General features: G+C 36.1%; 1 protein-coding gene across 4 annotated transcripts; it reads right to left on the reverse strand.

Moving 5' to 3' along the window:
• Positions 1-24,220: 24,220 nt before the first annotated feature.
• Positions 24,221-49,461, reverse strand: VSTM2A (V-set and transmembrane domain containing 2A). Of its 4 annotated transcripts, XM_040081381.2 has the most exons (6): positions 49,340-49,426; positions 48,925-48,957; positions 46,486-46,652; positions 45,325-45,375; positions 41,644-41,980; positions 24,221-25,732 (listed from the first exon to the last, which is right to left on the reverse strand). In XM_040081381.2, the coding sequence occupies exons 2-6, from the start codon at positions 48,953-48,955 to the stop codon at positions 25,644-25,646; spliced, it is 675 nt and encodes a 224-aa protein (XP_039937315.1). In that variant the 5' UTR covers positions 48,956-48,957; positions 49,340-49,426; the 3' UTR covers positions 24,221-25,643. The 4 variants fall into 4 exon arrangements, with proteins under 4 accessions (XP_039937315.1, XP_039937291.1, XP_039937298.1 ...); XM_040081357.2 differs by having other exon boundaries at positions 48,925-49,461; XM_040081364.2 differs by having other exon boundaries at positions 25,573-25,854; positions 48,925-49,455.
• Between the last annotated feature and the right edge of the window lie 22,628 nt (positions 49,462-72,089).

The raw sequence follows: 72,089 nt of genomic DNA on the forward strand, positions 1-72,089 counted from the left end.
GAATCAGGGTTTTTTACTGAAAGAAACTTTCAGATGAAAATGGCATTTATGCCTTTGGGTGCTTCATATGAGATTGATTCTGTCTGTCCACTTAACTTTTCTAAGAGCTTTCTGTCCTTCTAAAACTGTGATGCAGAGCAGCATATCCTGAAACACTGTGCCAAAGTGGCTCACAGCCAAATTTGCTGTTGTTCCTTTTTGCCCTGTCACAGTACTGAAACAGTCTCTCTTGGACGAATGAAACCATCTATCAGCATGATTGATTGTGAAGTTCCCCAAATAATAATTCTTTTGAAATGTTTTTCTGCTAACCAAGGAACCCTCTTAACGGAGTTTTAGGTTAATCTGAAGGAGCCTGCTGATAGATTTTGCTTAGCAGTCTTCATTTTCCAGCCTTCCTGAACTTTGTCAGCTGTGCAATTTGCAATGGTATTTCAGAAGATGAACACTTAAGCTATCTTCCCTCTGCTCAAAGTGAGCTTTTCAGGAAGAACACAACCAGTTAATTGTTTTGAAAGCTGAATTCCATAATTCTGCCTGATCTTTTTGTCATCTGACCATTGACTATCAAAAGTGTTACCTTCTAGGCTGTTAAGACTTTCTCTAGTCAACTGAGTATTTTCTCAACTAGGTTGTCTTTGAAGATTCTCAGTGAATCAGGTTAGGTTAGAATATGTAATTTGTATTCCCTAGAAAAGTAGCTCCTCAGCAATAGTGTAGTAATAAACCTTATTTTCACCAAAAGTTAAAAGAGCCTTCAAACTGTTGTCCCTGAGAGTAAATTACCTCAGAACTAAAGCTCTGCATCTATAGCAATTTTGGCTGTTTTCTTGGGGGACAAGGTTAATTAGCCTTATAGCATTATGCAAATCCCTTTTTGTTTGAAGAACAGAAAAATATAAAAGTGAGATGAGACAAGAGCAGCACTGAAAAATAGCTTTGTACCAAGGCAAAGGGTGTGAAAGAGGGAGATGGTTCAGGGTTCTTTCTGGATCTTGGTAAGAAAGATCTGACAACAAATGGCTCAATAAAATAGCTGTTTTAATAAAATAGAGTAAAAAGAGGAATGCAGATAACAAGTAAATCTTGTATCCCTCCAGAAGCTGGGACCCCTGCTTTCATGCAGCATTGGATTGACCCCAAATGTGTTTTTGCATCACTTGCCGTGCAGATCTTTTCTGTTGTTTCAAATCCAATTTTTGGTCATTCAAACAACTACATAAATCACTAACTATTTGAAATACAATGGTTTTCCAGTCAGAATCACTAGAGATGTACTTTGTTACAATCTAGTACTGTCAGAAACAAACTAGAAGCACCAGAAGGAAGCATATAGCTTAATACAAACTGGTAGAATTAGTTTTTCTGAAGCACAGGTGTTCACATCAGAAAGCTACAGTACACAGAAATTTTTTTTTTATAGATTATTGAATATTTTATGCATGAGAAGAAAAGCAGTTTTGAATTCCCTATGGTCTAATAACTAAGACGTTGTGAAAGTAGACTATGATTTTACTTCTTTTAGAGATATTGACAAAACTCCCATGATTTATATGTGAAGTAAAATTTTTATAGAAAAGGCTGACTAGTACTTCCAAACCCCCATATTTCTTAAGCTTTAAGTTCTAATTTAATTATTAAGCTTAAATGCTTCTAGAATTTCTCAATAAAAATTGTTACAGAGAGATTCTTTGCTAATGCCTATTCTATTAGCAAATATGTAAATATGTCCTAGAAAGCAGGTGGACACAATTTCATACTGTGTTTGTGGTTTTTAATATTTATTGATACAGAAAATTATTGACCGCTAGTTGGGAACAGCTTGTGTTCGTAGCAGGTCATGAGGCTTAGGCTTTCATGACCACAGCATATGCTGCGCATTGGGGAACTTGCCCAATAACCTTCCATTCCTTGGCACTCTAGTAGTTGCAAATGCTGATCTAGACAGTATCCTACTTATCTTCTGATTTATATTAAATGAAGATTGCTTTGAATGATGACACTGAAAACACATGGGAGACTTTTAAAATTTTTTTTCAGGATATTTTCTTGAATGTGATAGCATATTTCAATTCAAATTACATAATACTCTAAAATCTTCATTTCTGAGCAAAAATCTTCAATTTTTTTTTCCTGTTACTTATTAGCTCCTCACAATTGCATTTTACTCTGTTTTGATCTATAACTTGTTCTGTTGACTTTGAAGAGACCATTGTGAGAGTTGTGCTCTTTCTCAGTATCACTAGGGGTATACTGGCACTACAGGCTATACTTGCTTGTTGACTGACGGCTTGAGCACACTTTCATAATTTACATGCGGTTTCCTTCCTATACATTCAGACATACGTACTGTCATCTGCACACAAGACCACCTCTGCTAACTGACATAATGAGCATCTGCTACAGCTACAGAGGAATTACAGGCTTTTTCTGTGCTGTGCAGTATACAAAGCTGATTTGTTGCTGTTGGTTTTTGTGGGTTTTTTTGGTTGGTTGGTTGGTTTTTTGGTGGGTGAAATGCACATCACACCTTCCCTTCACAACCGTTAAAGCTGAAATGATTTTGCCATATATATGAAATATATAATGTATACCTTATATACACAATCATCTTGGAAACCTAAAAACTAGTTTTTACTGGCAGATCATATATGTTAATTAAACCATAGAACAATAGACAGCTGTTAGACAATAATTAGACAGTCAAAGAAGCTTTAGAGAACATTTTATATCTTTCTACCCTGTGTGTGTTGAACTCTCAAGGTAAATGCTAAAATTTGGTTTGACATAATACATAAAACAGTTATTACTTTTACCAGTTTGAACATCAGCTTCTGGAATTGTACAACTATTATAAATTTGTGGGCTCTTTCCACCTTACATAGATGTAATAACTGTTGTTTTTTGCAGAATTTTTGAATGGGAAAATACACCATCATGAGGGCTCCTGAGACATTGCAGTTGCTTGGTGATTTATCTCACATCTGTCCAGAAACAATTCACTAACCATCATGTTACCTGGTTCTGCTAAACATTACACAGCCTTTTTCATTTGGTTAGTGTTTGTGGTTCATATTTAGGCAACTTTTACCAGCAAATCGTATTCGTATTCTAAAAGCAAATTCTGCAAGAGCAGTAATGAAAACCTGAAAAATTAATGTGTTTTAATAAAAATTTCCATCTCATACCACAGATGTTAATGGAACATAGACGTGGAGGTTTTTTCTCTAGACAAACAGGCCAAAATATCAACCATAAAAGATTTTTTTTCCTTCTGTTCTACAGAATTAAGTGGATCAGTTGAATATATATATGTTAACAAGGGAAGTACAGAGCCTAAGAAGTAGACATTAATTTAGCTGCTTACCTATAAGAGAATGCTGACAATGACCATGAATGCATTTAGTGGACTCTGGGTCTGATGATGCTTCCTGCACACCAGTATATCCATTCAAACTGGGGGTGTCTTCCATAAAAGAGTAGAAATTCTTCCAAAAGAAGAAAATTACCAGAATAAGAATCTGAGTTTGGGGAACCTAACTCTTGAGAGGGAGATTCTTTGTGGGTTCATACTCCAATTCAAAGAGTTAATTTTTCTTCACAGTAAAAATGTAAAAGTATGTAAAAGAACCTCATATGAATAGATCATCAGAAAACTGCCAGAGCTGCTTGTTTCTAGAATTAAGAATGTTGTCACATTGAATAGAATGTGTCAGAGCTGTAATTCATAGTCAAATCATTTACAACAAAGAAAGAGGAAATGTTGTCTATGGATGCAACTGATTAGCAGAAGAGCAGTTTTATAGCAAATACATAAATTACATGCAAAGCTTTTTGAAAAAAAGTTATGAAAACACTTTGTGCTTCTGTGTCTAAACTTTTTCTTTGTCTGAAGTGTTTAAATGTCTTTAAATGCTTGAGATCATAAAGAACTTGAGGAAGGGAAAAAGTAATCTAGTGAATTGTTCAATAGCCTATATTTTGCATAAAGCTGGTTATACATTTGATATTCACTGGGATTGTACTGGACATAACTACTCCTGAATGATACTGGTGTGACGTACTGGTTACTGGCCTGCTGCTCTAATAGTGGGATAAAATATTTTATATCCACTTGTGCATTCTTTTTATTTTTTTTAAAGACTATCTGCTCAGCCTTGGGCTGCTTATAACCACTATTCAAGAGTGACTGCTATGGATTTGCATGTGATGTCAACAGAAAATTCACCATACATCAGTCGATCAAGAAAAAATCAATTTAATTTTCTGTTTTTCATATTTTTAATTTTTCTGCTAGAATTAGTAGAATAGATATATTAAAATTATAAAATAGTTCTGAATTTTTACAGATTGGGTGCAAACTGATGTCCATTTGCAAATTTGGATAATGCAATTTCCATGCCAAAATCAAATATCCAAATTATGGCTTTCAAGAAGTTAATCTTTTTTCACCATCCGCTATCCTTAAGTGAAAACCTTTCACACAGACTCGTGATATAGTCAATAATTGCCACTAGATTGAATTTCTTTAGCTAAGTTTACTTCCCCGTTTCTGTGGTTGTAGATCCAATGGACTGGTTTTCTCTCCCAAGCCCTCCTCAAAAATTACACTGGCAGGTACTGTAGCTCATGGAAAATGCCTTTTTTTGACATTTGATCTGGTCAAGCATTTCTGTAGAGGGTCATTGCCATATCAAATCATAGAAAACAATTGAATATTTTGCTTCCTGTATTGCAATAGAACACAAAATCTTTTAAGCTAATCTATAGATCCCCAAATCTTTATTGTTAGTTAAAATAATAAAGTTAGAGTTCAGCTTTGCTTTTTCCATTTATGCTTCAGATCAGGAAATATCACACTCACTTTTATAACCCACTTGCATTCAGTTTCTGTAGAAATTATAAGGCAGTAAAAGGAGAAGAAGTGGTGATATCCTTCTACTATAGCATCTGTAGGCAGTTGACTAAAATAAATAATTATTCTATTTTACCTGTGGTTCCTGGTGCTTCCTTTTTTCATAAAGCAGCACAGAAGAGGTCTTCAGAGTTTCAGAAGGAAGGCAGAAAGCTTTTGTGAAAATGCAGTGGACTTTTTTCCTAAGAGTCTGTTTGTTGAATAAAACTCCTGGAATGCTAGCACATTATTAAAAGGCAATCAGAGAAGCATATCAGCTAATTGTTGCAGTAGGACTTGTTGGAGTTCAAGAACACCAGGGAAAAAATGAATATTGTTCCTAATGTACTTGATTGTAATTACTCAGATTTAGCAGCAATATACTAGTTCAATTAATCAAGATAAAATACCAAGGGAGTAAAAAGCCACTAAACTTTGAGCACTATGTAAATGAGAGATAAAAATAAAAAGTAGAAAGGAACAATTAGAGAAGATATGTTATAGATCTGGTGGTAGTATATGCAAGATACAGACTTTTCTAAGATTTGGGATGTGTAGCCTAAGATGAATAATATAACTTCAGTAACATAAAAAAGTCAAATAGCTGTATTCATACTGTGACAGAAGAGACACATTTAATTGATAAAAAAACCTATATGGTAGCTTATGTGGAAGGTTGTAAATGCCTGCTGTTTAGCAGACCTTGCCCATGGAAGCTGCTTCAAAATGTACAATCATAGGCAAGCTCACAAACTGGCTCAGCTAATGCCAGTGTATGCAGTCAGTGTTATCAAAATCTTGAGCATCTGCAAAATCCAAACTATAGAATGAAATTAGAAGAGGCTTTGCTTACAGTGATGTCAGCTGAGCATCTAGGTGTTATAATCTTGCAAACCCACAGAAAGACAGAGATGATAGAAGCAAATCAGAGGTTGAAATCAACCTGGGCCTTTCAGGAGGCAGTCTCACTCTAAACTCGAAATGATTAAGAAAGAATGAGACCCTAAGGTTGTAATTTTATATTTTTCAAATGGATTCAGAGTTGCTCCTGCTTCTAGCTGAGAACTAGGCTTGGGACTCACAGACATATCAATTTAACAACATGCTTTTGTGTAAACCACAGGAAAAAAATAACACAGAGTAGTGCAAACATATAGAATAGGATGTAGGATATTTTTTCAGATAAAAATAATTCCACCCCCTGCTGTCACATATAGAAGCTACAAATCAGTTATAAGAAAATCTCAATTCTTTGAATAAGCCCTATTTAAGTCCCTTTAATTACAAATAGAGACTTGGTAGAGCAGACTTTGCATATTGGTGGAAGTTTGAGTTCATTAAATGGAATTATATTTTTAATACAAAACTTCCTTAAATATCAGAAGAACCATACTGGTCTATGAATGTTAGCCAAGGTGAAACAGACTGGTCTTCTCATTAATTAGTCATGTTATCTAATGAATAGCACTGGTGGTGGAGTTCGAATGTTCATCCCAAAGAAATCATAACATGGAAACAGCAAGTGAATCATGATCCTTCTATCCTTCTCCCTTTCTCATCAGTATACTGCCTATGAAAGGCAGTAATATAATTTCAGTACAGAATTTATCAGTATTATTCAGTGCAGAATCACAAGAGTGTTGGGAGTATACATAAGACGGAAAAGAAAGATTTGAAGAGAACTGTGATTTTCCCCTTAATTCAAACCTATTTCTCCTGAGTACAGCCATCTGAATATGAAATGACTTCTCAAAAAAGTATTCTCTGCACATTGTTTTTACCTATTTCATTTCCTGTAAGATAATATACAGTAGAAAAATGGAAAAGGTAGTGCTGGCTAATAAAAGAAATATTCTACTAGCATTTGAAACGTTACTAGGATATCTTATAGTCAGTAAAAGTCAGTAAATAACTCATTTAGAAGATAGGAAATAATGACATGCCTCTAAGAAACGTATTTTTTATTAAAGAGAATGTAAAAGCCCTGGAAAATTTTGCTGACATATGTTTTCAGGAATTAACTTTATTTTATTTAACTGCTGTCTTGGCAGATGGAAGAATTTTTTTAAGTCTGTCGAGCCAAATGACCTATGTGCCTACTTGATGCTCCTCTCTTACCAAGCTCTCTGAAGCTGCTCCACTTTTCTCTGAAAGCATGCCCTAATTATTATAAATTTTTCTATTAAGTGTTGGAATTTATGGCCAACAGTATTCAAAGATGAGATACAGCACACAGACACACTATGTGGACAGACATGTTTTTCTGGGACTCCTTGCCAGGATGTTACCAACGGTAAGAAGCAAGGGGTACCAGTCACACACAGAGAAATGTTCCTCGGCAAATAATGTAAGTTCATTTTGCCTGGGAAAGGAGGAGGGGAAAACCACACCTTTACTACATGAGGTTGTGTGGAGCAGACATCTGCAGAAGCTCTCCTCATTTGTGTGTCAAGTAGCAGAGCTCACACAGACTTTAAGAGTTCAGTTGTTGGATTTGGATGGAATTCCCAAATTTGGCCTTGCTACTTTACTTTCAGATCTTAAAGTGAATGATATAGCACTTCAGATGTCATCAAGCTTTTAAAATAATGAAGATCAAAAATTTTAAACTTGAGAAAAAAACTCTACAAAATTAGAAAGAATGAAAAAAAAATCCCTTTATTTGCACATGGAAAACTAGTGGTATTTAATTGAGCAGTCTGGTAGAAGAAATTACAGTTGGCTCAACAGGCCTTTGTATTTCAGCATTCAATAAAACACAATAAATTGGAAGGGATTTTGAAAGTAATTAAAGGGTGACTAATTAGGTGGGGCTTTATCAATACTACAAGGAAGATAAGAAAATATACTCTGTATACCTCTGGTGATTATGAGTTTGTTGTTGGTTTTTTTGTTGTTGTTTTGTTTTGGTTTTGGTTTTTTTAAGTCCTGTAGGCAAGCTGAAATGATGAGGTAATTTTCTGAAGTCTCTGTAAGAATCAGAAAGGTCATGGTTTTCTTTATTGAAAGGTTCACAGAAATTTTAGCATATTTTCAAGGGCTCTGTGACCTTTCTTGAAACAATGCCAAATAAGTAGTGATAAAATATTTCTGCAGAACGACCTCTCTTACTATTTTAAGATTCTATTTTTCTCCAAGTGCTTTTTTGTTGCCACTGGTGGTGACAGAAAGAGATCCATAGCATTGGAATAAATATTACATAAGATCCTTGCAAAACAGATGCCTCTAGAAATTCTTTTCCATCCTCTTATTATCATGGAAAGCAGTCTTTCAACCATCTTCAAAACCCCTCCCAAAAACATGCTCTGATCTCATCTACTCGTGTCTGTGAGCCACCTGCATGTATATCTTCACAGGAAATGCTGGTCATTTTGGCCATCATTACCAATTGTTCCTCGGTTTTCCATTTCCAAGGAATTAATATTGCACTATCTTCTCTTTCTGTTTACATTGCATGCAAATATTTTTCTTGGTAATGCTAAAGTGAACAGTGAATACAGTTCCATATGATTACTGTTGTTCCACATGGTAGCTGGAATCTATTCAATTTAATGACCTTAACTGTTTTTTCAAGTGGGATTTTTTTTTTTTTTTCCTTTTAGTTAAGCTGCCTAATTAGATTTCTGGATTAACATTAGAAATGCCCTTCAGGGTGATAACTGAGGGATTTTTAGTACTGCATTTTGTCTCTGACCTTGGCCACTCTCAATGTGTTTGCATTTTAAACTACTGTGCCTAAATATGAGTGGGTTAACAGAGGATCCTGTGCAGTTTTAAGCTGTACTGAACTATATTGAGCTACCCTATATAATATGTACACTATGTAATATAGTATTACACTATATTACACTATACACTGTTTTGCCTCATATTATTCTGTACCATGTCTAGATTTGACACTGCCTGTAGATGCTTAGGCAGCTGGTGGGTTTAAGTTTGATAGCTGTTAAGGTTCTCAGGATACACAGAGATGAAAAGGCCTTTACTGCCTCTAAATTAAAGAGAAGGAAGTGATGACATGGGTGTGAAAACCCTGTTAGAAATCTGTTATCAGCAGGACTTGATTCCTCTGCAGCCTTTCTGGTTTTGAAACTTCAGGTTTTGAATGTCTTTTATGGTGTCCTAGGACGTTTTTCTGTTATGTTTAAGGGATACATACTTATGAGGAAAAATTCCTATTGTTACTTCAAGTGTCCTACCTTTTATGGTGGATTCAGATCTTCATTTTGTCTCACAGTCCTTTGTGTATGGAGCAATGGAGAGGGGAATCAAAATCAAACAATATGCTAAAGGTTGAAATATCCCTGACAGGATTACAGAATATGTTGCACACTGTGTCTGAACAAAACAGGACCACAGAAATAAGACCAGTCAACTTGTTGCTTGCTGCAGAAAATTTAGAAGCAATGGGAAAATGTCTATGCATGTAAGAGAAAGCGAGGGACTCAGATTAAGAAGCTGGCAGAATCAGCAGTGAAAGAAGCCAAGAAAAACAGATGCCAGATCTAAATACAAATTCTGTAAGGACTGAATCATTTATTCAGCAGCCATACATTGACTGCCTACAATAATTGACATGGGTACAATGCTGTTGTCTGCTTGGGGAAGAGTTTTTGCATAGTCAGATTCAAATTATTCAGAGGTCAAAAATGGCTGTGAAATCATCTCTCTATTTTTCGTTCATACAGATACTATAATGATCCAGATGTCTGCCCTTCTACAAATCATTGAGCAGCTCTCTCAGCTATAAACAGGGTTGAAAACATATTTCACAACTTAGATTACACACTGCTCTCTGATAATTTTAATGTATGTGTGTCCAAATACACTTTGAAATGTATTTGCAATATCTATTAAAATAATATTTTTGTCAATTTACACTCTAATAATAAAAGATATATTACAGACTTTAAAAACATGGGTTAGAATGATCAATGTTGTGTCGCTTAATCCTATACAGTTTAGAACTTATTGAAAAAGCTCTTGTTGATATGACAAGGCATTTGTTCATGCTTAAAAGTATCAAAGTCTTCTCTCACTTTTGATTTTGCTGCTAAACTTTGTAAAAGCCTGGCACATAGGAAGTAGGGACCTTCAGAGCCACCAAGTTAATTTTGCTGCTCCCATGCAGGATGAATTGTGTAACAAAATTTCTGATAACTGTTTGTCTAATCTGTTTCTTAAAGCCTCTAATGAAAGAGACTCTCTGATCACATTCAGTAAATCAGTGATAAACAAAATGACACTGTGGAAAATAGGCTTTGAACTATCCAAGTTCTGCAGGTAAATAATTTCTTAGAGAAGCTTTCTCTGTATAGTGCATACTCTTTTCATTGAACCATTTCTAGTCTTGCTATATATGTACATAGATACAGTAAGGAAAAAAACACATTTAGAGCTGTCAATGGATACATGCTATTAAGCCATAGTATTGCACAAATTAGGAAGTAGAAATAAATTGTGCTGATTATAATATTTCTGGATGATGGGTTTTTAAGTAAGTTTTGGAGGTTTTTTTCTTAGAGTTTGACATACTGAATGAGTTTTTAAAATAAGGTTTAGGTTCATTTTATGCAAAAGCTTGTCTGTTTTTTAAGATGGGAGAGAAAATCGTTATAGCTGGTTATGTGGTGAATTTAATTGATTTTGATTAATGGTATGCTGGTATAATAACCTAATGTGGATCCTTCAGCATTTAGAAGTAAGCAAGGAAGTAGGCAGTTCTGGGCTTCCATAATATATGTGATTGGTTGCTGTCGGTGAAGAGGATGTTGTTTGATACTGTGTAAAGCAAGGCTATAGGTTATTTACTAATCTAATGTGAAAGAAATATCTTCTCATTTTGATCTTAGAATTCTGGAGACACTGATGGAAACAAGTCTTGCCTGCCACTCCAATGCTTAATGTTGAAAGCTGGGTTTGTTTTGGAACTGGTGCAGTACTACTGTTACCAGGAGGAGTAAGAATTTTCAGAGTTACCATAAGGCAGTGTCTTAATAATAATGGAAGAATGGAAATAAGTATAATATCTTATAAATGAGTGGTAAATGTTTGCTCTTAAAAATTACTTGTTTACTGAATGTTAAGTGATAAAAGTAAAATGTCAAATAATATCAAGACCTCTGCCTGTTATAGATTAATAACTTTTTCTTGGTGCTCTCCTTAAGTGTAAAGATAGTGTACTGATCATTACACTAATTGATCTCCTTACTTAGTGTATATTTGAAAACTTATCCTTGCATTTTCAGCTTAATGTGCTGAACTATTCTACTGTGAAGGTGTTGCTGAATGTTTCTAGACAGTTATGTTTCAGCTGAGACATGAATAAAAGTCAGTGTAGGATAAAGTGATTCTGATGTAGAGTTTATAAAGTACATTAGGAAAGAATAAGAAGAAGAATTGGCAAGACAGATAGCTTGATGTGTATGCTCAGCAAGAGATAAATTCTTGACCAAGGATATGTTATCTAAACAAGCCAGGTACAGCTGACTGCTTCCTGTCAGGAGATAAAACTATGGAAGTAAAACTTTTGTTTTAAAATTGAGATAAAAAATTATTTTAAAAATTTTACTGGCAGAATTTTTCAGGGACCATCAAATCTTTAAAATATTTCTCTACTTTGTCCTTTGTAGAGACTGACAAGATTTTCCTCTTAGTTGCCTATCTAAAATTTATTCTACATAATGCAGGGAACAGGATTAAAAAGAGAATTTGAATCCAAGAAAAACTGTTCACAAATTAAAGCTGATACCTGATGGAAAAAGTGCTGACAATTCTCAGCTTACAAGTAGAAGAGAAAAAAAAAACAGAACAGAGTGTTATTTCAGCTCAGCTGTAAAACCCAATGCATATAGATCAGGTACTCTTAGAAATGGGGTGGTAGGAATAGTAGAAGGGGAAAACTTTGTCAGAAGAAACAAGGTGAGGAAATAGGGTCACAATAGAGGTTGTGGATAATACACACAAAATGTGATAAATAAATAAATTAGTATCCCTTAAGAAATCAGTAGGGACATAAGTAAAGTTTACAGATTATTAAAAAGTTTTAAGAATCCATAGATTAGTTATTCAGACTATATTACGTTCATAGAGTTAAATAAATTTGAAGACACATTTACAGTTTCACTTGGAGGCATCAGTGAGTGACAGCATCATAGAATCCAATACACTTTTAACAGCCGTAGTGGCTCAAGCCAAAGGCCAAGTCATGTTCTGTATCCCTCAACACCCACAAGTGAATGAATTGAAAAAGGAAGAGCAGGACAAGGTTATAAAATGACACTTATGTGTAATGCTAATTTCATGCTCCAGCTATTTTCACATTGAAAATCTCCTGAGTCTATGTGGTCCTAATTATTTGCAACCCAACATGAATTTCTCTTCCATAAACCTTTTAAGTCTCCCAATCAACTAACCTGCATAAACTTCTTGAATCCATATTAGCTTTTACAAGGTCTTTTGTACTTATTTTTTTTCTGTCTTGAAATGTATTCCTACTGGCTCGATTTGACACCTTTTCTTTCCTGCACTGGAAAAGAAAATGAACAATTTCTGTCCTTCTTACTTTATGCCACTTATAGTTTTATTATCCTCATCATTTCTCCTTTCATGTTTTTCTTTTCCACAAGGAAAAGTGAAAATTCACTTCCTAGGTCAATCTACAGAAATCACTGAGACATTTTCTAATGAAATAAAAAACATAAAGTGCTAAAATTTTCTAATGTGTGGGAAAACTTAAAATATAATTAATTGTATGGTGTGATTACCAATTTAGCACTCACCAAATGGAATAACTGGAGAGAGACATGACATATTCATAGAGATTTAGCTGGATCAGTAAACTTCTGATGATTTTATTGGTTGTATGTAGAGGTTTTTTTGTGATAATTTCTATTCCTTTACCATGGAGAACTGAGCAAGTGATGAAGAGTGCTTTCTCTCTGTCTCTCTTTTCCTTTGGTGTTACACAGTTTAACCAGTACCACAGAACAGGGTTAAGTACAGAGGCAGTTGATTGTTGAGCTGATCAAATTTCTCATTAGATAAACTGGAATATTTTGTGTTTAATGTTACTGCTCTTCTAAACCATTTATAATAAGTTTGCTGTTATCAGAACTTTCCCTATTTTCTGCTTTTTGTCTCTTCACAGCAGACCAGTTTTGTTTTGTTTTGTTTTGTTTTGTTTTTTCCTGTTTTCCACAGTCTCATTTTCATATATTTTCGCCCTCCTTGGTTTGAGACTGTTTTAGTTATGTTCTTCTATGCTATTTAAGACCACCATTATCACTGCTCAGAATGACTCTGAAGAAAAGTTGAACCTCCTGTTATAGCAATATGGGAAGCAATTTACAATACCTGTCATTTGTCACTAAAAAATCAGCTTTAGAACAAGTTTTAAGAGAAGAATTTGACACTGAAAAACCTCCTACCAGCTGAAAACTTTTTTCACTACTGAAGTCTCTCAGCTAGCTCACTACTGAACTCTCTCAGCTAGAGGGGAAACTGTACCACAAGTAGTCACTCAAAGACATGAGATCTTGTGTTTCAAGGCCAAATTCTAAATATATTCAGTTTCCTATTTCTTCTGAATTCCCTTTCTCAACTAGTGATATTCTGGGGATTAGTAACTATTATTTTAAAGACTAGAAAAATAATTCTTCTTTCTTGTAACTTTCTTGTAACTTTCCTCTTTTCATAAATTCTAATTAACATGTTGTTTTGTATTGACAAGGTGCCCTCATTGATAAAACCTCCAGCCTCTGTCTGGCTCCCTGCTCACCAAGTCAGCCCTTGAAAGGTTTCTTTGATATTGCTACTCTCTCATGTTTAAAAGACATTGTTCTAAAGAAAAATAGTCCTAATTTGTCTCTCTGGCCAGGCACTGACTGCCATCTAACCCCAGCTACCCATGAAAAAACTCATTTCCTTACTCATTTCCATCTGAGGACAAAAATTTCTAATCAAGAGACACATGGAATCTTCTTCTTCTCTTTTCCTTGTCTTCCTTCCTATAAGAGACATGAATAACTGCAATGAAAAATAAATGCATCAATAAATAAGTATTTAGAGGATCCAGCAAGAAATCACCCAGAAGAAAAGCAGTGCAGAGAAGGAACCTGAAAAGAACCATCATGTTTTTCAGCAGGTTGTGGTCAGGGAAAAAAACAAACAAACAAACAAACAACAACAAACCAACCAAACAAAACAACTTGTTTGAAGTAGTCACCCATGGCAAGTACATGGCAAGGACATCTGGATAGACATTGTTTGCTTCTGTGATGATTCCTTATGAAGGCTGAGTTTCACATATGACCAGTTTGTTAACTAACCTCCATTCGACACCTGATACTTAATCTTGAATATTTTAACACCAGCAACTCTTGAGAAATTATAGAGATGTTGTAGCTGGGTGGAAAGAACAATCTTTCCCTGCCACAAGCTGTTGTAACTGAATGCAAGGAAACAAGAACCCAGAACCTGAGACATCTGTCTCTTTGTGTGGTGTAGAGCTGAGTGCTCGAAACCTCTGACATGGACCAAGGAGAAGGTTGTCTGTTTAATTGCTGACAGAATGGGAATTATCTCAATCTGACACTGCATTTGAATACAAATTCCAGAACTGTTTAAACAATTCCTACATCTTCCTGGAATGAACCACACAGGAAGACATAGCCTATGAAGTGTCTTCTACATACCTTTGAGTCACTTGCCTCTGAGGTCCGGCAATCCATTCCAGAATATTAGAAACAACCAGAAAGGATTTGTTGAAATTAGAGAAAAGTCTGACAAATCACCCCATGCATTCTGCAACTAAGAATATGTGAGAAGACTTTAATTTTTTTCTTTTCTTTTTTCACTCTTCTTTTCCAGAAAAAGGAAAGGTATGACATGTTGGTCCCAGCCAGTAGGCAGTCTCCCTCTCAGCTATTCTCTTAGTCCCCCTACTCAGTAGGACAGGGGAAGGAAAAAAAAAAAAAAAAAAAAAAAAAAAAGAAACCAGGAATGAGAAGAATTTCGGATTAATATGGAGTCAGGAAGATCACTTACTAATTATCATTGTCAGCAAAACAGACTTTATTTGAGGTGAATAATTTTTTTGTCAATGAAAATAATTATGGAATTACGTATTTGGGTATTGGAACTAAAAGGACAATAAACCAAACATTTACACACTTAGAGAAGACACCTTTCCTCCCCTTTTTTTTCCACACTCAACTTCACTCTAAATTCCTGTTTCCTCCTTGTTATTGCCATAAGTTACACCCAGTCCCTACAACGAGGCAATGCATCATGCAAGTTTGGGGTAGTGTGTGTGTCTGCGTGTGTGAGAGAGTTCTGGTCAGTAAATAGTGGTTTCCTCTGGTCACTCCTTACTTCCTTACTTTTCATTTTCTCTGCTCCTGTGTGAGTTCTTTGTACCACTGCAGCAGAGAAAAGTACCTGAGTTTGGATTGAGTTAGCTTGACTTATTCTTTTTTTTTTTTTTTTTTTTTTTTTTTTTTAAAGTGACTGTGTCTTACAGTGTTTGACTACTTAGAATTCTAGCCTGGTACTTCTGTGATAAAAATCAACAGGATGTGGCTCATATAAGAGTCGGCTATTTTTAGGTAAAACTCCTGAAGTGGGATATAATTTTAAGTCTTCTCTGCATTTTTATTTCTGAAGCTGCTTGCCAGGCTTGAATGATACATGATTAATAATTGAGCACATCATATTTATACATTCCTTTACAATAGATGCATGAGAAGAAACCAGAAACTTAAGGGGGCAGATGAGAAAAAGGGAAAAATATGCTTCCATGGTAGATCCTGCCAGAAAGACATGAGCCAGTAGTGACGGTAAATTTTATGCCAATCTACATGTGTTTAACTTTTATGTATTGCTTTCTACACTCCTTCATTTTCATACATGTCCATTCACTCCTGCTCAAATGAATCAGTAGATAGATTGTTGTAACTGCATTAGGATTAAGGATAGACTCTCCCAAAATACATGGACTTTAATGGGGGTAGAAGTTGGTTTAAAAATGAATACAAGGTATGTTTCTCCTAGATAGGATTCTATGTAGTCAGCAGAATAGCCCAATATCTTAGACTAAGTTGATACTTTTTCTTGGCATGTGACATTTATCTGCTTGCACTTCCAACCAGAGCAAAATAATGCTGTCAATCAAATTCATTACAACATCTTATGAATTTTGAAATGTCTCAGTCGCTCTGCCTTAAAGAGATAGTACTAATGCTCTACTCGTGATATACTGAAGTAGCTACCACATCTACTTTTCTTCCCACTAAGAATTGCTGTCAGTAAATGGATCACAAACCAACAGTGTATTTCTTTTGAAGCTTAAAAACTCCTACAGAGATGGCTTTTAAAAAGACTATTGTTTTTCAGAGTTCTATTCAAAAGGAAATAGGAACTATAGTGAAAAAAATTTGAAAATCTTGAAAAAACTTCATCGGAAGAGTAGTTTAAAAAGGCATAGTACAACATTACAGTCTTAGCAATCACCATGGTCTTTCCTGTGTTCCCAGTCGGAAAAATCTCTGAAATCTCTGCACTGTCCCTTTTTGCAGAATGTAATGTGGTCCACCTTATTCAGTATCTAGTGTTCAGTGGTAGCCATATCTATATGCTTCTCAGAGATAAGCAGAACTACTTTCCTGGAATAATTTGTACATGGAATCATGTGTCTAAGGGTTTTTTCATTCCTCACCAGCAGTAGGTGTTTGTTATCTTTAGTTTTTAAACATGGAGATAGATTCACAGTCATAAAATAATTTAGTTTGGAAAGGATTTGTAAGACCATTGAGTTCAACCATTAACCTACACAAGTAAAATCCCCTATTAAATCATATCCGTAAAAGATAAATCTAAATGTCTTTTAAATACCTCTAGAGATGGCGACCCAGCAACTTCTCTGTGCAGCTTGGTGTTTGACAACCCTTTTGGTGAGATTTTTCTCCTAACAAAACCTCCTCTGGCACAAATTGAGGTAATTTCCTCTCATCTTCTTGCCTAGTAGAAGAGACTGACCCCCACCACACTGCAGCCTCCTATCAGGTACCTGTAGAGAGCAATCAGGTCCTTCCTAAGCCTCCTTTACTCCAGTCTAAACAACCCCAACTCCTTCAGCTGCTCCTCATGAGACTTGTGCTCCAGACCTTTCACCAGCTCTGTTGCCCTTCCCTGGACAGGTTCCAGCACCTCAATGTCTTTCTTGTAGTGGGGGGCCCAAAACTGAACACCGAGATTTGAGGTGCAGCCCCACCAGTGCCAAGTACAGGCAGATGAACTGTTCCTCAGTCCTGCTTGCTACACAACAACATGAGTCTTTTAAGAAACTCTTCTACTGGATCAGAAGGTTTTATTATTATCTTAAATGTTCAATTTCACTTAGAACTTTACTATTTATCTTTATTCCTCATATAGTTACTTCTTGGGATACAGTGGTTTCAGCCATCACAGCTTCATTTTGAGTTAGATCTTTATCTCACTGCCACATTCTGGTATCAGTGCTGTCAGGAATAATGAGTTTAAACCTGCAGGTAGTTTTCTTCAGCAGCATACAACAAAAACATATGTCATGTCATTTTATTACTTTCAGAGTTTATTATGTAGCTTGTTTCATATATGTCACAATATATTTTCTGCTTGTTTTCCCATTAACCACTGCAATGGGGTTTTCATTGATTCTGACACATTGAGCACATTCGTCTTTCTCTGGAATATCTACAATTAGTACAGACACAGTGTTAGGAACTTTGTATGCTGGCTCATTAGCAGATCTTGTGTCACCTTCCTGAATAGTGTTCTTTGAAATCTCCCCCTGACAGTTATGATTGTTTTAAAACATTTCTGCCGCTCCACATGTTTGTTGCCATTTTACAGCTGGGAAGTCAGAGCCTTCATACGTGACCTGGTGAAACAGATTGTACAAGTGTTTCTCATCCACTTCAGCAAGTTTGTACAGCTTAATATCCTAAATTGTTGAAATAGAATACAGACTAAAATAGAGCTATGCACAAAATGAGGACAAATAGAATATTTTAGAATTTTGCAACAGGGGTGTTTCAAGTAGATCCTCTTTTTTCTGGCATATGTAAGGGCAAATCTTAATGAACAGTGTCTCAAATATGACTTGTATATAAAAAATTCATCTTACAGTACAATATTATGTCTTTCTTTTCCTAAGGAAAACCTGATTGTATTTGTCGGTGAATATACTTGACGGCCCACCTGCTTCTATACAACTGCCGTGGTTTTTTATTTGTTACATATTTCCAAGGACTAAGAAAAAGCCTAGTCTGATGAAAAAAAAAACAAAGCTAATGAGAAAAAAAATCACTGCATGCATATTTCCAGAATAGAATTGACATTATTGCTGACAACTACTGATCAGTAGGGAAAGTGTGAAGAAAACACCATTCCTCCATCTGCTTCATCCATCTGCTGAGAAGAGGAACTGTGTTACCATTAGCAGGTCTGTATAATTCTGTGTGTTCTATGTACATTTTCATGACAAATGTCTTAAACATCTATATCGTTTACCTATATAGATAAGCATACTAAATAGCATTTATTTTTGCAAACAGCAAGGTTTGCTATTTTTTTGAAATAAAATGTATAACACAGCATAATTCCTAGATTTCTCCTTAAATTTCCTGAGTATAAATCAGTGATTCTTTAAAGTGTCTAATAAAAGTTTTGTTTAATATTAGATATACTTGATAATTAATATTTTTGACTGAGGATTTTGGCACAATGTGTCATTTGGGTTCTTTCTATTTGCCTATATTCGATTTCAATGTTGACATACCTTTCAAAATTGAAAGAAATAAAGTTGGGATGTAAACTTCAGGTCAAACAGTATTCTCCAAGTCCATCTGTGGAAGTTATTGTTGAGATCAGTTTTGGTGGACTTACATATTAGAAGCATCAATCACAAACACAGAGAGTCAGGGAGACTCCTGAGAATATTTTACAATATTCATTTTTTTCCAATATTCTATAATTTATTTGTCCTATGGGTTGGGAGCTTTAGAATGGAAACAGATTTTCCAGTTACACAAATCCTGTCCAGAGGTGGGAATAGCCTACATCTAGCAGGTCCTGGCATTAAGATTTCTAGAATCCAGACAATGCCAGATATTCTGCCCTTGTGCCCAGTGCTCGTGTAAGCTCAGTAGGTCGCACAAGACTGACAGCAGTATTGCATTCATTATTTCTGCTGCTGCACATGGATGCTAAGTTCTTTCAAAATTTACTCCCTTGCTAAATCCAGGAAGTATACTGGAAAGCTTAAAGATCACTATCGCCAGAATCACTCCAAAAGCTTTCTTCTTGTCATCTCCTTTTGTCAGGATTTTCATTCCTGATTACAAGGAACTCCAGATGAGGAGGGGTTTTGTGGGTTTGTTTTGTTTTGTTTTGGTTTGTTTCTTTGTGTGTTTGTTTGTTTGATTTTCCATAATGCAAGTTGTTCTGACATATAAACAGTTTTAGAATACTACTGGGAGAATTTTTAAGCCTCTTCAGTTATCTTGAATGCTGAGAACTATTTAGAAATAAAGTCCAATAAACTATCTACAATGCTTATGAATTATGTAAACATTGCCTTACTCTTTAAAATAAAGTTAACTGAGAATTTTTTTTCTGTTAAAAATAGTAAAAATAAAAAAGGTCTAAGTATAGAAAACTATTATTCTGTAAGGTATTTTCATCTTCTGAGTGCCCTCATGATTAATAAACAGATGCAGGACAGAGATGGTGAAAGGGAGGCAACTGAGTCTCTTTGTGGGTAGCCATTGTGAAGTTGCAAGTGGTGGACAAACACTTTCCCTGTTCAAAGCCCTAATTGCAATACCTTCTTTCATATCTGTGGGGACAGTAATAGTTTTGGAAGAAAAAGCTCTGCATTTTGCTAAAGAAATTACATTCAATTTCATTGTTTGTCACCTTATTGCAAAGTTAAACTACCACTGTCATGTTTTATAGCAGTGATTTCTTTTGTTAGACCCTGTGAAGGTTCTTTTTGGCCGTTGTAGGTGAACAGAAAGAGTCACACCTGTGTTTTCTCTCTTACACAGGATTTCAATTAGTAGGTGGAACAGCTAGGAACCACTTTCTTCAGTGCCTAGCCCCCTCACTGAGTAGATTAATATAAGAACAAAAATAATATATCTTGTGCCCAAATAACCAAAGAAAAAGACATTATGGAGGTTTAGTAAACATGTTGACATTTATTTTTAATAAAGTATGGATTGCTCCTTTTGTATTATGATGAAAAAACATTTTTAAAACCTGAACCAGTGCTGGTTAATATCTAGAAACTAAATGTATTGTCGATGATCAGAAAAATTGGATTTTTTTTTTTTTTTTAAGTATGGTTTCCAGGGATTTAAAGTCTTTTAAATAATTTGGTATCAAAGACAAGCAGCAGCAATGAACATAATCTTCTTTCAGAAGTAGCAAAAGAAGTTATCACCTTCCTTCCCGACTTTATATACATGTATATTATATAATATATATATATAACTTTTCTTAAAAATCTAAACCCCATATAGTTTAAAATGTTATAGCTATACAAGTCATTTTATTAAGGAAGTTGCTTCTTCAAATATTTGAATGAAATGGTTTATTTTAAGCAGAGAGTTTTCAGATGCAATCTTCTCTCTTGTTTTTCAAATTCATGGCATATAAAAACAAGAAAGGAATTAATAGTCTATTATGTATATTTTGGCTTTTTTATGAGCTGTCACTCAGTAAATAGTCTCATATACACATAAGACTTCTTTCTGTGCTGTAATATCAATGTAAAGGAGCATTTAAATAATTGAACTATTCATTTGCTCCCATCTGAATGCCATGTCTATTATCAGAATGATACAGTTGGAAATCAAATTTTTATATATATATATATATATCTCAAGATATTTTGAGGTGACAGAGCACTGTAAACAGTAAGAGTTTAGATTGTTGTTAAATGAAAAGATTGGGTTTTTCCCCACTAGATTTTTCATAACAAAGGTGACATTATTTTGTCCTGTCACCTTGTAAGGAGTAATAAGATATATAGTATGGTTTTAGAAGTTGATTGAAATTTTGGCAAAAAAAGAATAGCAAAAAAATGGAGAATTTAAATAATGAATTGCAATTAAACTTGACTCTCAGGAAAGCACACTTTTGTTTCTTTGCAAGTATCTTCACCAGTTGATTATAATTCATTGTTACAGACAAACTTTCTTCTTACATTTTTTGGATCAATAGCACTAGAAAAAACTATGTATAATCTTTCCACTATGTTAGTGTATGTGCAAACTTTATGACTGTGAAATCAAATAAATCAATATTTAGGAATCTCAGAACAAAAGACTGAAGGCATTTATAGTGAGTTGCATTAATCAATTTACTGTGTGCTTTGCATTGTTTAGCTGAGCTAATCATGGAAGATTAACCTTTAAAAATTTATATTACAAAGTATGATGATCCCATTCTTGGTTCCTAATGCTTTTAGTTCCATAAACAACATTTGACATTTACCAATAGTAATGTCAAATGTTCCCATACCCTGCAAATGACAAAGGTTTGAATTATTTTTGAATTATTTTCTTTCTTCCTTCCTTTTTTTTTTTAAAGAAGGAGTTTAAGATTGACAGCAGTGCTGGTTTTGTTTTTTTGGGGAGAGCAGGAAAGGTTGTTTTTTTTTTTTTTTTTAATGATGACTTAAATGATGACATCACTATAGGTCATTAGAAGTTAAAGATCATTAGAAATTAGAGATCATTAGAAGTGTTTAACAGTGAAAAATATTGGGCAAGCATTCAGATTTTGCACTGGTCACTGCTTCCTAATTTTATTTGAACAAAGCAAAATTACTTTAAAGATTGAATGTGAAAAAAAAAAAAATAAAATTTGAGGGTATGTTCTGGTTTGAATCACAGTAGCACTGAATTAGATGAAAAAATATGAACTTCCAAACAGTCCTATTATTTTTGCCATGATGTCTTATGTTTATACCTACTTCTGATCTTTGCCTTCAGGTAGTGCTGTAGTATAAATATTTAATATTGAGAATGAAAAAGAAATAACAATTCCTTCTGATAGATTCAGTGTTTACCATTCAAATTTTCTAGAACCTTTCATAAAAGGAGCTCTGAGGAACTGTCAATCTTAAATTAGTCTGCCAAGCTTTGGTCTGAGTGCTCCTCATGCTCCACAAATTTCTTTGCAAAGTCTACCAAATACAATTAAGAAAGAGATGTTCAAACATGTTAAGCAGCAACTTCTATGCACAAGGTTCCAGAGCTTAAAAGAATATTGGTAACCCATTGAAAAGGAAAATTTTTGAGACAGGCTCTGTTGCAGTAGTAATCCCTGGCAGCAGTACCAAAATGCCACGGATCTTTTTTTTATGTAATACAAAGGGTCTCAGTGACAGCTCATGTAGCTGGAACGTGTTCCTTTTAGCCTGATGATACATCTGATATCAAAGTGTGGGAGTGTAGATGGCATATACCTTGAAATACAGAAGTGTTTCATACTCACCCATGCTTAATCTTCTATTAAAAACAAAACCTGTTGAAACGACCTGAAGAAAGTCACCGTATGCAATGAGGCTTTGGGCACACAAATTGAGAATCATGAGTCATGTAAAACACCATCTCAAAACTGGACTCTTTTTTGTAAAAAGTTGAAGGACATTAAGTTGAGAGATGTTACGACTGCTAGATGCAAATTGCCTTTCTAGATACCCTACTAACAGGGAGCTTTTCAGGATTTAATTAAGCCACTTTTTAAAAATCTATTTTGGTTAAATCCAAGCTAGAGCTACAACTGGAAGAAAATGGTAGTAGTTTCATTTCCATGCCAAATATTATTCTATTGTTTTTCTGTTAATAGAATACTTAAAAACAAGGGTGTCTACTGTTTTAACTCCCATTTTGAGAAATTCTAGGAGCTCCAGGCGGATTCTCAATTTGAAGAATAGATGCTAAGACACAGTTTAAAATTTAGAAATGTACCTGCTCCTGTAAGGAGATGTTGCTGCTGCATCCACATAGATTTGCAGAAGCTAAAGCTGTGCTCTAGAACTGCAACCAGAAGGTTTGCATCACACTAATCCAAGTGGTCTAGAATTCTGCTTTTAATATCAGCTCATTCTTTAATCTGAATTCCTAGTACATGGTGATTTATATTCAAGCAGCGAACAGCATAAAGCAAAACACAGTATCAGTTTAACATAGTAACAACTTCAGCAATGTGAGGCTAAACTGTGCTGTCAAATGCCATATGTCATGATGGATAGTTTCTATGTGCATACATGGAATATTCATACAAGATATATGGATACAGTAAACAAATGAAACATGCGACATTAAGCATTTGGTTCCAGTTAAGACCAATGGAAACTGAAGTTTCCAAGCTCTGAGCAGGAGATTCTCACATCATCAAGTCACAGATATCCGTTTCAAAGGGAAAATGGAGATTTTTCTCCAGAACTCTCAAAGTTTGGTTCCACAGATGTGTTCAGAAAACGAGACTTCAAAAAAAGCTTTGACCCTTTACTTTTTTTATCCTCTTTGTGTCCTTTCTGATCCACAATATTGGCTTTGATTCAGAATATTTTAATGGGAACAGTTTTTAATTTCTTGGTCAGTAGACTGATAAACTGTTATAACTATGGAGAAAAACTTTCTCAACATACAACATTCCAAGTGGGTCATAAATTTTATGTTGAAATAAAAGAAATTTTGACCTTTTTCTCCTGATGGTTACTCCTGATTTCTTTGTATTATGGTGAACTTCTGTGCTCTTTATTACTGCTAAGAATTGTCTAAAGAAAGACTGACTATTCCCGGTCAAGCCTATACTACAGAATTTATGGGAAATTAGATCTGCATAAATATGTTATCCTCTTTCAAAGCATTAGGTTAACAAAATGTTGATTCTATGCCTTTATTTGTTCTTTATCCTATGAAAGTAATGGGAAAAAACCATCATACTTATGAGCATTTTGAAATAAAACGTTAGGCCTGTAGACCACAGACTCTTCTGCAGTACTTACAAAGTGAGGAGAAATCACACAGCTGACCACACTGCAGCTACTTAATGCTGCTATAAATAGATTATAATAAGCATGTGGTGTATGTGATTGTCTGTGCTGATAAATGAAAGGGTGTGAATTTTTCAGCATCAGTGGAAAGACGGGAAAAAGAAAAAAACCTTCCTGATTGCAGCTGCAAGTGGTAGCAATTTTTGCTTCCTGCATTAATGAATGTAATTCATGTAACACATATTACATCATTCAACAGCAAAATTCTCACATTCAATTCACAGACAAAAAAGTATTTTAATTAAGAATATCAATGAGTAATGACAATCCACTTTCAGAAAAAGCAAAGAAAGACACTTCTTTGGCCATGTAGAAGGAGCTGTGATGCAAATATATTTTATCAGTGTAATAAATTCACTTTTCTAAAACTCTTTACCAAAAGAACATTCTTAAAGACATGTTCTGGTTTATTTGTCTATTTTCTATTTCTTACCTTTCTTTATGTGCAGTATTTGACTGCAATCCTGCATTTTACAGTCTCTAGTGATTGAATTGCTTCATCTTCTATAAACATCACAAGTTCAAAGAGCTTTTAGTATCTGAACTCCAACACAACATACAAACTAAAATAATTCATTGTCTAGAGACCATAACAAATTTTAATGTGCATTTACAGAGTAAACAGAGGGCTGAAGGGAGTCAAACCAGTCAAAGTGAAGATATGCATTACAAAATCCACACATTACTGAATTATAAACTAAAAAGTGGTGTTTTGTAAAAAAATAAAATAAAGATGTTTCTTGGTGGCACGACATAGATAATATTAAAAACTGGCTTGCAGGAGGACCAAAGTATGTCTACTCTGAAGTTATATCACACAGACTGTAAGCAATTTACAGAATTTAAGTTAGTTTTGCATATACAGGAGTTGCAAAATTAGAGAAAACACACTGAAATATAGAACGCACACGCACAAAAAAAAGGATGTATATATATAAACCTCCACATAGTCATCAGGGGTTGGCCTAAGCTGGTACTTGCCACCATTGAACAAGAAACAATCAGAAAGACAGGAAAAAAAAACCTAAAAGGGGGAAAAGAATAATATATTGAAAAGTAAAAAGAAAAAAAAATCTCAAAACAAAAATATCCTCATATGTCTTTCAGAAACAACATCCCCTAGGCTGCTGAGCTGCTTTGTAGAATATATTTTCTCCTCCCTATTCCTCATGGGAAAAAAAAAAAAAAAAAAAAAAAAAAAAAAAAAAAAAAAAAAAAAAAGTTTGACTGTATCCTATTTATGCTAAATCACTATGGTTTGTTTCATTGTTTGGCCTCTTTTTGCTTCCAGGCTGGAATGGTTCTTTCAGTGTAGGAAATCAAATGTCATCCATGGTTAATTCTGTCATACTGAGGACTCGCAGGCCAACCCCTGAGAAGTCAAGGATGAGGCTTCTCCTTGCCGAAAGAAAAGAAAACTAGGTCTTGCTGTTACAAAATATTTGATTACATCACACCAGTTCTCTTCAAATAAAATATCAGTGATACGCCAAAGAAAATAAGATATATCAAGAAAACATGTGGTATCCTCTTCTTTTTCATAATATTTATTTTATTTTATTTCATTTTATTTTATTTTATTTATTTAGTAATTTTGTTTGTACTTCCTGAAGAAGGTGCTCCTTGTGTAGAGATTTAGAGTACATTGGGTGCAGAGTGGTGGTTGGAGGTTAGGGTCAACTTTGCTGTCCGCTCCGTGGATTTTACAGGCGATTTGCTCTTTGCTTTAAGAAGAGAAAGTGATATTGGAAAAAGTCAGCACTTTTAGATTAAAGCAAAGCACCCTTCACAAAGCCACAAACAAGAAGCAGGACAGAAAGTCCATGGCTTGTAGCTATCCTCGCACCTGCGGAAGAAGTTATAAGATATTCGCTCATCTTGCAGATTTCCAATGCTCCTTATAAGGCTGTTTTAAACATATACATTTATTTATTTAATTAGCTCGCCAGGTTGGCTCTGGTGCCCATGAATGTCTTGGCATGCACTGCAAATAACAACACATACAAAGTATTTCAGTCCCAGGGAGGGGTTTTTTGTTGTTTTGATTTGCCTTTTCTTTTTTTTTTTTTTTTTTTTTCCCTTGTCTGTCTTTTTATATAATATTATCTATGAAACCATAAACCAAGAGGAACAAAGCCAAACACCTTCCACTTCAGGGTGTTCTTTACAAAACCATTTCCAGCATCACATCATTGACTGCTAACAAAAAAAGTCATCTAGTGGCTAAAGAGTGTTTTCTTTTAAACCAGAGGAGATACAGGCAAATGGCTGTGCTATTGACAAGGGGGAAACAGACTGCCAAAAGGTTTGGACTATTTATTTTTGAGAAATTATATAATCCCAGATTTTGTTTGCTTTTTAAAAAGCTATGAAAACAATGGTCCATATAATTATTTCTAAACCCAAATATAAATATATATATATATTTATATATAAATATATAAAATACTTTATATTTAGTATGCTAGTGTAATAAAACCATTTGGCGTTAGACTGATTAAACTGAAATGTTCATACACCACAGACATGATTATTTAGTTGTCTTACATGCCAAGTCTCAGTGCTTGATAACTCCCCGTTATCATCTAGAATTACATTCAGAATTTGAAACTAATTACTTGAGGTCAAATCTATAAATGTAACTTGATAACATTGTAAGCAGAAGTTCAGATTATAACAAGTTGATCCATGATTAATAGATTTGATATCTGTGCCGTATATTTGAAAATTATAAATATTATTGATGGTTAGAGGCATCTGTCCTATAACAATGTAACAATGGTGTTATAAGCAATCCAAAATAATGATGGACTTGTAATAAACTATTGTTTTTGTTTTGTTTTGTTTTATCTATTAATCATGTATAAGACATTTTTGTAAAGAACTTAATATGAAACTAAATTATGGATTTCACTGGAGTCCCCAAAAGCACATTTATCTTATCATAAGGAATATACACAATGAGAGCAAAAGAAATACATGCAAGTGCTCATTTTTAAAAATTTTTCTGATGTAACACCATCCTCTGTATCTGCTAACTATAAGTGAAGCAAGAAGTATTTCTGTTTCTGTCTTTAATTTTTTCCTTCTTGAAATGGGGATTAAACTAAATCACAGATTTTAGATAAACACTGCTTGCTTTGATAAATACATGGTGTGAGATGCTACACATATAGTGGTTGCCATAGAACACTCCTAGTCCTCTGTCACATACACAAGACCTTCTAAGCAATAGTGATATTTCAATTATATGTTTGAACTTAATTGCTAAATAAATACTACCTTTTAAATGAAAACTTGTCTTAAAGATATTACTAAAATTTTTCCAAGAGAAATCCAAGGGAACTTTGAGCTCAGTTTCTACTGAAAGAAGGCATGAGTGGGAAGCTTACTGCTCCCTCGCCCATCTGGTAACATTACTTGTATGACACTGCCGTAGTTTACTGTGCTTCTCAGGACACTTGTTCTGTATTACAAACAAGCAAATGCACAAGCAAATTTGCTGCAGCTTTTTCCTGTGTGTTGTTCTCACACAGATGGTATTTATGATCTTGAACTCAAGACTTCAATTTCTGGTTTTGGTTTTACTGCAGCATGACTTTGTTCTCTCTCTCTCTGCAAAAGCTATCATTTGACAGATTTGTATGAAGGCTTGTCTTTCCCTTATGAGGTTAGCAAAACTTAGAATCTTTGTTAGTGTTAGATAATTTCCTGATGTATTAATATTTTTTTTATATATTTTCTATTGTTGAACCAATGAAATATTTCTCAATACAACTCTAAAGAATCCTTTGGAGATACATTTCGTCAGAATAAAATATATATAATGGAACTTGGAAGAACCTCATTAATGTATTTTAAAAGAGTTTTTATAACAAGTAATGATGTTAAAATATGAGAATTTTAAAGCTGTAATGTGCAGAAGAGAAAAAGTATGATATGAAATAAGTTTAACTTAAAATATGTTACAGTGGGAAAAGCAGCACCATACTTGCAGACCAAATATCCTCTGATTTTTGTTTTCATTTTGCTTTTTTCAGTAATTCAATCTGTAGATCCCCAAATTAGGGGGTAATACAACATGCATACATATGATCTTTTTATTTATAATGTTCAGTTTCTGCATGTCATGACTTCCCTCCAATTCATTTCACTTCACATGTTCAAGATCCATGTTCTTCTCTAAATAGCAAGTTTGTTTAGCTTCCAGGGGATTTAGATTAAAAAACATACAGTAAGTGTAAGCTACACAATTCTGAACATATTGGAAAAAAATAGGGGAAATAACAACTAAAACAATTTCAGTTTCTGTGTGAAGAAAGGGGCTATCAGGATTTTTGGAAGAAACCTGTAATAGATTGTGTCCTTTGAAAGGTTTGGGGAACTGGTTATTAGATCTTAATCTGATTTAATAGTTTCCAAAATGCTGTTTAATCCAAACAGAGAAATTTTTTACTATATATCAGCCCACATAAAATTGATTTCCAATAGACAGTGACATATATGGCTATTAAGTGTGTTCTCAACTTTTCTGTGATGCTTTATGAAATAGAATTGAAGTTTAAGTATACTAAAGCTTCATTTTTCTTTTCCAGAACAAAAGAATTGTATTTTTTCTGAACCTAAGTATTTGTTTAGATTTCACAAGAGTGAAAGCTGCAAGGGTAGAACAAGAACATAGCAAAACTGAAAGCAGCTTTTTCATATTTTTTTTTCCTTTCCCTGTTCTGTCATTTTTGCTCATATTTTGTTATTTTGTTTTTCATTTTGAAAAAAAAAAGACAAAAAGTATTCATAAATTTCCATTTTGATTTAGAATCTGGAAGACATAGGGCACTTAAATCAGAGACTCGATTCCACAGTATCCACTTCCATGCAGGTCTGGTTTTAGTCTACCATTCTGACTAGGACTTGAGCAGTGTCACCCGAACTGTGAGAATGTTAATGTAAGTTAAAGGATGTCTATCTGGCTGTGGACTTGCTAAACAGATTACTCATTATCCCACCATTTCAAGCATTATTTTCCAATTAACATAATGAAACCTAAAAGAAATTTTATTGCAAGTCAACAACACTGGGTAAAGCTGGACTGGAATTATGTAATCCTCAAAGACAGTCACTCAGAAGAATTCATCTAATGTATGTGTGTATTATTTCTACATTATTAGTTAAATTCCACTTGATGTGTGGGTCAGACATTGTCACTACTCTCACAGTTTCACCTGTCAGCCACGGGGATCCAGTTAAATTCTTCTTGTGATATGTAAATCCCCATTAGTGGTCTTTTATTTCCTGCTCCTAACATATATCCAAAAGGGCAAATGTCCCTGAAATACTTCTCTTTCTCCTGTAAACAAATGCTATATTGCCAAAGGCATGTGATGACAAGTTTTTGTGCAACAGCATGAAAGATTAGTTCATGCCATTAAAGTGTTTGAAACTCTGTTTTATTTGAATTTATTATTTACTTAAATGTTAGGAACACACACACACACACACACGCACGCACACACACACACACACAAAAAAAAAAAAAAAAAAAAGTGATAAATAATTGTAACCCTAATGTTTAAGAAAGTCTCTGTCACAAATGCTTGTATTTCGAGGCTCATAGTATATGAATCCCATAGCTAAACATCAATCTTTCCCTACTAAGGAAATTAATTTTAGAGCATCTAAATATAAAATAAAGCCATGAGATGTTATAAATTCTTAGTAAAATGCAACTGGTCAAAAATGTAGTAAATCTTTCCGTGCCTGAATACAATCAAGCATGATCCCTTGCCTTCACTAAGTTTTGTGTCTGATACATGGGATTTGGGAATGCAAGCAAGGATGGTTGGATAATTTTGCCCATTTATTTTTCACAACTGGATGAAACATTGAATTGTGAATAAAGCAACTGCCTCAGGAACTAAAATTTTAGCATCTTCTATTTGCAAGAGTGTCTTACATGGTAAATCACCCTGGGTCTCAAACAGTTTGCATCTACCAGAATTGAAGTTTAGCTCATTTGGCATTCCTTGTGCTTACTAAGGTTTAAGATTTCTCTGGGATGTAATAGCATCCAGAATTCTGAGTCTCAATACCTCTCAGAGCCTCTGAAAATTGTCTCCTTACAGTTATGTGTACAATGCACAGTGTATTCTCATACGAAAACCAGAAGGAAATAGAAAATTCAACAGCATTTCTTTACTTTACTAAACATACACGTTTACTTAGGGTATCCTTGAGTTTCCTTTGAGTAGTAACCCACTGATCACAGGAAAGAGTAATGCACTAGTAGAATCCTGGTTTTCTGCTGACCAGTAGAGGAGAAATACAGCCAGTCACACAAAAGTCCATCCCAAATTCTCTGTACATATTACATTAGACCAAAATATAAATACATATATTTCAGAGACATATATTTGGGCAGTGCTGGGTATGAGTTAATTTTGTTGTTCTACTGATTTCTGAAATCACAGAGGTGTTGAAACATTAGAAGTTTCATTTTTCAGGATTTTGTGCTAAGATTTTCCATCTTTAATGCTTGGTTTTGCAACATTTAGCTTTGCTATATACTTTGTTTTATCTGTATTTAGATTTGAAATACTCTTCTTGTCAGCCCCAGCTGAAACCACATAAAACCATAATTTTGCCTTATTTCCATGTAAAGTAAGTAAAAGTTGCCTTAATTTTACTGGGGACATATATGAACCATAAGATTACTTGGAGGATATTTGCAGTTTTATTTCCATAAAGATAGGTAAAACCAAGTATGGCTGTTTTTATTTGAAATTTTATTTGAATATGTCTCACACAGGTTTTCAATAAATAGATTCTTTCCCTCTGGCCTACCGATTGCTATCGTTCTTATTCCTCTGAATTGCATAAATCACAATTGTGTATATCTCTTCTATAGTGATGGGATAAATATACCCACACTCGGGAAGAAATTTTCTTATCCACAAGTGTAAAGTCCCCCTTTCCCTCTTCAAGGGAATGACTTCCTGTGTTTTAGGGCTCAGCCATCTGTGTTTGATTTTGGGGAACCGAATGACTAAATGAAGATGAGCAGTAATTATCATTCATATTCAATGAAGACCCTTTTGCTTAGGCTTTTACTCCATCCTTCTCCATTGGCTGTACAGTAATCAGCTTAAAATAGTGTGATTTGTTCATCACCTACTGCAGAGGGCAGATGAATTTGTCTCACACAGCAGAAGAAATTTAGAACAGGTTATGTATTGAATTTCCCTGAAGTCTACTTGGACTTTGCATTCAGCATGTAGCTCTGTCATCTGATGACATTCCTTTTCTGTTAGGGATGCCCAGAAGTGGAGATGAGAAAGAGAGATGGGATTCTAGATGAATGCTTAATCCTTAGCTTTTACTAGATAAGGGACCCAGAGGTGTTCAGTCTTGTAATGAGGCAAAAAATGTTACAACTTTCCAGCCCTAAAGAGAGGAGAGAGTTCTCCCAGAAATCTGAGCCACAGTAACTTCTGGAGCCCAGTGTGGGCTAAGGCAGGTCACAGCCTTTACCTTGCTGCCAGCTACACTTCAGATCATGTTCTAATGCAAACTAGAGATGGAAATACTTGGAAGAGGAAAACCTGGAGGAAACTTCAAATATTGGTAGCTTGTAGGAATAATGATACCTAGCTTCAGGCAGTAATCCAGAGCAAGCCATAGTAAAACTATAAAAGGACAACAGATAGCAGTATGAAAGGAGAAAGAAAAGGAGGAAGAAAGAAGAGTAGGACTTTGAATGACTTCTGCATTTTCACAATTGCAAGATGAACAGGTGTGAAATAACCTGGAATTTTACATTCAGATCACTTTCTACATAATTCCTGACATTAACTCCTACCTAGAGAAACATTTAATTCTTGTCATTTTTGTCTTTCTACTAGAACATATCTGAGAGTCATCATTCCCTGTTTAATTCTTTAAAAAGTGCTCTTGTTCATATTTCATTTAATCTCACGAGCAGAACAAGGCTTCCTAATTGGGCCATCATGCACTATGAAGAAGCTAAGAGAATCTCTAATGTCTTTCTCAAAGATAAAAACAAGATTGCCAAAATGATTCAACCCTGTCATCCTTTTGCCTTGAAAAGACAGGAGGGAGGTGTGTGATCATTAGACATATAAATAAAATGGGCAGTTCATCAACATTTATAGATGTTGGTACTTTTCTGATGAAAGCAGCCAGAAGTGACTATTGAGTTTGAACACAGTATTTCAGAAAGATTACCTGAGTAGTGTACTTGACTTAGTCAATTTCTTCACCTTCCCTCACATTCTCAGGAGAATGACATTCTGCCTACAGTCACAAATGTCCAAACATCAGCCATTTGTAGCAGACATCCTATTTCTCTTCCTTCCTTTAGCTGGTGTTTGGACTTGCAAAGTTTTAAAATCTTTTCACATGTATAAGTAATGCATTGACTTCAGCTGTTTCTATTTCAGTCAGAGAGTACTTTTAAGGAAAATGGTTGCTAAAAGAGATGTTTGCATATAGTCTGTGAAATATCAGTGTTAGCTATCTAAATAAAACTTGTGCAAGAAGCAGACCAGGAAACAATGCCTATTGCAGTAGTTCAAAGCGGAGGGGGAGGAGGGCAAGCTTAACCAAATGGTAATTGATAGTTTTTAGTGATTCAGAAGAACTGGCAGTGGGGTTTTTGACTGCTCTGATCAGCACTGGGCAGTTTTCCTTCCCATTCTTCTCTTTCATCCTGTCTCTTATAAACATGGATAAAAAATATCTTGGAGCTTTTTTTAAGTGTGACAGAAAAAAAAAAAAAAAATAAACTGGTGCATTTGTATTTAGCTATATGAAATGGCTGATTCTAAAGCAAATGCATTTTTTTCTGACTGTTCTGTGGTAGCTCATCTTCATCCTGTACTTTCATATCGTTATGCCCTATACTGAATGAAGGTGGAATTTAGGCTGTTAACAAAAATGCTTGAATTGACTCTTTTTATAGCAGCTAGCTTGCGTTGCTGTAACTAAACATGACTCCAACACAAACTGTTCAGCATTTTTGTAATGTGTACATAAATGTGTGTATACTTGACACACACCACATTTAATTAAACAGTAAATGGAGCTATTTTTGAAAGATGCCAAAAAGTTACAGCAGGACTCTTATTGAAGTAAAAGATAATTGCACTTGTCTTTTTGCCCCTTTGTTTTTTGTACCTTGTAAATCTTTTAATCTATTGAAAAGAAAATTTAAGTAGGTGATACTTAATATTACATTATCATCTTCAACAGCACTGTCATGAAAAAACATATACAAAGAGGGTATTATAAAACAGAATTAAAAATATTAATTTTTCTAACTATTTCAATATGTTACATGCAGTCCTCTTTTTCTCATTTTTCACACCTGACACTTAGGCTTGTGTTTGGCATAGAGTCAACCTGGTCTCCCTTCATTTATATCATTTATATGAGCAATTTTCATGGAATTTAGCTAAGTTCCCCCTGGATGAGTGTGTTTTCTTCTGTCTGATTCCCAGCTGGTAAGTGTTTTGAGGCAGGGACCATTCCTCTGATCCTTTGTCTGCCTGGTGAAAAATGCAGTTGTTATAGAGATTAGAACAATGTCTCTGACTAACAGAAGCCTCTGTCTAAGAGCCATGACTCACAATTTTTTAATGGGTTTAGCTGGAGCAGTTTAAGATGATAGTGTCTCCACCTCTCTGCCTCCCCCTCTTATGGAAATTAAATCCCCAATAGAAGAAATGATACAAGCAAACCCCATGTAATCTCTTCACCTATCTCAATTTAAGAGGCCTGCTTTAGCTTATCAGCTGTCAAAGATGCCATTATGACAATATAGAGGCCTGACACTGTGAACTAGGAAAGCTGAGCAGTGGACACCTATTTCCTCCTGCCATCCAGATTTTGGGCAATAACTTCTGGTTGGAGCAAGACAAATACTTTGTGTGGCAACATTTTTAACTGCTAGAGCTAAATAGCGTTCACAAGACAAAGCCTTTACCCTTATTCTGTTATTTCTGTTTTGCAATTTTTTTTTTTTTTTTTTAAGGATGAAAATAAAAATTAAAAAAAAAAAAAAAAAAAAAAAAAATCACCCCTACAACCACAGTACACTAGTTTGAAAATGGTGGATTGTGAGAATGAAGCTCAAAGTATTTGTGCCAAATACATCTGAGATGTGGGATCAGTCATAACCATGAAATATCATTAATTAATATTCAAAGACTCTTCAGGTCATCTTTTGATGGTCACTGAATAATAGATATTGAATGTGTGGTAATGATTCAGAAAAGTACAAAACAGATAAATGACCTGTTGTTTTCTCAGTGTTTCAGACAGGCACAAACCTATGCAGTCATATTATCTAACAATTCTACTAAAGGGCCCTGCATCCTCTGAACATATAGCTCCTGTGAGATCTACTGCTAGTTCTTGGCTTCATGATTGATTTATGGTTGTTCTTTGACAAAATACCTTGTCTTTTGAACTCTTTCCTTCAGTAGCACAGAATGAACTGGAGATGGATACACCATCTTCTATAGTCTTGCTGAAGGCATTTTTATAATCCTTATAGCTCTGTGGCTGTGATTTGGTGGCCAAAATCCTCAGTCAGTGTCACAGGAACCAACAGCAGCTGAAGTAATAACAGCAGCAGAAATAGAAATGGCAGCAGAAGTAGCATCCAGATTTTTGCTTTGTATTTTTGTTGGTTGATGAACACAAAAGATAAATGTTTGAAGCACTGTAAATGGGGCTCTGCAACTAACTTTCACATTTTTATTCACAGAAAATTAGGCAGCTTTTTTTCCAAGATAGTAGCATTTGTGAGTAGGTGGGGGAACAAACTTCAGTGAGATGGATCTGACTAGAACACCCACACACAGACAGGATAACAATTTGCACTGCCAAAAAGTACAGTGGAAACTTCCTTATGATAGGGTAAAATGGAGTTTGGAGTAGAGTCTTCTTTTCTCAAGGTAGGCAGCAAGATCATTAGTTACTCTTCAAATACCACCCAGCTTTATCATCAACAAAAATTAATTGATTATTACTGTAGTGCAAATATAATAACAGTCTCTGGAATATCTTTGAAACTTTTAAATTAATTATTCAAATATAAAATCCCACTCTAGGGAATAAGAAGGCAATGAAATTGCTGAGCTTTCTAGCTAGTCTAGGCTAAGGTTTCAAAGGGAAACAGCAGGAAAAAAGTTGATCAAAGGTGAAGAAAAAGCACACAGAAAAAAATGAAGCGACAAAACCCACCATCAAGAATGCCCTCTCCCCCTGAATCTGTGAGCTGAAAAGAGCAGTTTTCAGGTGTTTTCCTTCCCTCCAGTCAGTTCCCAGAAATCTTCACCGTCCTAAACTTTTTCTGGTGGTACAAGCAGGGCAAAGCTTCAATTCTTCTTATAATTCACTCTCACATTATGAGTAGAAGAGAATTCATCTTTATCCTCATCCTTCAGACAATTTTTTTTGCTATTTTAGATGAATGACATCCTTTAGACTTCAGCAGAATAGCATCCGTTCCAGCCAGCAGATAATTGCACCCATTCTTTTTCATTTTATATGATTATGCAAAGGATTTTCATAATGAAGTAGGGCACCATAGATGGGAAACTTCCTGCTTCTCAACTGAAAAAAGCGAAAATATCCTCTGCTTTGCTGTATATCTGTCAAGTAACAAATGGGTTGTGTTCTGAAGCAAGGAAATCCCATCAGTTATTTCAAGAGCAGACCCTGTCACATATGCTGCAATCTCTGATGACCCAGTGCAATCTGTCTGATTGTGAAGCAATGAAAAGCAATTTGAGCGAGCTGACAAACAAATCATATACAACTTCCCCCCACCCTGGGTTGTTTTGGTTTTTTTTCCGCTTCTTCCTTTATTTTCTTCTCTTTGTTTACTGAATGGGTGCCCACCTGCAATCTTTCCATTGGTATTTACCAAAGAAAGTTGTACTAGGCATGTAGAACATAACTACTGTGATTCTGCTACTCTGGGAGCTCTTGAGTGGTCTCCTACCAGACTTTTGTAAGTGAATTTTGTTCTAAATGTGAGGTTAGTCTGAAAGGTTTATTTTTAAGTAGCTAAAAGAAAGGAAGACATATGATTTATACAGGAATGACAGAAAGTGAAACACACTGGTAATGTTACTAAAAGAATAGGAAAGATCTCAATACATATGCATTACATAGACTACAAAGTAGATGGGTAAAGGGCAAAATTATTTTCTTAGACTCTGTACATTTAGTTTCAACTGTGTATATTCTCACTGTTTCATGACTGGCTTCATAAGAGAAAAATAACTAATGCAGCATCCAAATAACATCATTTTGCACAAATTTGAGTTACAGTGATGCTGTCATATATTTAACCACAAATCTCATTATTGTCTCAAGAAATTTCTGACGACCATTATTTCTTCTTGTGATTTATTATTAGTGTTTAACCATGGGCATAAATAAGGTTGAAAATAATATCTCTGATTTCAGTGAGAATATGTTATCCGGTACTCAGTCTGGTATGGGCATGTGGGATTGCACATCTGCTCAGACTTATAGAACAAGAAAAAAAAACAAGTAGTGGTTGGTGATTGCTTTCTCCTCTTAATTCTCTAACCTGTGTTTTTAAAAGAGGGATAGAAATGAATAGAAATTAACAGTGGTATAATATCAGTGACTAGCAATGGCAATGAGGGATGGTCACGAAAGGGAGATAACGTGCTTGTGACAGGTGTTAGAACTGCAGATACACCAAGAAGAGTTTGTTTCTGGGTCTAGATGAATTAAGCACTAGGAACAGGATTTTTAAGTACTTGTATGCACTTTGTTCTATCAGTATGAGCACACAGATAAGAAATTAAGATGTGGGGTTTTTAAAAGAAGCATAAGGCATTATTGAGTTGATTTTGCCTTGGAAATCCTGGCCTTAAAAAAATAAAGAGTGGAGGGTTAGCTACTGTAAAGATGTTGCTTTATCAATGAATTTATTCAGAGTATATTAGCACTTCTCAGAAGATGTTTACAGTTTCAAGGTCAAGAGCTAACTAGCTATTAGGGCTACATCAACTAACATGGTTTGAATTGATTATTTTGAGATGCTAAAAGAAGTCAAGCAGCATCTTATCATGAAGAGGGAATCAAAGTGTATATTTCAAGTAAAAACAGGGCTTGCAGTGTATACAAGTGTAAAATGCAATAGTGTTTTTGCAAGTATTTCTGAGAACAGCTAAATAAGGTTCAAAACAAGAACAAAACTGTCATTGGGCTTTTGCTTTCATGAAGTCCAACGGAAACAGAGACTTGACTTTTTGCTATCCCGCAATCACAGTAATGGTTGGTGCCTCCCAACCTTATGGATAATCAGTTCCTAAAATAGTAACTATGCAAGCCAAAGATTATTTTAGGGAAGAAAGCAGTAATGGTGGCTGACACCTTGATGGAGGCTAGAGCAGACATTTTGTTCCTTTGCTTTGAAAGGAGATGGAACATAAATTTAAAAAAATAAAATAACCAACATGTATCCTGAAAGGTTTGTATCCTGAAAGATTCAAAAATGGACATAAGATTTGTGCTTAAAATAGGCTTATGATAAAAATTTTCTAGATTCTCTAGATAAAAATGGAGACAGGATGTCTCAGTTTATCAATATGAATGGACTGAAGAAAAAAAATATACTTTTTTTTTGCATTTCTGCCTGATGATAAGCTTCTCAGTGGGATTTATGATGCCAAGAATCCAGGTCATTATGCCTGGTAAGTACCACCTTCTCTTTTGAGTTCCTTTTCAAGTCACTTGTTGGAACTATGCCATCATCACAGGAAGTTTTGGCATGTAGATACCTTAATGGATGAATTTTTTACTTCATGAAAGAACAAAAAGTTGCTAGAAATGTGCAGAGTCTGTACATAAGCAGGCAGAAAATTGACCTAATTGTCACTTCTTCATTTGTAATTCTCTGAGACTGATCTTCTTGAGTCTGAAAAGCAACTAATGGCTTTGAGTGCTTTAACAGAGCATTGGCAGAAAAGGAAGAGCTTGGGGGATATACTCATTCTCAGCACAACAAATTCTTCAGCTGGTTTTGTTGCTATAAATGTTGAGTGATTTGAATGCAGGCAGCGGAGTTAGTTTAGATTTATAGCCATTAAACAATGACATTTGCTGTAGCTGGGAGGTTATTTAGCATCCTTTAACATGATTTCATTTTAGCTCTCGGACCCCATTTAATTCCTTAGAATTGCAAAGCTTTGTCAAAACAATGTACTTTTACCTTTGGACTAAGATAGGTTGTTCTGAATTATTCAGAAAAAAAAGAAAAAAAGTCTGTCACTCCACCTGCATAGGACATTTTTTGGATGTATGCAGATTACTCTGTCAAATTACTCAGATTCCTATTAAGCTGTGATGGGTTACTTCATTTGCTGCAGCCCATAATTACAAAATGAAAGGGTCAAGATGTGTTGGCTTTAACTTCTGCTTTCCTGACTTTTTTGACTTTGAGATAGTAATTTATCTTGCTTCTTAGTATATTATATGAAGACTCTCTGTGGGAGATGTTCTCACTAGCTATTTCTTCCTGTACTGAATCTCCATTATGCTTACAGTAATAAATATCCTTTTTTTTTTTTTTTTTTTTTTTTTTTTTTACACTCACATAATATTTTTCAGAGCAGTGCAAAACACTGAATGGGCCTCATAGCACTTTAATTCATCAGCTGTGGCTTTATAGCTCCTTGACAGTTATCACAGATATTCTTACTTCTGAGCAAAGTAAGAGAATAGAAGAATATCTGTTCTGCTGGGAAGTGTTGATGTTTTAAAATGGCAGTGACTGTAAAATGCTTTTATAGAGCTACATAGTAAATATTTATTGTTAAGAAAGAAACAAAATTCGGCACTGTGCTTCAGGGTAGAAGGAGTCAAGTAGAGTGTTATCTACCTTTAAAAAATAAAATATTCATATAATCAGAGTACATTTTTCATATATTAGTAGCTGAGTTCTTCAGCAGTAGCTGAATACAGAATTCCCAATAATTCCACAGTGTCATGTTTCCCATTGTTGTAAATGTATTTCACAATAATCTGTGAGCAGTAAAATTTATTGTTTGCCAATAACTACATACCAGCTCTCTATACTGAAGAATATTTGATACCATTACCTATGGTTAATAATACTTTTCTCTTCAAGCAGTAGTGCTGAAGTCAATGTTTTACTCAACATGAACAAACATCACAACCTGTACATCTTTCAATCACAAATATGTACTTAATTATGATACATTTGTATTCAAATGTGGTTCTAAGTTCTAGGCTGGATGGATACATTGCTTACATATAATGTACATTACACAGCAGTCTTGTGCATGTATAAATATAGTTAGCATGATGTTAAAGAGGGGAAGACTTTCTCATTTGATAAAGTAAGGAGGTTGTGTTGATTCTGTATCATAAAAAGATAGACTTTTAACATCTATAATGCCTCATTTCTGCTTTCTTTGAGGTCTCACAATTGGCATATCCTCTCTTCAGCTTACGTTGCTTCTCTAAGTTAGATAAAGCTAAAACTCCCCACTTCCTTGTGCTCCTGTGGGTATTTCTATTACTGTAGAACAACCGTAAAATGGAATAAAAAATCCAAATCTCACCACAGCTGGAAGAGCCAGCCCAAGATATTCTCAAGTAAAGGAAAGCAATGCTTGGCTCTCAACAAGAGAACTGATGTTTAAAATCTGATGTCAAAAATATCACTAATCATTTGTGTAGCAAGTGACCATTAAATTGAAATTAAGCATATGAGTGACTCCTGGTACACTTTTATTTCTTCATTACATAAGCTACACCTCTGATGAATGCAGAATTTGTCTGTGCTTTGTCATAAAAAAATTAACTAATAAACTAAATTATATTTTATCGGTTTAATTTTTAGATTATTTTTGAGAAGAATTGTCTGTACTTGATCCACATTAATCTTTGCTCAAGTAAAAAATTAAGGATTTTTTTTTTTCTTTTTTTTAAACAGGGATTGCTTGGACTAAGAACATAAACAGTACTATAGAATAAATTATATATCCAAAATGATTTAGTGGATTAGCTGTTTAGCACTCTTTGGCTGCAATGCAGTATAGTCTGTTGCTACATATTTCATAAACCTCTGACTATTTAAATTAATTTCACATAGGATGGAATAGAAAACAGGGTTTTGCCTTTATGGAAATGTCTGCTGCTTTGAAGTGTATGAGTCCAATGGAAAAAAAGAAGTATATACGTTTATCTGAAAGGAAAGCCATGGTAGAATTGTGGTTTTAAATCAAGTGAAATATATATTTTCTTCTAACCCCTTAGATATTTTTGGAAGAGTCTAAAAATGAAAGTGGCTCCATTTCAGGGAAAGAAAACTGAAAGTTACTTACATAAATTTTAAAAAGTGTATACAGAGGTGATATAGTGATAGTATATGCATCACCTTTTTTAACAGCAATAAGAATTTTTATACGAATAATCATATTGTTCCAATCTGTAAGGAAATGCGTTTTCCTTATGAGGAAGTCTTTCTAACTTATCTTGCCTGTAACTTTGAAGTGATTTTACAAGAGGTATGCTATGAAATTTGTTGTATTCAGTTTTTAATTTAACAACACAGTAGCAGAAAAAAAATGATGCATCAGTTAATTAGCTTCCATTACATATTTTAAGGTAGGTTGTGATTTTGTGTCTTACATTGGCCACAGTGTAAATAGAAGTAATTCAGAAACCATTAAACTTGCAGTTTGTTTTCCAGAGGATATTTAAGCATTTATATCGTCTCAGTTTTTTGTCTTGTCCATTTCTCTATTGCCATCATAAAGAACTGAACTGTACCTTTGCATAACTGTGAATTTTACAGTATCAATATAGAAAATGAAAACTGATATTGATTATAAGTTATATATGCAGTGTTGAGCAAAATCCCCCCAACAAAATGTATAGAATGTTAATTTCTACATGACATACGATGGAGGCACTGTCATTTTAACCCTTGATTCAATGGCAATGATCAAGCACCTGAAGATGACAAACACATATTCTCTGACACACCTGTGCCCTTTCTAAAGCCTGCACAACAGAGAAACTATCTGGTCTATCTAAGGTCTGCTTAGATTTAGAAGTCAAGTTCCTTATGAACATAGGATTGACAGTGAAAGTAAATTAATTTTAACAAATGTTGAAGATGTGTAAGGTGACTGGTGTAAAATAACTTAGGAAGAAACACATCTGGATGAGTGTTTTGTTTAATTTATCATGCACAGACATCTTAAAATGAGATGAGTCATTTGCTTACATGCCCCTGTCTCTCTACAAACACTACAGGGAAAACTAAGTTTTGATTTGAGAGCTAGCCTTAGGTGGGTAAAACTGGTAGAGATAAAATCCACATATAGAAGTTTAAAGTTTTTTGCTTCTTCTGCTCAGAAATTTATTCTTCAGATTTTAGGAAGTGAAAAGATCACAGGAAGAATAGAGCCAGAGAGAAGGAGGAACAAACAAGCACCACAATCTTCCTAGTCACAATTCCTGGTTACCTTATGGTTTAGCCTCCTTTTACATGCTGGTAAGCAATCAAATGAAAGCTCAAAATGCTTTACCATACCTGATTGTGGACTTTGTTTGGGGATTTTGGCTGCTGCTTCGGGGCTGGAGGTGGCACGTACACGCTGATTGGCAGAATTGTGGATGCTACTTGGGACAGCTGCTGAGATGTTTTTACGAGGTTTCATGTCTTGCAACCACATTGGAGATGCCTCAAAGGCTTGCATCCGCCGAGAGTGGCTGTTAGCATTGACTTTGAGAAATGCCTGCGCCTTGTATTCCTGAAGGTCTCCATAGTTGGCATCGGTCACCCTGCACTCATATAAGCCTTCATCCTTTTTCCTCACTTTTGAAATCTGCAGCTTGTGGGAGATGTCATTCCCTTGTACTTTTACTGTCTGCAAATTATCCAGGGGAAAAAAAAAGAACAGAGAAAAAACCATTGTCATGAATTCCTCTTTCTTAGGAAAAACTCCATGGGCATAGCACCAATTTACTCAATGGTGTGAATGTGCTTACTGCAGGAAAGTTACATCAAGGGTAAGTATGGCTAATTGTATCTAGGAGGATACCTGACATCTTCTTTCCAAATCTGCTTAGATGGTTTGCTCTGAAATCTAATTAGCCTCAGAAAAAAATCCCAAACTACCATGTTCACTCCAATTAATTGCTTAAGATCATGAACATTCTTAATGAGCTTTCTTACATAAACCTAGTATGCGTGCACTTTACTGGTTAAATCTTTCCAGTTAGTTGGCTTTATTGAATAATTCAGTTTCTGAACTAGTGCACTAACAATTTTGTTGGAGATGTTTGCCAAGACTTAAAATGTGTTAGTAACTATTTTTTTATTAGCTTGTATTCATCACTACATTGAAACTATTTTTACATTCAGTTTGTCTCCTTCAAGTGTGTCTAAACTTTTGGTATTTTTTTCTGTTAATGATATATAGTCATATTGTGTCAGGTTTTCTTTTATCTTGTTTATCTGTGTACTTATTAGAAGCACACATTCAGAATTGTTTTAAGAGTTGTCAGCTAAAATAAGACTCATTATTTATTTTTAATTATATCTAATATCTGAGTCCAACATAACTTATTTTTATTTCAGATAATTAAAACACACATGAGTAAATTATACATCCAGAAATGCGTGATAGGTATTAAGATGCATTGGGAAAAGTTAACACAGATTCCTTTCTGTACGTTCATCACTTTAGAGCATTTATATTTAATTAATTTTCTATTACTCTCTATCTGAATTAATATCTGTTGCCCCACAAGAACCCAGTTAAAAGGTGTGCAGTGGGATATAAATCTTCAGCTTTGAAGAACTTCTGAACCTGTTTTACTTCCACCATTACATAAACATGGATGCAAAGGTTGCTTTGTGTCACATCAATGACAGCCAACAAGGAGACATCAAGATGATGAGTGCATGGAAGATCAGAAAAATAGAGAACTGTTAGATTGAAGCTAGACACGTGTTATTGGGGATTGTACAATATATTGCCTCTGACAGCTTGGGCTACTGTAGTAACCAGTGTTGGCAAGGCACCTATTCTGCCTTCTTGATAAATTGAAGAGCAATAGTCGTGAATATGTCATCGCTTTAAGGTACTGGATGGTCTTAATAGCCTGTTGTGTTGTACCCAGCTCTGAATTTATACTTGGCAAACTGAGTGGAAAGTATGGATTACATACTTACAGGCATAATGTATGCAATATTAATTGCACAGAAAGTGCTGGATAGTTATTTAAATAATATTCAATAATAATATATCTCTACTGAACAATTCATTTTCAGCAAAAGGATTAAAGAAGATTCATATGAATGGAAAGAGGATTGGTAGCTTATATTGTGCCTTCATTTGTTCCTATGCAAGAGCCACGAAGTTAACAGTGCTGCATAGCCCTGGTGAGAAACAGAATTGTTTTTGACTTTTGCATTTCAAATTTAGAAATTGTTGCAGGCAATACATATGCATGTTTTCAGTTTGTGCTGCTTTATCATTTAGAACAGATAGAAATGGTGTATTTCAGCAAATATCCAGCATTTTTAAAAATATTTATTAAATGTACTTTAGTTTTCTCTTTCATGATGATAATTTACATTAGTACTAATGGAGCTGTGTATGCTATTAAAAAAAAGGCTACATTTGTAAAAAGTAGATAAAAAGTAGATTTAGACATCTACATAATGTTGAGTATTTTTATTACAAACATAAAATAAATGTTACATGCAATCTTATAGGATCACAGTGAATACTTTCTAGTGATACATAATGAAAGAGATTTGTAACTTCAAAGATGAGACATGCTTTACAGTCTATATTGTGTCTCAGTTCTTATGGATTACTTCAGGGATTTCAAATGAGTTAGTATTGATAAGGAATGAATTACCTGCTAGCCCTATGTCTAGTGGAATACTATCCAAGGACCACATGGGAGACTCACTTGTAAGACAGTCTACAAATGAAACTGAAAAAATGGTCCGTGACAGAAATCATTTCTAGTTGATGGTGGAAAGTATCACAGAAAACCTAAGTATGGCTAGAATATGAATTATATTGAACACAGCATACCTGAGTTCTCATTTATAAATGCCCTTCAGCTATACTTAGGTGCACTTTGACCAGATGCAATTGTTTGGTTTATTATTTGTAGGCATCAAAAACCAGCAGAGTAAAGAATTTGTCAGAAATTATTCCCCATTATTTGTTGCTCTCTTAAGCTCTGCTTCTACTTGAAGCCTTGTCTGTAGCAAAAAAAGCACTTCCAAAACGATTGTGCCACAGAAAGGGAAAACCCCTCTGGACTCAAATATTCCTGCTGCAGTATCTGCTAAGTATCTGTGTCTTTCCACTGCAGTGAACACCACACCATCATCCCACTACCATACATTTCTTGGGATGCTGAGGGAGGAGGATCTGACCTATTCTGAGGTCAGAAGCAGACTTCTGGCTGTGCCTGACTCAGGGCATGAGTCGGCTGTGGAAGGCATCCTCTCCCTGCAGGGAACCACTGGAGGGGGAATGGTGCAACGCTGCTTTATAATTCTGTTGAGATAAGATTCTGGTTTAATCTTCAAGCAGCAGATTGGTTACTCCAGTGTCAGAATCTCACTTTCCTAAGACAGTCTCTGTGGCGAAGAGTTGAGATTGCTCCCAATGGGGAGGTTTTGTCCAAAGCCTTTCTGAGCTTTTTTTCTGCCGGCGGATATGGACCTGAGAAAACACCCACTTAAGCAGTTGCACACTCCGCTAAAGGAAAGTGCAGCTTCATGGACAAATTTCAGCCTTAAAACCAACTTCTGCTAAGGCAGACTCAGCAGTTGCCCAGGGTAAATGAAAAGAAGACATGCAAGCATGGGTGCAGGCTGGATTCTTCATAGGGTAGAAACAGGGTCTGCCAATGGACTTTGCCTTGGCCGGGCTGGTCGATGCCTCCATGTCCAAGGGTTAGGGGGCTGCATGGGGAAAGGCCGTCCGGACACCTTCTGCCAGGGCCGTCAAGGAAGTAGTCACAGAATTACAGAACCAACTATACAGGTTGGAAAAGACCTCTAAGATCATCGAGTCCAACCGGTGAGCTGCGAGCTGCGGGCTGCCCCCAGTCTGCGGTGCGGATGGGGAGGAGACGCGGGGCAGGAACAGACTCGGCGCTGGGAGACGGGACGGGCCCTGACTGGGGAAGGGACCCCCGGCCGGCGGGGACTGCCCGCGCCCTCGTCGACACTTACACTGATCTTCGTGCCGTCGCTGTCCAGGTCCCGCTCGGGCAGGAGCTCCACCTGCAGGGAAAGGAGCGCCGCCGTGGGTCTCCGGCCCCCGCCCCGCTGCGCGCCCCACTCCGCGCCGCTCCCGCCCCGCCGCGCCGCCCGTGGAGCGGCGCAACGCGCCTGCCACCTGCGGGCCGTGCCGGGGACAGCCGGGGAACACCGGGGACAGCCGCCGACAGCCGGGAACAACGGGGACAGCCGCGGACGGCCGAGGGGCGCCGACCCCGGACCCTCCGCCCTCCCTCCTCGCTGGGGCGTCTTTTGCCGAGCCCGGTGAGGAGATAGCAGCGGCCATAGGGAGGAGCACTGCTATCCCGGATGGCAGTGTGATTGGACGTGGGGCTTGCTGTCCCGCTCAGAAGGATGAAGTTTGGCGTTTGGGGTTTTTACTTCTTTAGGGGCATTGGTTCCCCCCTGCCTCCCCGCCCCCTCCTGCGTGTGCCCTCCTGTGGCAGCTGCATCCGGAGTTAGGGCTGCCAACTCGACTGAGCTAGCTGGAAATTAAAAGGCACGTGTAGGATCTTGCCACACGGGAAATATAAAATTCCCACAAGGAGCAGTCTTGGGACAGCTGCTTTCCAAGGGAGAATGGAATAGAGAACAGGAACTATATATGTATGTATGTATGTATGTATGTATGTATGTATGTATGTATATGTGTATATGTATCTATGTGTATGTATGTATGTGTGTATGTGTATGTGTATGTGTATGTGTATGTATATGTATATGTATATGTATATGTATATGTATATGTATATGTATATATAAATACATACAGACATACATACATACTTACATACATACATACAAGCAAGCACCCAAATAAATAAATAAATAAATAAATAGATAAATAAGGGGGACTTTGGAAAAAACCCGTGTGGTTTTGTGAAGAGCCCTAGCTGCATCGTGGAAGTGAAAGGCACCAAAGCCACCAGCCTCTGAGGTGGGCATTTTTTCTCTGCAAGTTTCTGCTCTGTTACTTCACAGCCAAAATGAAGTCCCTAGGGAGATACAGAACCTCTGCTTCTTCCCTCTGCTCTTCCCTTCTTTCTTTCTCTCCTTTCCCCTCATTCTTTCTGTAGCATTCTCCAGAATGCCCCCATGGCAGAGGATCAGTACCTGAGTGCCTGTCACCTCTGCTCCAGCCTCTTGGTCCTCAGCTGCCCGCAGAAACCACCACTGGATTTCAAGGTACACCGAAGTAGAGCCACTTTGGAAAGCACAAGACATCTCCACGTTCTGCCCTTCAGTGGCTGTGACATTTCGGGGAAACTCTGTGAATTTTGCTGTGAAACAAATGCATAACATGTTACTACTTACTAATCATTTATGCTCTGCTTCTTGTGTTGTCTTTTTTATTGTTCTGTCCCCCCCCCCCCCTTTTTTAAATTCTCTGTTTTCTTTTCTTATTCCCACTCTTTTCATTTTTTTCCCCCAAGTTTCCCACAGATTATCTCCCCTGATTTTTCTCACACCCAGTTATGTTTTTCCTCCCTTATGCACAAATCCTCCCTCTTTACACTCTCAATTCTGCTCATGGGAAATGCTATAGATCCCCCTGCTTGCTCCCATGAGCTGGTGAAGTTTCACATAATTAGGTCCAAATACCCTTGGGCGGAATGCAGTATTTCACCAGACTCACGGAGGGATTTTGTACAAGACCACTTTAGGAGAGGGAAAAAAATCAGACTGATTTATTGTATTTTGTAGGGCTGAGCTGTAGAACTGTAAATTGTTAAACGTTCCACAGCCAGCTGAAGCGGCTGTTGGCACAGGCACCTCTGGGTACTCTTCTGAGTGAGTGTTACAATCAGTCATCAAATGTCCTTTTCAAAGGCTTCACCTGACTTGGTCAGATTCTGAGAACCTCTGCTTGCATAATCAGACCAAAAATCAATTCACCTTCTGTTTCTCAGTCCCAGCAGACACTTTGTGGAACTAACCTTCATATTTGTATCTCAGTCCTTCAGCTAACAGGATCTGCCCATTTCAGTTTACCACTGCTATATATAAAAGCTAACGTGAATAGACATTGTCCAAGACATCAATAATTCTTTAAGTCTTAGTCTTTACTTCCTTCTTATCCTTCCTACCACTCACTTTAAAATTGTGCAACATAATGAATCATGATAGTCAAGTGAGGGGGACTGCAGACAAACAGTCTAATAAATACCTGCTGTGGTTCAAGAAGAAGAATATTTGGAAAGACTCTGCAGTGTCTCTGTCTGTTATGGATTGCTACAGATTGACTAGAGCATATTATGATCTGAAGGAAATGTGATGCGAAAGAAATATTGCTCATTGTCCCCTCCCCTCTCCCCCTCTCTTTATACAGTCTTCCTAGCCAACATGGAATTGGTGGGATAATTTGGTAACCAGCGTTACTTCTCTTTCCCCTCACATTTGAGCTTGGCAACAAATACTTTCAAAGCAGCTAGTTTTATATTCCACGGTGCCCCTTTTTCTGACCCCCACCCCCACCAGCCAGCCACTGCTAGTCACCGAGTTAAACTGCCAAAAGGACAGTGCATTTTGTGTGTTCGGGGCTAGTAAGTTTGTTTGGGTTGGTTTGTTTGGGTTTTTTTTCTGTTTGCTCCTTCTCTCCCCTTCTGGTCAGTATGTGCGAGCGGCGTGGGGACACGGAGGGGATAGTGCCGGCATCCCCCCGGTGGCACCGCCAAGCGCGGGGAGCTGCGGGCAGGGGAGGGCGAGCAGGGGGGGCCGGGCAGGGGCGGTGGGAGGGGGCAGCGGGCGCAGGACCGGGCGGGAGGAGCGGGATCTGTCCATGGTGCTGACGGAGGCGCCGCAGCCTCGGGGTCCCGAACGACGGGCTTCTGCAGCGCTGGGGCTGCTTGAAATGCAAGGCGCGCCTTTCGGCGGAGAGGGAGGGAGGGAGGGAGGCGACGGGGGTGGGAGAGGTATTCAAAGAAGTCGATTTTGTCTTTTTTTTTTTTTTTTTTTTTTTTTTTTTTTTTTTTTTTTTGTGTGTGTGTGTGTGTGTGTGTGTGTGTGTGTGGAGAGTGGTAGAAATGCACATACTCAAGAAATAGGAATGAAGGTCTGCCTGGGGACTGCAGGATAATAAGATAGGAAAGGGGACGCAGCATGGAAGGAGACAGCAATATTTTAAGAGAAGAAGTAGGCTTAGCCAGCCAGTACTTGGTCTGAATGTAATAATTATGCATGCACGGGTAGGTGTTTATTGTATGCAAACATGCCTGTATAACAACATGCACAACCCAAACACATGCATATGTCCATTCCCCAGCACCCCTTCACTCTTCTGCAAGGTGCCTGTTATTTCCCTGTAAAGGAAACCTTTTATATCTCTGCTTTGGGAAAACTTCTCACTTCTTTTCCTATTTACAGGCAATTTTGTCTGTACAAACCAAATGTAAACCTGATGCTGGATGTCCTCATCTCTTGCATATTTTTGATGTTTTCATTCTTTTCCCATTTCTTCTTTTCCTCACTCCCTCTCCCCACCCCATTCCTGTTCTCAGTCTGTTTTAGCATAGTAAACCAGACACACACATATTTGACAATAAGTGATCTTACCTTGGGTAGAAAGTCCTTGTTGAATATACATAACTGAAAAGAAAATGAATCCAATATAAGCTAGAAAGATCCCCATCATCCCAAGATGAAGAAGTCACATCAGGATTAAAAAAAATAAAAAATAAAAAAATAAAAAAAAATTAAAAAAAAGCCAAAGGTCTCCTCAAAAAAGAAAGAACAGATATACGAGTGTGTGTATGTATTTCAAATATCTGAACAGAAAGAAATTTGCAATGTTACAAAAAGGCTCTGTATTGTAGCCCTAGCTGCGACACTGGCAGCATTCTGCTGCTCAGTGGAGCCTTTTTCTTTGAGAAGAGCGAGTATTGCAATACTGTGTGGTTCAGATGAGCTGTCTCAGGCGCTGTGTTGCTTGAAGTCCAGATACAGAGTAAAAAAAAAAAAAAACACAAACCGTTGAAAAGTGGGTATCAGCTGCCTTCTGTGCCTTTTTTCAGCTACCTGGCAGCTTCGTCCAACGTCAGCTCTTGCTGCTCAGGATGGCGTGATGACTGCCCTCCCTACACACTGATCCAGCTTGGGAAGAGAGTAGGGGAAAGAAAAGGAGGAGGGGGCGGGGGGAGGGGGGAAGAGAAGTCTACAGTGCTTGTATTGCTACAACTTTTCTTTCTAATGGCTTCGATAATGCATTTAACCCTTCCCTCTCCCTCCCCATACTCTACACCTCTACCTGTTCTAACTTCTACTGCCTCTGATGCTGGGGTAAATCTGCGTGGTGTTGTTGTTGTTTTGTTGGTTGGGTGTTGTTGTTTTTTGGGTTTTTTGGGTTTTTTTTTTGTTTGTTTGTTTGTTTCTTCGGGGGGTTTTTTGGTGTTGTGTTTTTTTTTTTTTTTTTTTTTTTTTTTAATAGTGTACATCTTATGACAGGGGGAGCATCTTTCTTTTTTGATGTAATCTTCATCACAAAACACTCAGTGGCTAAGAGGGCAATGCAGTGGTTTGATTTTTGGTGAGTTAAGCTGTTTCTGTTTTCTCCTTTTTCTTTCCCTCTTACAGGATGTGTCTGAGGGGAAAATAGTTACTCAGTAATCCTGCTGTATTTGCTATTGCCTGCTCCAAATAACTATGCTTCTAGCATCTTACATTAAAATTGCTTCATTTTGTCTTCAAAGCAGATAAAGAGGATAATACTTAGAGTGTGCTTAGGTTGCATTATACATATTTCCACAGAAAAATATTTAGCTAGATAAAAATGGATTTTCATATCTTACAGGTTACTCACATTAATAGATATATTTATGTACACCAGAGAAGGTGTTTACAGTATATTGAAGAATTCTTTCTCCTGCAGTGAATATTTTCTTCCTTGTTCCCTGTTTTCTGCCTATGTATATTAATAATGTTCAGATTCGAGACTAACCTTGACTGTGTTAGGTATTCAAAACACCCTGAAACACATCTGCACTGAGAGAAGTTCTCTGGCTTTAATCGCCCTGCTGCTTGCAGTAAGAAGCCATCTAGAAAGTGCTTGTTGCACTAAGCAATCACCAAATACCTTCTGAAGGCTGAGACAAAGATTAAATAGAAACTGAAAAGAGGACCTGATAATCACCCAGACAGCCAAACAGCTGAACTTAACTGCTAATCACAAACTAAAAAAAGATGGTACCAAATTAGGAGAATTTTATCTGCACAGGCAGTATGTTTTTCTGGAACAGGACAGGTTCTGTCATTCCTGGCAATGGGAGTGCAGCAGTTGCACAATGGCACAAAATGCAACTTTCTCTTTACTCACTGCACTAGCCAAATTATTGCACCCATACAAGACCTCTGACACAACTGCAGAGATCTCTTTCACAGAACTAATGATATGTGACTGGAGAACAATCTTTTTTACTAAATTTTATAATTTTTTTAAAAATTGTGTGAGTTCCCATTTTCATTTATGAAAATAAGGGGGCCATTTCTCCATGGCAATAGCCTACTCCACTCATGTCATAACTTAAACTTAGCAATAATTCTGAGTAAAAAAATTAATACAATAAATCAAATATTATTTAAATTATTAAAATGATCTCTCAGATGGGAAAACAGTTGTGTTACTTGAAAGATTTCCTATCATCACAGAGATTTAATTACTTTAAAGGAGGTCATGATGTATATATTTAAAACCAAAGAAAGCCTGTTAAACAAAAGAAAAGCACCAGTCTTTCAAGGTGGTAGACCTAAATTATCTGAAATAGTCAAGATTTGTCTGTTATTCAATGATTAAATACACACTGTAGTTCAGACGGTGAATGTTTCAATAATTTCTATAAAAGAAATCAGTTCCTTTTCAGATGGGTAGCCAAAATCCTATGTCACTTCTGAAAATGAAAGCTGATTATAGGATTCACTTCAACCCATGTACGTCATCAGTAATCAGTTGAAATTACAAATTAGAGACATATTATCAGCAGTCAAGTTAAATGTAAATTAGACAGGAGGAAAAGGAATCTAAGCAGTATCACCTGGTTTAGAAGAAAAGGAAAATACAAAAACAGGTCACTTTTTTGTCTTTTATTTGCCTTATTCCAATTCAAGACACTTGATAAGTAAACTTAAATTTATCAATTTCTAATTTAGAAGCAAGAATAATTCTTTCAAATATCTTGTAGTCAATGGAACTAATGAAATCTTGAATTACTATTCAAGGGACGTACAAAATAGGACATATGGTTATTAAAATATCAGAACAGAGGATGTATTAGGAAACTGATTTAACGGAAAGAATCCTATAACTTGGTTATATGTTTATTATTTTTATTTTATTCATGTGTTGCAACAAGCCATATGATTCTTTGAAATATTTCAAATAAAAAAGCAGAAATAATCCACCTTGCATTATCAATGTTAAATTTCACTGTGATGGGTGCGACTTCTTCGCAATCAACCATGCTGTATGAATCTGGGCAGTGAATTTGTCTAGCTACCTTGTGTGAAATCTCTGCTTTTTGTGCTGTAGAAAGAGTTTTAATGTAGTCTAACTTAAGTGAGAAGTATCACTTGTGCTTTATAACACCAATTATATGGTTCATGTGAGCTTCCTGATGCCTTTTTTCCTCCCTCTCAATGATTCTAACAGACGAGGCATCACTGGACATCTTCCCAGGTTAGAAAAAAATAGTCCATGCACAGTGGAATTACTTTTCAAACATACCAAATATATGTAATAATGGAAGACCCATGTGTGAAGTCTTGGAGGTGAATAATGTAGATCTCTTCTGTATCTTATTATAACTTCAATATCAAATGACTTCCAGATCAAAAGCTCATTCAAAATCAGGAATGGCTCTGCATGTTCATCATTCTGCCCAGCTTACAGATCCCAGGTCTATGCATCTGTTCTAACTCTTAAGGAAAAAAAGTGATTATGGAGCTTGTGATTCCAAGCTCAGTAAAGGTAAGAAATGAAAGTTATTGTTCATCTAATAAGGTTGGAGTGCCTTAGTCCCATAAAGACATGGACTGATAGGAGCTGCCTTACCCTGAAGGAAACTGATCAGCTCATGTTTGAGAGCATGACTATGCTGAGAGCACAACATAAAAATGCAAACAAGTTATTTTTAATTTTTTTCCCGTTTTGACTGTTTGCTATTTTCAGCTTTTCTTTTTCCATGATTATTTCAAAAATTTCTTTATAATTTCAAGGCAAATTTTGTATTATCTGATGAAATTTTTGATTTATAAAAGTTGAAATGGAGGCTGGTTCTCTTCACTGAGGAACGCTCTGCAGTTTTGTTAACCCAAGTGCTCATATGAGCCTCTCCCAGCATGTATATTTTCAACAGTATGTAATTATATTTCAGAAGTAGCACCATGACTCAGTAGTAATTATTTTGGTAATAATCTGGAAAAGAACTTGTGCAGGGCTAACTATCAAAACTAAGGGTATCAGGGACTTCTTACACATTTGCATATTTATTCAGTTAAAGGAGCTAACACACACATAGAATTATTAGTACCCAAACCAATGACAGCCTTGTCTACGCTCCGAGAATTTCTAACCTTTAAAGAGAGAAAATCTAAACAATTTTAATGTCTTAATTTCTTTGGGGACAAGAATTTTTCCCATTTGTTTATGATGTTGCTGGTGGATCCCCAAAATTTTTATACAATTGATTGCTGTTTCATGATGAAAGTGACATCATAACCTCACTCATGACAGAGAATGAATGTAGAATCCTTCAAAACTAGAAGTATTTGAGACAAGTGCCAATTTGAAGAACACTTGCCAAGTGATGCTTTTTTTTTTTTTTTTTTTTTTACTTCCTTGAGACTGCTTGTTCTGATTATAGTTCTGCATAAACACAAGCCATACTCATAGTTTGTAGATCCATACTTTGTGAAACTATACATTTGGGTTGTAATGTTTCTATGCTAGATTTGCCTTTCAGGGTTTCAAGTGGTGGTTGTTACTTTTGGGTTTTCTCCACTTTTTAAAATGTATATCAACTTCTGTGAAACAAGCAGTAGAAGAGGAAAGGATTATAAAAATGTTAGAAATTTGTTCTATTTTACTTTTAAGATCTTTTATTTTAAATACTCTTACACTATTCCTCTTCAGATCAGAAACATGTTGTTTTACAGAGCTATCAATTGTGTTTGGACATTTCAATCTTGTGAAAATTCCTGCACATTTGGCCAATATCAAAAATATAAATAAATATGGGTTCCATATGCTCAATAGCAGCTCACACAGAGGTCTGTGTTCATTCATCGTGCTGAAATTCCTCTGAGCCCTGAATGCTGACTTAGCACATGTAGTGGTGCAAGAGTGGTTTTATTAAGCTATTAAGTTATTTTTGTAAGATTTATAGGTTATTTTTGTAATGGTTCATTCCACCGTACCCCCCTGTGTTCTGTAATGGTTTCCCCCCTATGAGTTAGTTATATAACCAGATATTTTGTGTCAATCATTCCTCCCCTACACCTGTCCCTGTCAATCACCCCTCTCTCCTCTTGGTCGCCCTGTCTGTCACTTCGAGACCCTTTCCTGGATTCTGGAAAGATCCAGGAGAGGCATTGAGTGATAGGCTGGTGCCTGGGGAATCCCCTCCTCCCCTCTCGTGATTTGTTAATTGTTCAGAAGTTGACACCCCTGTTACCACCCCTGTGTTCCCTGGTTGGCTGACCCATTGTCACCACCCCTGGATCCTCCCCCGTTTATAAGTGGCTGTCAAGCTTTGATCTGGGCTCTCTCTGGGCAACAGTGGTCTGAGGCGGAGCTCCTTGACGGACTCCCCTTAATAAACTACCTTCTACCCTGCTCAAAGAGAGTCGAGTCTTTTTCCGTCGCCGTAGTTGTGACACCATCAGGTCCATCCGCCAGTGTGGGGAACCAAAAACCCACCGGGAGGAGGTTACTCGCCCTGCCTGTAACCTCGACCGATCCACGTTGCCATAGTGCAGAACTGAGCTAGCCTGTGGTCAACGCCTGCTAGGTGTGAGGGACACTGCGACAAGCACATATATGACATTTTCACAGAGTGAAAAGACATGTAAAAGGACTAGCTGCACAATCCCGCCCCCACCCTGCAATTAGTATCTGGACAAACAGGACAAAGATAAGAGAAAAGAAAGATTCTGCAACAAAATGAGGCATCAATGAAAGAGTTGAAAGCTAGAAAATATCATAATGAAGTTTGTCTATTATCTTAATCCATTCCTTTCATTCCAGTCAGTTATGATCTACTACAGGTGAACCCCTCCTGTTTTTAACCTGGATTCATACTTCACTGATTAGACAAAGTTCTGCTAGCCTAAGAATGGATTCTTGCTTAGGCCTGAAAAGTAGGGGATGCTGTCATATGTGGCACTTATGCTTTACATGCATTTGGACGAGTGAATGCCTTCCTCTCCAGGCAGATATGTTCTGCCTAGAAGCAGAGTCTGTCTCTGTCCATCAGAGTTCCTGAGGGACTCCCCAAAGTCCCTTACAGCAGATGTTCCACATAGGGCCAGTAATAGTGTGCTACTCATTTCTGAATGCTCACCTCAGGACCCTGATGGCTCAGATGAAAAAGCACTGAGCAGTCACAGTTGCATTTAAAATGATTGGATGCTTTGATGGAAGATGCAGATTATTATAAAATGTGACAAAATCCCACAGCCTGGACCCTGGGTAGCTCAGCACTGACTGTTGTCTATATGCCTCTGCTGCCTGTCTATAAAGTGGAATATATTACGTTGTCACTTCGGAGAGGTTTTGTTAAGATAAATTAACCTTCAGGAAGCTCTCAGAGCTTTGCATGATGAGCACCATAGGGAAGCCCAGAAGGGAATGAATAATTCTGTCTTCAGCTTAGTGTAAGAGTGGTGTGCATGGGTGTTGCCTAAGGACACACACTGGAAAATAAAAATTAGTAAAATGTTGAAAACCTGCTGATTATGAGGTGGGGGGGAGGATCTAGAAAAAATCCCTGTGTCATGGTATATTTAAAGACTACATGATTTTGGATAGGAAGGGAGGGAGTTAATTCTTGCTTTGCTGTCTCTTGAGTACTTGATTTGAAACTTTAAAAATAGTCTTTCAATACAGCTTTTTACGTATAGTAGAGCATTTTATAGCTCTCTCTCTACCATTGTCTCTCTCTACCATTAGGCAGCTGGGAGAAAAGCTCACAGAACCTTAAAATGAGACTTTAGGCATGAATCCAAATGCTTTTTCCTGATTTTTCTTAGCTTTTATAAGAGAAAAGAAGAAGGAAAAAAAAGCTGATTAAACATAGTCTGTAGCCTGAGTTTATGGAAAGCATGTGAAACCAAGCTTTTTATAGAGAAAACCTTGATGCTGTTTTACTCTTCTTATAAATCCCCTCCTTTATATATATATATATATATTTTTTTTTTTTTTTTTTTTTTTTTTTCCCTGCCCAGTTGGTGGGTTCATACGCAGAATAAAGTATCTTTGCAGTATGATACATCCATTTTGACTTAAGAAAGTTTTTAAAACCTGGAGTTCCTAAGTTGCTTAGAATCATATGATAAGAACTTTTTAACAAACCAACCAAAAAATATTAGATGCAAAAGTGTTATGGTAGGATTTTATACTGTCTGATTTATGCATATCGACTGCAATTTTTCTGAATTTAACCTTCACTGAAATTTCAGTTTGATTTCTCCCTTTTTAGGGTTCTTAGTATCCCAGAGGGTGTTGGTCCCAAACAAAATAGAAGTTGGGGGTGTTTCATGGAAGGAAGGGACATTGGAGAGCAAGACAGTAACTAGGCTGTTTTGTCCATGCAATTTAGAACACTGTTGGTGAGGGGTGTCCTTACCATGTCCAAAAAAAAATAGGGGATGACTGGAGACAATTATCAGTCTGGCCAGATAGAAAACTTCATTCCCTTCTTTGGACAGTGCTAAAGCAAACAACCTTCATTCTGTCCATGAAAGAATTATATTTTATGTTATATTTTATTTTGTATATAGAGTTGGCTACAAAATTTGCTTGATTCATTAAGACCTGTCAGTTTGATAAAAGAAAAAGTGTTCTCATAGGGCTCAAATAGCATATTTAATTTTCTTAAATGAGAAACAAATGGATAAATCCTGGTGAATTTTTATTTTTCACATTGTTAATTTCTCTTTTTTTCCCCCTGTCTTCACCAGCACAGGCATGTTGGGAATAAGTACACACTGAAAAAGAAGAAAAGAAAGCAGAATAGATGGTGCATTGCGGGTGTTTTCTGATGGTTTTGGCTTTTTGGGGGTTGGTTTTTGGTTTTGTTAGGTTTGATTTCTTGTTCGTTTTTGTTTGGGGTTTTTTTATAATTTTTTTTCCTTGTTTTTATTTTTGTTTTTGTTTCTTGGTTGTTCTTTTCTTCCAATTCTGAAGGTTTACAATAAATCACGAAGGTAGAGGGTAGCCTTAGGGAAAAACTGTTTTCTTGCAAAACAAATTCCTTATTTAGCACTTGAAAATACTTCTTCTGTTGCTTCATATTATCCGTTATCTGATTGTTTGGTTTTGGAACAAAATATTAGTCAAATAAGTCTTTATGAACAATGTTGCTCTGCAGTAATTTTTGCCATGCTGTAATTTTCAGTTATCAGTTAAGCTTTCTGAACATCCACAAGTTATACAAATTTAACTGTATTACAGTCTTACAAATTTCTCTCTACAATAACTGTTGCATTTCAGAAAAATCCCAGTCCATATCAAGACTAAGTTATGGCATTTCTGTCTTCATGAAATTTTTAAGGACTTTTGTTTTGTGTTTTTAATCTATGCTGTGCCTAGCCCTCTTGTGGACAGCTCTTTAAGGGAGAAAGCCGAGGATTGGAACAGATTACTTTTCCCAGCAAGCTGGGAAACTGGAAACTGAGACAGTCAGTGCAACTCCCAGACAAGACAGAGTGAAAAATACCATTTGATCATTATCTGTCTGTGATCTGCTAGGACGAGATCGCTATTCCAGATTATTTATCCAGGAAAACATGAGGCATGTGCAAGTCTTTTCAGCTAAAGAATTCAATTCCTTTTAGCTATTCCCTAAATATCTTTATGCATTTTTGTTAATTTTAAAAACAACCAAAAAAACCCAAAAGTATGTTTCATAAACCAATGTAGTGAAGTACATTTAGCTTGAAAAGGGAGAGATCTCTGATTTAATAAAACTGTAATCTTTCATTATGCTGCTGATGAGAACAAATGTAAGAATTTCAAAATAAAATAGGCTATTTTTGTCAACAGTGGATATTGCATATCCCTTTGAGGTAAGCCAATGACAATGCAAAATACCTACTATAATGCCTTTTCAACACACTGGAAAATTTCATAGAGGAGATGATGAAAAACATTGACAAAGCTTCAGCTACTTGCACACAAAATTATTGTTTTGTTTTGTTTTTTTTTTCCCCAGTAAATAAATTCACTTTTATCATTTTAACTACAGGTATTTCCTTTGCTTTAATTTTTATATAGATCAATGAAACAGCTGCCATAGCAGTTTCAGCCTGTGCAAGGAATTTTCTTGAGAGGCAAAAAGCAAGAATGTCAGCATTTGTCTTTGGGCATTATTTTACTGCATTTGCCTGCCTATGAGACAATAGTTTTCAAGTAAATTTGATAACTGGGAGGTCCTTCACAATGCAGAAGCCAAGAGGGTTCATTGCAAAATGAGAAAGTTTCTTTCAAAGGTAGCTGGTAAGCAGAAACTCATCAAAGACTAATTTTCATCTGAGCTTTAGCAGAAAGAAACTGTCCAGTATTTGACATACTCACCTTAGAAACAATCTGGGTTTTCTCTCTCTCTCTCTTTCTCTCATCTTCATTATCCAGTGAATCAGTAAGAATTTCTTCCACTGTTTGTTCATGCATTAACAGTCTGTAAAGAAAATTACATCCTTGATATGAAGTATCAGTACGGGTGACATAATTTGCCCCATAGTATATACCCTGGTGCAATTAATCCATTGTACTAAGATCGATACATGGAACAGTAGTCCACAGCCTAGAGGGAAGTGCCCTTTTCAATAACCATTAATTAGATATTCACTTTCTTTAACATTCAAAATTGTATTTAAAATTGCAAAAAAACTGTAATTTTGAGTGTTTGAACCTACTTGGGGAGATGGTTTAGTTGGCAGGGCTGGGTTAATGGTTGGACTCCATGATCTTAAAGGCTTTTTTCAAATGTAATAATTTTATAATTAAATGATTCTTCTTTAAAACACAAATATTCTTTAACAATTAAATGAACTTTTGATTGGCTAAGTACAAGTATTCATCATCTTCTGTACAGGAAAAGCCTTAAGGACTGTTCATGATTCTGCATTTTGACAACACAATTATTAATTAGAAGCTTAAAGACAGAAGTGGATCCATGTTGAAGTGTGAATATGCTTGTGATTAAATGTTAGGATTTGTTGATTGGAAATGATTGACAGGTTACTTTGTTTTTCAGGATGATTTATCAGTAAGATTTAATCTGAGCTTTTGTTTTTTGGTGGTTTTTGGTTTTTGTTTTGTTTTGTTTTGTTCATTTTTTGGAGAGGTTATGCTTTAGAATCATTACTTGGAATATTGTGAAAGAAAATAAGCCACAAGACAAAGCAAAATGAACTTTATTTGGGCTAATTTATTAAAATAGCTTTCTGTCTTTGTGACATTCCTAATATCTCCTCATTTTCAGTTTGACAAAAAGGCTGATTTAACTAATGGGAGGCTTTTTTTAAATTTTTTTTACTTTGGTGGCCAAGGGTTCACAGTTTCTCTGGATGACAGAGAAGAGTGTTGACTATACAAAAATTCCATTTGTCTCACTTACTTGGACATTATCAATATATTTCTTAAAATCAAACTCTTTACAACTCTTTACAACTATTGTCAGGAAAAACCACACTAACTAACTCCGGGTTAGTTAGTCAAACTGTCAGTGTTTAACATTTGTGTGGTTAGAAGATTCTGTGCTTTTGAATTATAATGAAAAAACTTTTGGGATGTAAAAGACTTGATTAGAACTCTCATCTAACATTGGATGGACTGAAGGTTCTTAAGGAAAGGCTGGGCATGTCACTTATTACCATGGTTTAGTTGACTTGGAGGTGTTAGGTCTTAGATTAGACACAATGATTGTAGAGTTCTTTTCCAACCTAATTGATTCTGTGATTTTGTGATTCAATTTAACTGGATCAAGAACTTTGCTATCTTTTTAATCACTCCCTGGTTGGTTTGTTGTTGTTGTTGTTGATTTTGTGGGTTTTTTTTTGTTTGTTTGTTTGTTTTTGTTATTTTTGTTTGTTTGTTTGTTTGTTTGTTTTTTCCCCATTTATTCTTAAGCATTTCCATTCTTTAAGGTAAACACAGTGTTAGGTATCTAAGAAATACCATTTGCAGATAAGTAGTTTTCCAGTGCTTTATTTTTCATGTTGATTACTAGCTTGCCATTTTGACAAGGTAAATAAAAAGTGACCTGAAATAAAACCTCAGAATCTCTGTAGTTTCTTTCAAAATTTCTCTCTCTCTCTTTTTTTTTTTTTTTTTTTTTTTTTTTTTTTTTTTTTTTTTTTTTTTTTTTTTAATTTCTGTCTGAATAACTGGGGAATATCTGGGATATGGCAAATACAAAACACCACACACAAACCTAATATTTTAGATCAAGTATGACTGTAAGTGCCCTTCTTTGAAACTTCATAAAGGATATAATTTAGAAGATGGGAAGGGGGATCTATGAGAGGAGGCTGAATTCAGACACAGCATGCTGTGTAACCAAACAAAAGAGTGTTGCCTTTCATTGTTTAATATTCCTAGCAGTAAGGTGGTACCATTTAGGATGTTGAAAAGTAGCACATGGTGGGGCATATAATTAAGTGAAGCCTGAAGAATAATTATGCTAGTAAAGCTCAGCATAATGAGAAACCAGGGTTGGGGGTTTTAATATCATATTATGACATTAAGTACAAAGTAGAAATGTGAAGCTAATGCATCTGTTGAAAATGGAAGAAAACTGCAGACACAGACATTTTAACAAAAAAAGACCACTTTTACCTTCCGTAGAATACTACCATTCCATATTCCATTTAACTAAAATAAAATTTTATCTATCATGGGCTTAATATAATTTCAGAAAAAAACCTTGAGAATATTAATTGATCTACATGGAAACTGGCTCTGTCCCTCTATTGAAATATTTATATTTTCTCTGTAGTCATACAAATAAAATGTCACAATTGCTCTGAAAAATGCAATATCAATTAAAGCCAAGTATCTGAGCTATTTGGAAGAAGCTATTGTAAACTGAATTTTTCAGCATGAGCGTGTTCATGAGGGACAGCTCTAGGGTTGCCACAACAGCAGCTTTTTGCTGCCACTTCAGAAGATTACAAGGGAATTTAATTAATACAGCATTTGGAAGAGAGAAAAAATATCTGTCCGAGATAATTCTCTAATTCTGGGACCTAGCTTGTGTTGCAATGAGCTTTCCTCCGACTATATGAGATGCATTTTAAAAAGAGAACCAGAAGGTATTTCAAACTTCATTCTCATTTCTGCCACTGCTCTCTAGGTGCAGGTGTTATGAAAGTAACAACTCTTAAGTCATGTTTTACTGGCAGTACTTGGGTCTTTAACACTTCTCTGAAACAGGAGAGCAACCCAGCTGCATATCCTAAAGGTATCTACTGATACTACTAGGTTTCCTAGACTATCTCGGGTGTTGGCATATGGTTGGCAGTTTGACAACAGAGCAGGTGATCCTAAATCTGTTTGAAAGTGCAGCTAGACATGAGGTAGGATATCCTAAGGTGCCATTTAGGCACAAGGCACATATGATTAGGCAACCAATGCACTCATAAGATTTCCATGGTTCTGTCCATTCTTCCATAACATAAATGCCCAAGAGAAAGACATTAACATTTATCTATACTAATATAATCACTCAAAGGGATGAAAAAAGCATTAGATTGAATATAGATACAGAAATCTATGACAAATTTCAGTGTCTCTCTCTCTCTCAGAGCCCAGGCTCTGTTTTTGCCTCAGCTAGCTTGAGAGAGAAACCATAGCTGGAAGGATTTTTCCTTTAGGCTCTTAGAGATCCCAGAGAGGCTGCAAACCTTTTTCTTTAGAGAGAGTAGGCATCCATTGATGGCAAAAGGAAAGAGTCTGCCCTTGGTCCAGGGGAAATCACAGCTTTATTCAGTCTGTGGTCCTGCCACTGCAGGGTCAGGAGCCCAGTCCAGTCCCCATCCCAAGAACCCAGAGAGCCACATGGTCCCCTGGCTTTTATCCAGGGGGGAGGGGTTAGAGGCAGGGACAAGCCCCTACCCACTCAGGGATAAGGTGGGAGTGGAACAGAGTTGGATTACTTTCCGGTGTGGGAGAATGGGAGCGGAGAAGGAGCAGGGACAAACCTTGTGATACATTCCAGGGGAACAGGGGGTACAGAAGAAACCATTACAAAACCCAATATAAAAATAAAATACAATATAAACCCAAATAATGCAAAACAACAAAAAATCAAACAAATTCCTTATGGAAAAAATATTTTCTGAGAAAGATGCTGGTTGTCTCTACAAATGCATGATATTAAGTTTTGCTAACAGAGGAAAGCTTTGGGAAAATAATTCTTCTCTTACTGAGATCAAGTGACCCTCCCTGATGGCTCTCTTAGATTAAATTTATTTATTTATTTATTTATTTAAATTTTTTTTTCCTCAGAAAGATTTTTGTAAAGTTTTGGAAGAAAATTGTAATAAATACAATAGACCAAATTCAATAAATCAAAATTTAGAATTTTATTTTGAGACAAAATAACAGTCTCTGATAGCCACAATTAAAAGGTCAGCGTTGAACCCCGGGGTTTCGGCGCTGGGTGAACACGGTAACACACTCTGTCAGTCTGTCACCCCCTAAGTTCACATTTTTGGTCTGGGGCTGTCGACTTTTATACACTGGTTCATGGAGAGAAAATCGGGATCCTAAGGCTCCCTCTTCTGAGGTAGCTTCATTAGATATTCATGTTTGGGTTCTGGCGAGTTGAATGGATTTGCGCTGGAGAACAATGTCGTGATTGCTGTGTCTGGGTACGGTGTAGAGATGTTAACGTCGGGCAGGGACAGATAAGTTATTGATCTGATGTAATCATTCGGTCCTCCGGGTTCTCCATCTCCCTTTTCCATCTTTTTTGTGTTCTCCTCTAACGATTCCCGGCAGAAGTCTCCTCGTGTCCCTTTTTGTGTAATTCTTGGCATAGTTTTCTCGTGTCCCTCCCGTGCAATCTTTTAGCAAAAGAATTCCTTTTGCCCCTCTCTGTGCTGTTTCAGTCCCAGTTATCTCATTGTATACTCGATTAGAAATAAAACTTGCAGTTTAGAGAGAATAAATTACATATTATAACATTTAACACGAATTAACTTTAGGACATATATCACAAAATGTTCTCTCTTTAAACTTGAAAAAGGTTTGCTTCCTGGTGCCAGGAGAGGTGTCATATCATTGGTGTTTCACCATGAATTCAAGGGGTGTCTTGCAGTCCTAATAGTCTTATTCTATAATTTCAGAAGAAGCTGAAGAAACAATTTCAAGTTGGAGAAAAAAAATGAACATTGATTTCATATCTCTATACAGGCTCCTTCAGGAATTCCCATCTACTGAATGTTTTTAATTGTTTTAATTGCTTTATTTGTTTTCAGTTACATACACAAGCAGTAAATATGTTTGGTGGTCGTGGTTGTTGGTTTGTATTACTACAAAGTAATGCTAAGAAAATCTGAATTATTGAAGCAGAAAAAATAAAATAAAATGGTTTTTTTGCATCTAGACACCCATCTGATTGAAGATAATTTAAAATATAATTAAAAAAATCATTGAAAATTTTGCTTGGTAAACAAAAACAGGGATAAGGTGCCCAGAGGAAAAAAATCACTTAGATTTCTACAAGTAAAAATGTGTGTCACTTACTGTAGGAAAGAAGTTGGCTGACCCTGCTGTTCATGTCTGACAACCTGACCCATAAACATTAGGAAGAAGTTACCTGCCAAGAATGCTCAATTTACATTGCCCGTCACATCTTTACAGCTGGAGCAGATGCCTAAAAGCTTTATCTTTTTCTTTTTTTTTTTTTTTTTTTTTTCCTTAATAGCAAGGCAGAAGTCTGCTTTCTCTTGAATCTGAAGTAGGACAGTGAATCATTCTAGTTCTTTGTAGTATAAAGTTGGAGACATTGCAGAGGGCACTGCTCTGTACTATAAAACCAAAGGGAGCGTTTCAGGTGTAATTCTCTCCAGTGCCGGTGTAAGTACTGCCATGGCAGTTACCACATAATGCACAGCACTGCTACACAAGTTGACCCCTGGGGAACATTTAGTAAATTGTAAAGGACTGTGAAAGCACAAAATAAAGAAAGATGGACTTTTCTTCTGAACACACTGGCCTCATTTAGCAAGTACTTCGAAGAGCAATAAGGAAGTTAAAAGTTGCCCGGCAGCAGCAACTACCCTTCCTTTACACAAAAAGATGGCTGCATCCTTGTCCTGGAAAACCATGAAGTGATGCTTGCAGAAAAGTGCCTTCCAGCAGCAGCTCACAGAAAAGATACAGGGCAGAAAGCAGGGTGACTTTAACACTGTGACTAGTGAGAGCTTTTGTGAAATCATACAGATTTTTTGGTCTATCACTGACCAACAAATACAATAAAGGCCCAGCCTCCATCCCAGTGTTATCCTTTCCTAAAGTGATCTGAAATGCCCAGCAAATATCAGGAAACACCAACTGAGAGTGTGAGTTTCTTCCCCTCAGTGAACTATCTACATGTCAAAATGAAGTTTTATAACGTTTTGACAAACCCCACAGTCCAGCCAGCTGGTTAAATCCTTTTAGGCATAAATTCAGAGGAGTTCAGGTCTGATCCTTGTTCTGGCATTGACTTTCCCTGCACTGGGAGTGCTGCATAGAATTAAAAGTCCTTTATCCAGATTTGAGTTAAAAAATGATAACTCTGTCCAAAGAATTCTGGAATTCACAGATGAAAGCTAATGAATTGGTTTTAAGACTAACTTGTTCTGGTCACTCACTAAAAGGGCCTGCTTGCATTGTGTCATTTTTTGTGCCCAGGTCCTCTAAAGGGTGACATTGTAATGTCAGGGTCTAACTGAGGTTTTCTGGCATGGTACTGCCCTTCCTAAGAATGCCATGTGTCAGAGGAACATTAAAAAACCTTAAGTGATATCCTCAGGCCTGTCAGCTTCAATGAGTTGCTTCAGTTTTTATCTTGTGGAGTCTTAGTATTAAAAGTGCACTGGGACAGAAAATTACCTGCGTGATTTCAAAAAAAAAAATTTATCAGGGACCTTTTTTCTTCCAAACTTTGGTAGGATAATGAACAGGAAAATGGATGCCCCAAAAAGAGCAAAACTGACCTTTTCAACTATTAACTATAACTTGGTTTGGATTCTCTTTGAGGCCAGGGTGCCAGTGTGACTTTTCTTCCTGTTGCTTTTCCATAGCTTGTTCTAAAAATGTGTCAAGGCTTTCCACAAAACAAATTCTTTGAAAATGTGGTGCTTTTTCTACATATTTTTATTTATTTATTCTTAGAGCACCATCCGTGAAAGACCACTTTAAAGGCAAACGGCAGGAGTAAGTCCAGACAGCAAATGTAGCACACCAAGATTTTTCTTATAAATTCTTTCCACCCATCTCCTTCTGCCCCCCTCCCCACTTCAAATAAAGGACTGAAGAAAGGAAGAAAAAGCTTACACAGCATCATTTGCATCCCTGCCTTTAGCCAGTCACATTTTCCTAGCTTGAGGTGATATGCATTATTGAAGAACGTCCAGCACTCTCAAGTAAATACGTGCCACTCAAATAAATAACTATGCACTGTTCTCCTGTGTACTCCTGGGCAGTGTTTATAATAACCCACATAGATCTCAGTTTTCATTTTTCATCCTTACTTTCATTTTTCAGGGAAGAAATTTTTTAGCAAGTATGTCAAATATACAGAGGCCAATCAGAATGAAGTAATAGATTGTATTAATTGTTGAATCAGTACAGCAGTGTTGTGACAAAGCAGTATTCAAATGCGGCTGTCTGCTTTCAGCCATTTATAAGCTAAAGATCTTTACAGCAGCTGGTACTATGAGACTTTGGAAGTCTAACCTCAGGTATCTGGCTTAAAATGTTGGATTTGCATTGCATAAAATTACAGTTAGCTATTATCTAGGAGTTAATTAACCAGTATAAACTAATTTAGTAGCATCTTCCTTTTATTGCAGCCTGACACAAGGAATCTGCAACAATATTTAGTAAATTACACCTTGAGCAATTCTTCATTAACTGCATAGTTTCTCTCAGAGCTTCTGCTTTCCTAAGTTGTCCCACTAAACATTTTACTACTTATAAGTTGGGATAATTATAGTGGACTTGGCAGTATCTGATTTTTTTTAAAATAAAGCTTTTTGGGGTGATGTATAATTGCTTTTCCTTTTTATGACTACCTGACAAAAAACCCAGTCATTCATAATTTCCTTGAATTGTGGTTCATTGAACCAATACCTGTATGGTTTTGGTGTATGGCTACTACTCTGATCTACCAGCAAGATATAATTGTTTCAAGGTTAAATTGCAGAACCTTTCTAATCATATGAGTTGAATATTCCTAAGCTATTTGGAGTTTGGTGTTTTAGCAACCTCCATGGACTCCATAAAAAAAATTTAAGGTGAAGCTCTCAACATTTCATCATATGGTGAAATGGTATCTAGTGTATCTGCAGAGGAGACCTAAAAAGAATACATATCATTTTTAAAGAACTTTTAACATCTTCCAGTTTTGTTCCAGAGACAAATTCACTCTTTCTTTAGTATGCATAAATACACATATTTCTCTCTTAGCTTACACATGACAATCACTATCTTCATTTGTATGTTGGGTTAAAGCACTCATCCTTTAATGTGCAGGATTCAGGATAATTTCCCTTCTGAACCCAAGATTTCAAATGTTCACTTCTACTCCACAAGGACAATGTGCTAAACAGGTCTGTAGGCTATTTTGGATAAACATATTTGTTATAGTTTCTCAGTTAATGAAGGTTCTTGCTGTAAGATGTTGTGCAGGAAACAAAAATGTTTAAAATTTGTTTAGACAGCTTTATTTCATGAATGTCCATTAGTGTCCATTGTTAGACACTGAGTGACCTTTTGGTCTGTTCCAGCATAGGTCCCAATACATACTTAATGACACATCTCTGAGCTCTTTGATACCAACTTCAATCTCAGAGAGGGCAGACTGGAAATTTGGAATGAAATGCCTTGGAGCATGAGGGAGGCTACTTCCTCAGGCCCCCCTGCCTCTCTCTTACAAAAGCTGGAACTTGTACCATGCATGAGGCAAGGCTACAAAGGTTACCTCCTGATGTGGTCATTGAAAAGCTGATTTCTATTTTTGTCCCTGATACTGCTGCAGAATTTTTGCCTGATGCTAGGCAAGCTGCTTAAAATACATTTTTTAGAGTGGTGACTAATGACCTTTTCCATTTATCTAGGACCTTCTTTTGACACTCGGTGGTAGGAGTTCCCCAAATGACAAAACATCTGGTGTTGATGGACTGATGTGGAGGCTGCAGTCTTTGGGAGGTGAGCAGGCAGAGCACTCAAGTCTGAGTCAGCCCAGACAGTGAGTTCCCCAAATCAGGGGTTCTTAATCTTGGTGCTTTAGCTATCCAGTGTAAAATGAGGATAATATTGCAGTCATACTTTATAGGCAGTTGTAAAACTAAAGGCACTGCTGTTCATGAAATATAGTCTTGGGCACCACAGAGAAGTCTAAACAAATGGCTTCAAAGGAGAACTTGAATAATGCAGTGCAAGCAAGACCTAAGGCCATACTTTACAGAAAAAGAAGATAAAAAAAATTTGAGCATCTCTTTACTTTCTTGAATGGAATCCAACCTTTTTCAGAGGAAGACTGGGGTCATGTGTAAGGATTGACCAAGTAATAAAAAACACAACACTGAATTAACACCGCAGAGGTGACTTTTTCTGCATGTCTGTCATTTGTTTTTATTTTCTGGCACTGGAGGTGTTTTTAAGATGGCATATGTGGAGAATATGACTAAAAACTAATATGAAAATGAAATTAACTGTGCTCACAATTATTATTAATTAAAAAAAAAACACTTTTTTTTTCTTGTTAATTCTATCCAAAGGCTAGATTTTTTTTTCTTTTTTTAATTGAGGGCCAAGCTCTTAACAGCCAATTTTACCAACAACAAATTGTATGGTGGCTGCCAGAGTTGGTAGAATCCCAGAGTTACTTGAGATCACCAGCCATCTGTCAAAAAATTTTGATGGGTGCACTCCATTACTTTCAGAGCCACTGACAAAATCAGGAGAATGTTCTCTGGGTATTTTCTATAGATTGCCTGATGTTTTCTAGATAAGCCCTTCTGTAGCCTCAGAATGTACTTCAAAAGAGAAATTAGGACACCCATAGCAAAACAATCATGCCTTTTCATCCAAAGGATGGTGCCATACAAAAACAGATACTTTGGGCAAGTGAATCAGAAACACGGAAAAAGGTCTCAGAGAGAAAAATGTGATGTAGTGTGAGAAGTGAGTGTACATGAGATTTAGGATAAATTTCTTAGGTAGGTCAGCTTGCTGGAAACATTTTTAATCTCTTTTTTTTTTTCCCAAATTGAAGTATGTGAACATTATTTCTGATTTTTTTCATGTGTCTAGCATATATTCGGATCCACAGGATTCTATATTGCCCCAAAATAGCCAGTTAGGAGAGTAAAAAAGTAGCCTTTGCATTTTGGAATTTGTTTTTTTAAATTTTACTGGACTTTTGGTCAAGTATGAGCTAACAGGTTTCCAGCGATAAACCACTGAATTTCCCTCATGTATCATATTGTATATTGCTTATCTATAAAAAAGGGAGTTGAAAAGTCAGATGCCTACCAAATTAAATGTAAAGAAAAAGAAGAAATAAAAATCATTGAATAGGCATCAACCATGTATTTTTTCTGGTATTCATTATGAAGACATATAGTTCCATGTTAATTTTGTGGATGATTCTAGCCTTTGCTTCAGGGTCTTCTTTTTTTTTTTTTTCTTTTAATCTTCATGCTTTTTAAGTCTTGATCCCTGTAAAACCTTCCTAATATTTTAAAACAGAAGTGAGCAATCCTTTTTATTTTATATCCTTTGGGAGAGACAGATTGATTCTTTTTGTAGGTAAGGGGTAGAGGTTATTGGATTTACATGTGTGAAGAATTGATGGAAGAGAGCTCAGCTGAAAGAAATGAATTTTGTATTTAGTGTCAGCTGAAAGAAATGAATTTTGTATTTAGCGCTGAAAGCAATAAAAGGTCATTTCTCAGCCAAGCACCTGTGCAGATTCTGTGATCCATATTCACAAACCTCCTCCTGAAGCACAGCAAATTTATTGGTTCTAGTGAGAAAACATTATTACTGGGATCTTGTGGTCACTGTGAGGACTGATGTCTGGGAGATAGACCTGATCTCAAAAACCCTCCAAAGACCAGCAGATTTGCCTTAAAGGGGGAACAGCCTGAATTCCAGATGCTGGAATTACATCTTCATGGAAGCAGTATAAGATAAAGAAACTGATGCTGATTAAGGATTCACAAAGGTTTCTTCCTAAGGTTTGCTGTCTACAGTCTTTTTTTGTGTGCTTTATTTCTTCTGAGCTTGAAATTTGATGAGTAAGTTCTTAAGAGAGAAGTTTATTCTGAGCAATTATACCTCTTTTCTGACAATAAAGAGAAGAGTCATTGCCTTATGTAGCTTTCTTATCTAATTTCATTCATATCACAATTAGTGGTACTGGTTCAAAATTAAGTAGCTAGATGAACAAATTCCTTGGGTCTCAGCTGTGGATTACATCAGTCCAATAAAAACTTGCTGTACTTTTCCACATTAAGGAGAGTTGCAAAGTGGACTATATACATATAACTTAAGGGGTTTTGGCTACAGTGAGCTACTAATTTGACATGGGTCCTGATAATGAAATATATCAAGGTTCTTTTAAGGTACAGAGATATAAAGTATGCACTGTTTGCTCAAAATGAACAAAAGCCAGTGTGCAGTGCATTGAGATCCCAGATTTGAGGAACCTACCCAAATATGTATTGAGACTTACATTGAACGGTGTTGCCCAGAGTTTCAGAAATAGCTGCATATGGGCATGCACAACATCCATATCTTTTATTTCTTTTTAGCTGGACATGGTGTTAACCATATAGGAACAAACAGGCAAGAGTAGTAAACAGTCTTAACTCCAGTAAAACTATTATGGCAGAGTGATTTTGCCTAATACAGATACTAAGAAGGAATTGCAAATTACCAATAGGTAGGTAGATAGTAATTGAAATAATATGTGCTACGACCTAAAAAGAAAAGCTTCAGAAACTAATGTCATTCAGTATACAGAAAGTGGCAGTCCTCTTGGTAAGGAAGGTTATGCTTAAGAAATTTCCCCTACGTATATTCATAACAGCGTTGTTACTTCAGAAAAAGACTGTTGAAGTGATGGGGAGTAATGTTGGTATAAATTCACATCCCACATTTTAGGTTCTTATAAATATCTAACTTGAAATCTCACATTTACAAAATGCACACATTCCCTATTTCTCAGAGAAAACTACCTTTTGTCATTGACTGACAGAGGACTCGAGCTCCCCACTTTTATTCTTTTGAATACATCTGACTTTCAAGAGCAAAATTAGTGGGATAAATATTCTCCATTGTGTTGCAATAATTGCCTAAATGCTTTTTTTGGTTTTGAGGAGTTTTGTTATTTCGATTTGTTTAAGGTTTGCGTGTGTGTGAGAGAAAGTAAAGAGATTAATTTTTATACCTGCCTACTGTTCAAATTAAACTAGGATTCTGCTCTTCCTCTCTTCTACATCATCATCAGTAATATTCTTCAGCTGGAATTCATCTGTCAAGTTTGATGGTGAAATATGCACCAGAGTGAAATCCCATGCAGTCTTTCAGAACTGTCTTGGATTTGCAGTGCTAACATTAAAAAGCCTTTGTTTTATTCAGTAAAGTAAGCAGATATACATCATGCACATATGGGGAATAGATCTACTGGGTAGGAATATAGGGGTTTTATAACCATTTTTCAAGCTGTAACTGTGCTTTAAAGCTTTGAATGTGGTGACACAGTTAGTTTGACAGTATCACCACTTTAAACCTTTTAACATCACTGCAGTGTATATTAACACACCCTGCTTTGCCATAAAGAAGAGGATCACACTCAAACCCTGAAGTAATATAAGTGGTTCCACAAACATTGTCAGCAGCTAACCACGGACCCACCCTCTGCCTGGGGTAAGCATTTCTAGCCAGTGAACTTCACTTTTCTTCTTCCTAAGAAAGCAATTGATTATGAAAGAAAGAGAGCTTTATATACTAATGGTGCACTTGAAATTACATTTGGAGTACAAATTTGATTTTGTAATGATGTGACATACATAAACCCCCCCAAGTACTCTGAAAATTCAGAAGCATACTATGATTCAGCATATTTTGTCATAACACTAATATGTATCAGGGCATGCTTTAGCTTAATATTTTTAGCCTTAGATTTTCTAGATTGAGTTTTCAGAGTGAAGAGTAGACATTTTCTCCTGCCTGGCATAAGCAGATGTTCATGTGTGTACTTATGTATGGTAGCTTTGTTAGAATCATTTGCTTGGAAAAAAAAAGAGCCTTGTATGCATTTGTGACTTAATTATGTTTTGAATGTAATAATTCTCTGAAAAATTTCATTCCACTCAACATATTTTCAAGGATTCATATAAAGACATAAGCCATTTAAATTTCTGTCCAGTAAATGTCTGTTTCATACTTTTATATGGATGAGACTCTAGGATTTACCTTCAAAACCTGTGCAATAATGTGTTTTCATAATAATAATTTTTAAAAATGTTGGCAAAATGGTGTGAATTTATTTTAGAGAGGAGTGAATCTCCATGTATGCTTAAAATCACAGGATCTACTTACAGGCTGCCAAGAATATATACTTTGGAATCAGTCCTATTACTAGAACTAAGGCAGTGCTGGTGAAATAAGAACTGGGCATATGGTGATTATGCAGAGCTGTAGTGAAAACCCACAATGAGTACAACATTTTTGAGCTGTTACTACTTAAACTCTTCATGACTCTAAAAACAGCAAGAACCATCACCATTTTAGGTCAATATATCAGAGGAAATGAGCAATACTAACCAAAGTCTTAGTAGTCTGTTACAGCAGAACATTGATAGTTGAATGTTGGTAGGCACCAACAATTTAATTATATTCTTTCCTGAACCTGAGAGAAAAACGAGAAGGATTCCTAAAGATTGCTAACTCCAGCAATGTCCAAGGGGTATAGTAATGTCTTGTACCTAATTATGTTTTTCCAGCTTATTCTGGACTGCTTCTCTATTCAGAAACGGCATTGTACAATCTTCTCAGGCAATTTATTCTGCTTCCCATCCTTTATTGTAAAAATTTATTGTGATTACATATAAAGATATATAAATTTTATTTCCTTCCTTTGAATGAGCTCTGTTCTGTTTTGTTCTGTGCCTGGTGGCACGAAGAAGGAATTTGCCCCATCCTGTTCATCAACAAAGTACCAGTGCTATGTGTCTACAACTTCATAGTTTTCCACCCTGTCTCATATAAGCCGAACTTTTTT

The sequence above is a fragment of the Hirundo rustica genome, chromosome 1 (assembly GCF_015227805.2).
Source record: "Hirundo rustica isolate bHirRus1 chromosome 1, bHirRus1.pri.v3, whole genome shotgun sequence".
In the NCBI taxonomy this organism is placed as follows: domain Eukaryota; kingdom Metazoa; phylum Chordata; class Aves; order Passeriformes; family Hirundinidae; genus Hirundo; species Hirundo rustica.

Coding starts and splice junctions, on each gene's coding strand:
- VSTM2A (XM_040081357.2), bottom strand. CDS start 49,003: ATGATGGGGATCTTTCTAGCTTATATTGGATTCATTTTCTTTTCAGTT. Junction 46,653..48,924: donor ACAAGGACTTTCTACCCAAG/GTAAGATCACTT, acceptor TTTGTTTCACAG/CAAAATTCACAGAGTTTCCC. Junction 25,733..41,643: donor CAAACAAAGTCCACAATCAG/GTATGGTAAAGC, acceptor CTCTTCTTAAAG/CAAAGAGCAAATCGCCTGTA.